At 37.3% G+C, this 60,948-nt stretch overlaps 1 long non-coding RNA gene across 1 annotated transcript; it reads left to right on the top strand.

Annotated features, from left to right (window-relative positions):
* Nucleotides 1-5,183: 5,183 nt before the first annotated feature.
* Nucleotides 5,184-42,810, top strand: LOC306803175. The gene is made up of 3 exons (XR_013774566.1): nt 5,184-5,258; nt 12,838-12,942; nt 40,649-42,810. It is a non-coding gene; the product is annotated as an uncharacterized lncRNA (long non-coding RNA).
* The last annotated feature ends 18,138 nt before the right edge of the window (nt 42,811-60,948 follow it).

Below are 60,948 nucleotides of genomic sequence, written 5' to 3'. Positions count from 1 at the left end.
CTAAGTCTGCTGTCAAAGGTGATAGGGATGAACAGGCAATGCCAAACTGCTCTCTGTCTCCTCTGCAGGCAATGTTTGACTGTAAACAGCACTGAAGACCTGGCAACTTTTTATCCATTGCTGGTGTGCATCAGTTTTGGCACAGACCAGGAAAGGATTGGTGCAGCAAAAGTTTTGGAGCAGGTCATTTCCCTGTTTCATTGAATTGAAACTGTCGGACTTTCAATCTGGGGCTTGTTTTTCTTCTGGAGAACACATATATTGAATTACCATTATTCCGACCTGACACTAGGTTACAGTCCAATCTCTATTAACTTTAAAAAATATGTTTAGGGTGCTGCTATGGGAAACATATTCCTAATGTATTATTCTCAAGGCTATCAGCCAAGCTGTGCAAACCACCCTTGCACTGAATGCCAAATAGTAGTGTGGGACATGTACTTCCTCCTTCATAGGCAATTTTGTTATTTCTAATAATGATATTGTGCATCCAAAATCAGAAAAGAATACAAGTATGTGATGTTTTCAGTAAGGCGTGTGTTAAAAATACCTAAACCTGATCTGGGAAAGTCTCTGTGGATTTGGAAACCCTGAAAAAAGCCAGGGCTACCTCCCAGGCAGCATGGCAAGGGGAAATAGCTGGGGAGTCCAGGAACAGACATCTTGCTACTTAGCAAGGCAGGTAATGGTGAACCAACCATCAACCAGCCTTGACATCAGGGGATTCTTAATTTGAAACAAATTTATCCTCTGTGAACATGAAGTTAACCCAGTGTGAGCTGCAGTGGGAGAGGAAATGCCAAGGAGCACAAATCTCTTCAGCACAGGGAACTGATGGAAAACAGGGAGATTTTCTGGCAAATTGCTTCTTGAAGAAAATGGAGGAGAAATGTTCTTCTTTGGCTTGTCATGATGGGTGAGCAAAATTTGAGAGAGCACCTTATTTGACCTACAAATTGCTAGTGGAATATGTATTTTCTTGTGCAAGTGTGAAAGGCAATTTAATGTTATGTCCTTTACCAAGGGAGGCAGTTCATCTGGGTTGAAAGTGGAGAGTTTCTTCATGTAATATAGCAGCTGAAATGAGTGAATATTATGTGGGTTGTGCTGGTACACAGTAGTACACCAAATGTTTCTCATTGCTGTAGAGGTGTTCAGTCTAATTCAGTGGCTGCCCAACAGGTTTAGTGCCAGAGACCTATACAAGAATATCCTGCTCTTGGACACATAGTTCCTGAAAACATAAATCCCTGTGTGTGGTTACTGCACAACCAGCATCTGACTCATTGCTTCGCCAAGCACTTTTAGTTGCTCGGGAAACATGAGGATATGCACTACACAAACCCAGGAGCTGCATGCTCCTGTGGCAGTCTACGATCTTGGAGCTGTCAAGGAAACTTTGTGCTCTCTTACCCACACCACAGCCACCAGGAACTTCATGTGATGACCCACTAACAGAGCCCTGTACCTCCAGCCACCCTGGATCCATCCCTTGGTGCTCCAGCTGATGGGGAGCTCTCGGGAGGTGTTTGTAGCACTGCCCACATCTCTCGCACAGTTTTCTTTCCATACAGCAGGGGGTAGTAAAATACTCAGAGACTACATGTGCAAGAAAAAAGCATCAAATAGTAGAGCAACTGAATGGAAAACAAACAAAATGTCTATTTTTAAACTGAGCTAAATCCATATAATTTTCAATAGGGAACCTTTTGAGTCCTTGTAAAACAAGTTCCTTAAGGGTTTGAATGATGCTATTTAAATGTGTAATGACTTGGCCTGTTAAAAACCCAACATATTGATTGCTGCACTTTGAGGATGAAAGTATTAAACATTTTAATCGTGCTGTGCATGTTTAGGATGCAAACAAAAGTCCTCATTGTGAACCTGCCAATTAAAGTAGCTGCCAATAGGGAAAGGAGACATGCCTGTGGCTTTCTTTGGGTTAGCTGAGGTCATGGCTACAACTAATGCAAAGGTTCTTAAAGAAGTTTGGCATCTGAATGTATGAAAATCCCAAGCAATATTCCACTCTTTCTATTAAAAATTTTTGAGCTGTTTTGGACTGACAACAATGTTTACAGAACAAGATCAAGGCTTTTTTCCCCCCCTCCTTATATTATTAAGAAATATATAACACTTAAGTATGCAGAGGACGGTCTGAGATGTTAGTGCTAGAAAAGCAGTTACAGGACTGCTCTTGAGCTTCAGAGTACTGTACATGATCATCACATACTCCAACAGGGAGCTCAGAAACCATCAAGGAAACCCAGGGAAAGGTGGTGGGAATAGTTATGTGCTTCTAGTCAGGGAATGGTTTAGAACTTCACTGTTTCTCTGCTTAGATTTTTGAAGTAACAATTTGATTTCTGTCAAGTCATTGCCTCCAAATTTCTACAGTACCATTTAACAGTACACAGAGTAACATCATATTTCTCTTCCAAAGAGTGCAGAAAAAAATCAAACTTCTCATTTCCTTAAGGACTTCACAGAAATGCATAACCTGGGAAGTTATTTCCTAGTCACGTTCTTACACCAACTTAGCCTGATAAGATCTAAATCCCAGCACACTTATTCCAGTGTGTGTTAAGAGCAATCTGAATGACTGAGACTCAAGGTATACTGGTGAAGAGAGCTGTGAAGAGCTGAGTCTGGTTCAGTGCTCCCTATTGCAAGAGGAAAGCTGTACTTAAATCCATGTACGACATGGGACGAGTTTATTGAACATTTCTGCAAAGATTTTAAATTTTACATCTGAATTTTTGTCTGTGTTTTTGTCTCAGCTGATGTGATTTTGTAGGAAGATTCTGAGGTCCTTTTGTGAGTGTATACTGAATTTGTGTTATATAATGGTTTGGATTTTATTGGTAACTATTACTAAAGATTCTGAAATAAGTTAAAAAAACAACCTGTAAGCCAAATCTACTTTATTTTCAAGAATCTCCAGCTATCACTCACATATCCTTGCCAAATGTGTCATTTCTCTTAGCAACAGTTTAGATGACTTTAACAAGTATTTTTAACCTGTAAAAGAAAGTAATACAGCTCACTTCTGAAAACTGAAGTTCTGTGCAGATACCTAAGGGTATTTCAGTGATAAATTGCTTCCCCTCCTGACAAGACCATGGAAGCTTTTCTTGCAGGGAATGCTTAGTAATTCAGTGAAAGCGGTTTGGATGGATTTTTGTCTTTCCAGTTGAATCTGGCTTTACTTTCTTTCTAGTATTATAAATTATTGTGTGTGTAATAAAACATGTGCACCTCCTGAGAAAAATGTTAATTCTACAGAGAAAGAGGCTGATTCAAAGACAACTTAGTTGTAGATCTCTTTCTCTGTAATTTATCCACAAGGTTATCTTGAAGTAATGGCATCTTGGTAGCCATTGTTTCTACATAAAATGTCCAAAATTTCACTTGCAGTTTTGCCTGCAGACAATTTGTAGTGCAGTCTTTAATGTCCTTTAGATCCCTTTAAAAGCAGATATTTCTGGAATGACAGATGCATTGGAGATAGTTAGCTGGTATTAACCCATCAAAGTAAAAAACTGTCCAGTCTTTTGCAGCCACCTTGTCAGTGGTTTCTGTCATCCCTGTGGGTTGCATAATGCAGAGTGATGTGGCAACAGCTGAATCTGGTTGAATGTGTGCCAGAACCACAAATATGTTGCTGAATATAATGTACCTTTTTTCCATCTAATGAGCAAAAGCACAGATGATACACAGGGGTTCTCACATCCCACTCTATCTTTCATTCCCATCTTTGGATTGCCTACCAAGAGCTCCAAGTGCAAACTAACCTCTGAATTTGATATACCAGATGCTGCTATCTCATTTAAACTGTGTCTTTTAAAGACATATTAATACTTGGCAATATCAGTTAAATAGTCTCTTTACTGTTAACATTTATTTAATTAGGAGGATCAGGCATACCTGCAATGAAATCACATTCTTAGGGCCCCCTTCTAAGCCTTATACCACATCCTGTTCTCTTCAAGGCTCTCTTTTAGATGCTAAGTTTCGTGGGGCAAACATTATCTTTATTTATTGCTTATTCAGTGCTAAGCACTCTTTCACTGTTTTAAGTTTATTTGTTAACTCCCAACAATGTACTTATAATAAGAGTTTTACCTGACCAGTGTCTTATTATTGTTCTCTAACTGTTTTTTGATCTTTTGAAGGAGTCCTTTTAATACCACTGGTTTAATTCACCATTTCTTGAACTTTATTCTGGATTAATAATTTTCTAACAGTAGGTTTGGATTTAAATTTAAAACAAGTTTTCAAAAGGTCATATTACAATGAGATACTTGTGTGGCCATCAAGAATGAAAAAGGGAATGGATATGTTCAGTTCCAGAAGGCTCCTGTGTATAGGTAACCTATAGGTTAGATTTGAAATTCAAAAAAAAAAAAAAAAACAAAAAAGGGAACAGGCTTGAGAACCTATTTTTGTGTTAGATCCACATGACTGGCAGGAATAAGAATGTTGATATCACTGGGGGTGAATATCTTTAAGTTTTTGGTAGGAACTGGGGAAAGACGAGGTATCAGAAAGGAAGGCTGTTGCAAGTCTGATTTTTGCAGGATTTATAAGAGTTCAGAAGGAATCTAATGTAGTCATGAGCAAATATTTTATTTTCAGTATTCCTGGACACATCTTCCATTTAAGGAAGGTTTGGGATAAGGCTGGGGAACTGGAAAAAAACATGTCAGAGAGAGTACTATGGTGTAGGCAGGAGCATATGCTTCATATTAGGTATTCCAGTACAGATTCTTCCTCTCTCTACAGTACATGATAATTTTAGGGCTAGGACTGGAATCAGGTTTTCAGAAAAAAAGGTAGAAAGCCTTTTTATTCTTGTTTTTGAAATAAGATGAAAGTTTGCACAATTGGGACAGAATGCCTTGTAGTTGAATTTACTATACAAATTGGTCACTTCAAAAAAAAAAATTGGGTTAGGTTTAGGATGGCATTAGGGCATTAGAGTTTAGGGGTGACCTAAAAGAGGGAATCTTCTTATGCCAAGCTCACTGTTGGATTGTTTAGGATCAACAAAAATTAGAAAGAATGGGTTTTTTTATATAAATCTCATTTTTCCTTAATTAAATGTTAACTCAGTTTAATTTCTTTTTTTTTTTTTTTTTTTTTTATTTTTTTATTTTTTTTTTGGCTTAAAAGCAGGATTTAAGAAGAAAGAAGAAATTTCCCATTTTTCCTAGCTTATCACTGGGTCTGGAATGGCTTCACTGGCAGGAATGCAGGTTAGCATCATGAAGGGCAAATGCCATTATTCTGCCTCCTTAGGGAATACCTTGTTCACCTGAGTGGGAAGGGAGACTATTAGTGACTACACAGTTACTCTCTTTAATGCATTTTAGCTGCATGAACTAGTTCACTGCTCACCCAATAAATAGAATTCTGTTTGGGATTTATCTCATATCTGGAAAGGAAAAGTTTGACATGGAAGTTTAGGATGATAAATTGTATCAATAGCTGATGTTTCATATTTTCATATTCCTGCATGGATTAGTTACAGTTGCTTTTCAGGTTAAGTTAGAATGAATTCAAGTTTTGAGTGTGAGAAAATGAGTCTTGAAGTCTTGAAGTCTTGAAGAAGTCAAGATCCTGTTGGATTCTTTATGTTCACAAGTGATAAGAATATCCATTTCTCCACCAGCCATTAATTTGCATTAGGTTTCACTCTGGCTATTGGTTACCTGGCTGTAATCACAACCTTGTGATTGTGTAAGGAGTGGAGAACTCAAATGCACATTGTTTCCAAGAAGTTATTAAACTCCAAAGTTCTGTAGAAGTGCTCACAAAAGAAATTGTTAATAATGAACAGCAATATATGATGTTCACCCAAAGTTTCTAGAGAAGCTTGGAAGCTGGATTACTGTAAATAACTATTTTGAAGAACCAATGAACAGGAATTAATATTGTATTTTGGCAGAGAGCCAATATGGATTTTTAAGGGTACTCATGCCTCACAAATGTGGTCGCATTCTTCAGAGAAATCAATAAGCTTGTGGATAAAGGAATAATTGTTGATTTGACCTATTGCATTATATCTTTTAAAGAATCTAAGGAGTCAGAGGATAAAAGAAAAAGGCAGATGTCAGCAATAATGATCAGTTTTCACAGCGAAATGAGGTAACCAGTAAAGCATCCACAGGATTTGTCCTGGGGCCTGCAATGTTCTCAATATAAATAAATGATCTAGAAATGAGATGTTTTTGAGGTATTTTAGTTTGCTGGCAATACTAATTTATTCTGAATCGAATGATAGAATAATAGAAGAATTTTGATTGAAAGTGACCATTAAAGATCATCCAAACCCTCTGCAATGGGCAGAGACATCTTCAGCTAGATCAGGTTGCTGAGACACATCTGACCTGACCTTGAATGGGAAAGTTGTTCCAGTGTTTCACCATCCTCATTGTAAAGAGTTTCTTCCCTGTATCTACTGTAAATCTACCCTATATAAGCTTAAAGTCATTACCCTTTGTCCTAAGTCAACAAACCTACTAAAATATTTGTCTCCATCTTTCTTATAAGTCATCTTTAAGCACTGAAAGACTGCAATAAGTCTCCCCAGAGCCTTCTCCAGGTTGAACAAACCAAATCCTCACAGCCTTTTTTTGTAGCAGGGATGCTCCATCCCTCTAATCATCTTTGTGACCCTCCTCTGATTTGCTCCAACAGCTCCATACATCTTGCCATGCTGAGGACCTCAAGCTGGATGCAGTGTTCCAGGTGGGGCAGAGCAGAGGGGCAGAATCCCCTCCCTCCCTGCTGCCCATGGTGCTCTGCATGCAGCCCTGCACACAGGTGCTTTCTGGGCTGCCAGTGCACATTGCTGGGTCACGTCCAGCCTCTCATCCAGCAGCAGCCCCAGAACTTTCTCAGCAGGGCTGCTCTCATCTGTTCATCCCCAGCCTGGATGGATACTGGGGTTGTCCTGACCCAGGTGCAGCACCAGCACTTGGCCTTTTTGAGGTTTGTGAGCTTGGCACAGGCTCCCTTTTCAAGCTTGTCCAGGTCCCTCTGGATGGCATTCCACCCCTCAGGCATGGCAGCTGCACCACACAGCTTGGTGGTGTCTGTAAATCTTCTTAGGGTGAGCTCAGTCCCACTGTTCCTGTCTTTGTTGAAGATATTAAACAGTACTTTTTCCAGTGCAGATCTCTGGGGGACATCACTTGCCACTGATCTCCATTTGTACATTGAACATCCATCATATCATTGAGCTGTTGACAACTACCCTCTGGATGTGACTACCCAACCAATTCCTCATCAACCAAACAGTTCATCCATCAAATCCATTCCTCTCCAATTTTGAGATAAGGGTTTTTTTGGGGGACCATGTCAAAGGCCTTACAGAAATAGATGGCATTTGTAGCCCTTCCCTTGTCCACTGATGTGGTCATGCCATTGTAGAAGGCCACAATCCCTTGTTCTCTATTGAGCCTCTGCACAGCTTCTGGGGGGTTTGTTCCATGAGATTTGTAGGCACAGAAGTGAATACAAAAAATTATTTTATTGTGAAGAATTATAGAAAGGAGTAGAATATGGAAACTGAAACCAGGAAGTGTCAATTTTGAAATAGAAGAAAAGATGTACTTTTGCCTCAAATTGCATTTTTAAGCTGGCAAGATTCTTGCGACAAGATGCTGTGGACAGTAAAAACTCTCAGATGTGAGAAGTCCAAGAAGAAACTAAAGACAGAGTTGCAGCATCTGTTTAGTTGCTGCATCAGCCACAAATCCCAGGAGGCTGCAAAATATTCTGGAGCATTAGTGCTGTGTATTACACTGTTCTCACACTCTTCCTTGGGATCTGTCTTGGACACCATCAGGAATGGCTGCAGGGTAAATTGGAAACTTGATCTGATAAACTATAATAATGGATGGTCTTTATAAATTAATCTAGTTAAAAAAGAACAAAATATTTATCTGATTATGCATAGGTGTTATTTGAATTTTCCAAAGACTTCTGTTATCAGTGCAAAACACTTGCTATCTTTGTCATATTTCTATATTTTCAAAAAGACAATACAATTGCTTTAATAAGATTTATTTGGTATTCTGCACTCTGAAACCTTTTCATATCACTTTATTTGGAATCAAATAAAAAATATAAAGTTTTTTTTTCCCTTTTGTGTAACTGTCCTCTTTTCCAAAGTCAAAAATGAAAATAGAAAATAAGTTTATTAAAAGCATAATATATGTTACACATCATGAGTTGACTCACAACATAAATTGTATAGTTGCCAATCAAATAAGCCCACATCTACTAAGCACAGACTATTCAGGTTCAAGGAGCTGCTCTCTCAGTTATCTTTTCCTGCTTTTGCTGTGAATTTAGTAACTTTGCCACAGTGACATCACTTACGCTTTAGGACAGGACTCTCACTGGCTGAAATCAGCAATAGTTCTGTTTAGGCATTTAAAACAGTATCAGAGAGTCATGAAGGAATATTTAGTCCTTTTAGTTGCATGAAAAACCTGATAAAAATCCTGTATTGTTCAGAAATAAATAAAAATATTTGCAAAAAGTCAGGTGCAGAGGAACCTGTAGGAGATGAGAGCCCTTTGGAGCAATATGCTGTATACTGCTGGTGATGGGCTTTCATTAGCTTTATTAGCTTTATTAGCTTCAGCTTCTTGATTTGTACTCCTGCCATCAAGTCCTGTGTCTCCATTCTCTCTCAGACACTCTCTATAGTCTGGGTGATTGAAGCTTTGTTGCAGTATTTTGCAAACACAGTAGAAAGTGGCAATATTGTTCAACATGTCCTTGGATGCCCTGTGACTTGCAGCAGCAGCAGGAGTGATGATCTTGTATTTAGTATCAAACAATAGCTCACTATAGAATTTTCTAAACTGGAATTGCCTTCTCACCATGTCCCAGAACCAACCTGGCATTTCACAATAGAGGAATCAAATGTCTTTTGGCAGCATCTGATGTCATCATTGCTTAGGGCCTGATCTCAGAATTTGGCTGTCATGAGTCACTTCATCTACTCAGTTATGTAAAACAGAAAAAATGTGGGCATCAGCAGTGCTGTGACCTTTATACAGTTTTCAACAGATTGAAAGAAGGCAGAACAGTTATTACTAATTTTAAACCACTAATATATATTGGGCTTTTCCAAGCCATGAAGCTAATGGTCTGTCACCAGAAGTATACACCATATTACTTTAAAGGAAGTCTCATTTGAACCCAAGAACTCACAAGCAAAATGGCAGTGGAATGTGCTTTGAGAGAAGTGTTGCACCTCATTTTGCACTGTCCTGTCATGGGTGATGTATTTGCTGGCTTGAGGGAAGGGCAACTCCTCTCTTCTTTTGGGATATTAGCTAGAGATTCATTGAGATGCAAAAAAAATTATCACTTTTGGGTGCATACATCACATTTGGTATTCAAAGTTGTAGTTTATGTTGAAGATCTGCTGAAATTCTCCAGAAGAAAATATTCTTTATAATATGCATATATTACTACTCTGTCAAACCTTTGAAGCTATTGGAGTAAAACTGTGGTTTCTTTCACAGATTGTGATCTGGCCAACCTGGTCTGTTTGTAATATACAATGTTTATCACTTATGGATCTTGACTGGTATAATAAAGTGATTGGGTGCTACTTAAGTAACATTTGACCAGGAGTTAATCTGTAAGTGAATTATGGGATGATTTAATATAATTTAGTGAGGTTATCATTACCATCATTCATATGGTGCTCATCAGCCACAGATAATTATGTGAGGAAAACAGACCAGAGCTTCATATCCTGATCCTTTTCAAAATTCTTCTACCTTTAGTAAAGTTATGTTACTCCTGCTTCCTGTCTTATACAGATACTGATTGAAGACCAGAATAAAGTGATTGTAAAAGAAAGAGGATTTTTAAACTATGAACAATATATTAAGAAACAGTAGGTGGTAAAAGATTACCAAATTAAACAAGGAAGAACAAGTTTAAGATTTCAGAGGTATTTTCATCTTGAGTTCTGAGGTACATGTTGATGCCTGAAAGTTTATTCTTTTGGGGACATGCATATCATAAAGGCCTTTCTTTTAATGTTGTCTTTCTGACTTCGATGTTGCATAAAGAAATTTAACATGTGGTGTTAAAGGACCACAGCAGGAAAAGATTTGACATACTAGCAGTTTCAGCACAGTTTGCTAGTTGTGCCAAACTTTCAGTTTCCAGATAAAACTTTTTGTCTTTGTCATTCTGATGGTCTTTCTTCCAGAAACTGGAGTAATGTTGTTCAATCATGGAGTTTAATCCAGTGAAACTGGTTAGGTCTGTTCTGATCTGTTCCCAGTTGAAGTTAGGATTGGCAAAATCTGCAGTCTCCTTCTGTTACAAAGGTCACAGTCATTTCTGCACACCTCATGCTGCATTGTATACACTCAGAACCAGAATTTATCCCTGGCAAGAGCTGTGTTTCCTGAATTATGTTTGGCATGTGTGTTCTCACTTGTGAAGTATTTATCCATTTCCTGGTGTCAGCTACTGAATCCAATGGGATTATGGTCCCTTTTAAATAAAATCCAATCTTGTCATCTGCTATTAAATCCAAGAATTATCACTTCTTTCATGGGCTTCTTATCAAGAGCTTATTTTGGCCTTTTGGTCTTGAAACATTTTCATTACACCTCATCAGCACCTGGTTTTGCTAATTCGTGATGTGGCTGAAGTTGAAGTGAAGGTGGCTCTGCCATCTAATTTGATTTAGATCTATTGCTGACTTAATAATATGAGCAAAAGTGGCAGCTGAGCATCTGTCTGCCTTTTTCTGTAATAAATGTACATAAAGAATCTCTGCATCTGCTAACTGATGCTGCAGATTGCCTTCCCTTCAGTGGAAGTCTTTCCAAATGGTCTCAGAAGCAGCAAGAATAGATGCTTGTGGTTGTTTTTCCTGGCGTGTCAGTGGTGGATGGAGATACATTGCTTCTGCTTCCTCTGTTTCTGTCACTGCAGTTTATAGGTTGGCCATTAATTTTTCTGTCAGATTGCAGTCTGGAGCATATGTGTTAGATGGCACCTACAATACATGGCACCTGCATGCTCCATGCTGTTTGCTTAGTTCCCCATCAATACATTATCATTATATTCCTTTCACTGACCACTTCAGTTGCTCTTTCAATGAGGGGCATGTTCTGAAGATTAGGTCTACTGATTGAAAAATGTAGCATTTATTTGCTTCCATTCTCTCTGAGATTGTGGGTGCCAAGAATGAGAACTCTGCAGTATAACCATTTTTTTTTTCTCTGTATTCAATGCAATTACTTATTCAGGTAAAGGCAAAATAAAACACTTTTGTATCTATTGTTCTTTCTATTGGGCTCCTTGAATATTTTGATGATCTGTTCCAGCATTTGGGGGCATTATTCCAACAGGATTATCCTGATCATCTTCCCCTTTCTATAGCCCCTCATTGTTATGCCAATGATTTTTTTCTGCTTCCATCATAAATTCTGCAGGGAGACTTAGTTCTGGTGTTTAGTTTTACTGCCTGTACACAGATTTTGTCTGGGAATCCACCATGCCTGGCATCACTCCATGTCGATGATTTCCTTTGTTTCTCACCCTTATTTTGTCTCTTTGTAAATTGTGCTTTCTATATTATTGTGGAACGCACAAGATCGACCTCTGCTGTCATCTTCCATATGCCACATGCTGAGCAGTAACATGAGAAAACAACACATTTCTTAAGGCTTTAAATTGAGAGAGCTGTACCAGAACTGAAGCCTTGTGGCAAGACAGTGTTCCCAGATGGCAAAGACTACATTTAAGGCCTTTGGTGCTATTAATTTTTAAAGGCTGCAAAGAATTAATAAAGTGTGAGTGAGGCCTGATGCTGACAGGGATGGAGGGGCCTGAGCTACACCAGTGCCCCTGACTTCTCCCTGGCTTCATTTTGGAGCAGTCTCCACATGAGGTCAGGGAGGAATTTCCAGTGGGAATAGAGTTGTCAAAATATTCTTTTATACCCTAGTGCTGTGCTGGCAGTAATATGGTGCTCAGCAGGTGAAGGGGAGGGGCTGTTTGTTACAAAGATGTTTGTACTGGGAGAGGTAGGATTCAGGTGCAAGGCTCCTGAGCTATTTTGGGAGTTTTTCACTCTTTTTAGCCCATTCTGATTAGCTGATATCTGAGGACAATATTTTTGCAAATTTATGATGAAATGTAATCGTTCTTTGTTGCAATTGTATATATTTACAAACTTCCAGTTCACTGAATTTCTGAAGTAAACATGAGAGGCTCATTGCTTTAACAGTCTCCTCAGATAATTGTCTACCCTAAGTCCCTCTTTCTTGCTTCATTTCTTTATCAGAATCATCCTTCATCCTCTCTAGTTGTCTCTGGGGTTTTCCTGCTGCCTGCTCTATCTGTGCCTGTATTTTTGCCCTTTCTCATCCTTGGTGAACTCAACTGAACAACATTCATTGCCCTGAATTTGAACTTAGTCCCTAAGGAAAATTGCAGTAGTTGATTCTTTTACTAGGCCTCTGTTTTGGGTACTGACCTCCAGGTTTTCTTCTCTTCCACAGAAGTGTTGTAACCAGCTTTTTACATTTAGCCTACTATGTTATACTCAATAAAATATGATCCCTAAATTCAACTCTACTATCAGATAGATTAGCTATTCCTATTTATAAATGTCACTGCTTTTTCTTTTTTGTTTTTTTTTTTTTTGGTATGCTGTCAAACTGCAGTTCTCCTTTCCCCCACATCAAGTTTTCTTGTTTTGCATAGGCTCCATATTTCAGAAGAGAAATTATTTGACTTTTAGGGTCACTCAGGGAAGCTATTTTGTTTTCCCAGGTTTCTGGGTGGGACACTTCAGCCAATCACATTTATTTAAGAAGGTCACTCAGACACTTGAACTTGACCCTGTTTCCTGCCAATAACACCTGGCAAGAGAGCTAGGTAAGTTAAATTGCAGATATATTGAAGATTTATTTTGGGTAAACTTTGTTTGTAAGATGTTTGTGTGCCAAGTAATATCTGGAATAAACTTTTATAGCAAACACTAAATCAGAGGCAAGCAGTACAGAAAGAATTGTAAAGGGAAGTGAAATACAAAGGCTGACAGATCTGTAACTATAATAAAAAATGGTTGTGGAGAATTCTATGGCATTAACTTAGATAACTGCCAGAGTCGTAAAATCCAGATTTTTCTGTCTTCAAGACTCCTGGGAGCTGCTGGAGAAGAAAAAAATTAAATGTAATGGTTCATATATAATTCAGAATTTTGTTGCTTTTTATCATTCTCAAAAGAGTAAAAGTGACCTACTTTCTATATGTTACAGTTTAGTGGGAAATTCCCCTGGCTCCCAGTGTTAGCATGCTTGTTCTCCTCTTAAGCAGGTGCTAACTCCCATCTCTGCTTTACTACTGCTGGCATAGTATGTGCTAAATGTGTTGTGACATTCTTTCCTCTCAGTGTCCGGTAGAGATGGTTGTGCTCCTTCCCAAATTCCAGTTTTGTTAAGCTTCTGGGATTAATGCAGGATCTAAATTAATTTTCTGTATGTCAGTTGACAACCATACTAGAAGTAATTAAATAACAAGCTCTCCTCTAAGATTTGTGTTTTTGGAATCAATAAGCTATATGTAATGATGACTTAAAAGAGGAAAAAAAAGAAGATAAAGCCCAAAGACATGGATAAAAAGGCACCACTTCTTTATTTCTTAAAATGTATATTTGAATAAAATGTGAAAGAATAATTACAAATGTTCTTGGAACTCAGAGAAGAGTCAGTATTAGCTCCACTGTAAGGACGGATTTGAACTGGAAAGTTTCTGTTCAGAAGATTTCTTCCAATCAATGTTTACAAAATACAAGAACAGTCTAAAAAATCTGGGCGAGGAAAACTAGGAAATTTGACTTAAGGTTACATATCAAGGCAGTCTCCATTTACAGTACAATACTGCAGAAGTATGCTAGAGAGTATGAAACCAATCAGTTCTGATCCTGCCCTCCAAGAAGACCAATGTTTAGTTTTTTGGATCTAGCTCTATATGGAAGAAAAGGAGAGAAATTTTAATGAGTCTATATTTTCCCATCATATTGCTGAACTTGTTCACGATTGAGGAAATTCTTCAAAGTCTTCAGTTCTTTTCCTGTTCCCTTTATGGATAAAGACAGATAAGAGAACACGTTAATCCTCTTTTCTGAAAAAGGAGCTTAATTGACCAATAAGGGATAGATAGTGCTCTAGCTACTTCTCCAAAGAAGACTACACAGTTTGATTGTCAGGCGTATGTACAAGAAGCAAAGCAAAATAATGCTTTTCATTAAATGTAATGCATCCCTTAGAATTGTTTGTGGGGAAATAGTTGAAAAATAATCATGGTTCTCTTTAGCCATGTTCTACTTAGTTATTTATTTGAAGTGAGCAGTTTCCTCCAGTTATGGATATCAGAGCAGTTAGCTAGAGGACTTGTTCATATACTTTTGTTTTACTTTTTTGATCCAAGTCTTAGGAGTTGGGAGTTTGGTTCCAAAGGGAATGAATTTATGTATGCAGGACACGTTGTTCAAGGAGCTAATACTTACAGTAAACAGAGGTTGCTTAACTGTTGAGTAATGCTACAATAGTTATTTCCAATATTTTGCAAGAAACAATGTTCATGCAATGTTTTACCACTAGCAATTTGTTAGTGGTTTTAATTTAATGCCAAAAAAAAATCTCTAAAGGCTGAAATTTCAAAAACATGGAGCATCTCACATTGGGATCTATACCCTCTTTATACATTTGTAAGGTATGACATACATGAAAGGGGCACATTTTTTCCCCTCCAATTAATATCAATTAAAATCTAAATAGTGTAGGAACACTCTTGTGACATCATAAATAGTAAACTATATCTATTGAAAGGAGATGCATGTGTGTGCAACTTATGTTACAGGTTAAAGAGAAAGTCTTTTGAAAATGCTGAAAGGAAATCTTTCTCCAGTGAATTACTTGAGGAAGGCAGATGCAATCTGAAGTGTCCTTATTTTGTCTTCTGTTTTTGGAGCAGTGATGTGTTTACATTACAGTCAGGTCAAACCTAGCACTACTACAAGTCTATAAGCAATTCTTCATACAGTATATTACATTTATTGTGATTAATATGTGAATAGAAAAAGTTTTAAAGTGGCTGAAAATAAATTATCTGTAAAGGGTGCCTGAATATCCCTCACTCCAGATCCTATAAACATTCAGAATACTCTCAGAATATTCAGAATACTGCTCTACTTAGCGTATTTCTTTGAAGCTTAACAGTATTGCTAGAAGTTTTCTTTTCCTCTGGAAACAAGAGGCAATTTCCTAGTGGAGATCAGCTTTAGCAAACACTCCTAATAATGCAATTCTCACCAGGTTCTTCCATTTGAGATAGAAGCAAGGTCTTATTTTAAAGAGAGAGAACTAAAGTATAATGTGGATGAAATGCCTTTGAAATATCTTCCTTTTGTTAAGTGGCAGAGAAGCAAAAGTTTTTATCTCCTATACTTTTTCTTTATTGCTGTGACATTTATGTAGCTATGCATATCTATACAGGTATACGCATATTTCCATATCTATATTGAATAAAGACATTGTCCTGAGCTAGATTTGATTAAAAGCACTTTTCTCTAATTAGACATTTGAGTCTGAAATACTGGAGACTAAACATTAATATTCTGAAGGGAAACTAGGAGTTTCCCAACATTTCTTCTACCAGTTTAACATCTCTTTCTTTGCTGCTGCAATCCCATCATCACCTTCTTTAAAAATAGCAGCATAAGATGCTCTTGGCCTGAAGTTAGTGAATTCATGTGTATCTTTTCATGTTGTATAATGTGCATACCTCCATACACACAGATATTTTTTCATGAATGTATCTACATTGCAATAAAAGTCGTGGGTTTTTATTCAGTTCCAAGCTGATTGGTCTTTTGCTGCTTCATTTTGTTAAAATCTGAATAAAACTTTAGAAGGCCCTTTGGAAGGCTTGCCTTCAGTGAGGACCTAGTGTTTAAGATATGAGACATATTAACTGATTATTATTTCCATCAAACTCACTCGCAGTTAGCATCCACTTGCGAAAATAACTGTAAAAGTAGGTTTCTTCATAATTTCTTTCTCTTTTCTCTAATCATTAATTTTTTTTTAGTAACTAGGAGCAGATTCTGTATCAGAGAGGCTGTGTGGCTACACCTGTACCTTCTAATACAGAAATCCCAGGAAATATTTAGGTATTCATGCTAATGTAACCCTCTAGATGTTGCTTTGCAGATATGCTCCTTTAAAATACTCCATGTCTCATATTCTTTGGTGAAGCATCCACAGTAGAAGACTGGCTTTCCATACCCATGGTAATACATGGAAAAGTATCTGTAATGGTTTTTCAGACTCCTCATGAAATTTTTGATGGGATGTCAGCTTAAAGGCAAAGTATGAAGACATATCTTGTAATGTGAAGAAAGAGTGCGGTACTAATACATGAAGGAAAGAAGTCAGTACAGGAAACTCGTGACTCCAGCTAAAGAAGCAGGTTAATTGTGATTAAATTTCTGGCAAAGTCTGTGATTTGGGGTGGAAAAGTGAGCATAGAGTTATCTGGAAAATGGCTGTGAGAAGGAGATGAAGACATGCCGAGCAGGACAGGTTCCAACCACCTAAATGCACATCAGGGGTGTGAGTGCTTGGGAAGATATCTGCAGCAGTGCAAGTCATGATGTAATCACGATGCTGAATGAAATATCTGTTCTTTGTTGTGAAAAATGGTCCCTTCCTTTGGCATTGTTAAAAGAGCTTAAATAAGAAAGCAAAGGAAGATACAAAATAAAAGAGCAGAAATTAGTGCAAAAAATGCAGAGTGATGAAGAGAAGTTAATGAGGTGGATTGGGAGGTGGAGATGGTATTAACAAAATGAAAATAATACTTCTGTAGAGATTATATGTGAGAACAAAGAGAGGAAATGAGAAAGCTGAATGTAATTCCATTACTCTGGAACTGACTAGCATGAAAAGAAAAATGAAGGAAATGTCAAGGAGGCAGCAGATAAAAGAAAGGTTGTGTTAGGGTGGTATGCCAATGAGGAAGTGATTTTCACACTGATTTTTATATTTTCTCCAGTGTGTTTCACTGCTTATTGCCTTTCAGAACTGGCAACTTTCTGATGATTGGATGTCAGAATATTTTGTTCCACAAAGAAAAAATTTGCTGGTGGGATTTCATAGAATGGTTTTGTGTGCCATTTCTTGTCATTAACCATGTCTTCTTCCTACTGCCCTTTAAACCTGATATAATGCTGGTTTATACATCTTCTCCTACAGAAACACTCTACATGAGCAAGTTATAAAAATATTCTACAGAGTTTGCCAACACTTGAGGGCAGGAACACTCAGACATTTTTTAATACTTTTGTTCTAATTTAGCACTAACTGGAACATACCTCATCTCCACAGTGTCATTTTCTTTAGAAAAGAACATTGGTTTCATATACAGAACAAAAGGATGATCATTAAAACCCATCTGAGGCCTCTTGAATAAACAGAAGCATGAGATAACGCAGAGAATTTTTGCACAGCAGTACATTGAAACTTCATGTCAGGAAAGTTTTCAATGCTCAAAGATTGTTGGGAAGTAAGAAAGTAGAAATCCTTAACTCTTAACCAGCTGAACCAGTAACCAAATAAAACTCAGTCCATACTCTAGCAGATATCAATGTGTCCATTGATACTGCATTCCTAGAAGTCCTGAGCAGTAGCAATAATTGTCCATATTTGCATATCTAACACTTTTGAAAAAGTTCTTCCTTTAGAGGAGTAGAAATACATCTGCTGTAAATAGGGAAGCCTTTTCAATATCCACATGACACATACATTTTTTCACCAGTGAACATTACTTGGACCAGTACAGTGAAATATATAGGAAAAAAACTGGTCAAGAAAAGGAAAATTTACTGAGCAGGAATACAAATTTTGGGATGAATTATCAAAAATTTTTATCTTCCATGTGAGGGGTTGTTGGAAAGTGTTATTATTTTAGATTTAGTTGTATATAGGAGCTGTATAGGTAAAAATTCAGATTTAGATATTGGGAATATATATGACCATTCTACCATATGATAAAACATTTACTTGATATGTGGACCATTATTAGTAAAATTAAAAAGAGCTGATCAAAAGAGCTGTTTTTATGGGTTGTCTGTAATGTTAAACAAACCTCCAAAATCGCATCATTTTACTGTTGAAAATGGGTGACCTCTGTATTTCTTTCCTGGAGGTGAGTGTATGGAAGGAAATAAATTAGAATGTCAACTAGCAATATGTCAGCTATGGCATGTGGGTTGTTCATACCCAAGCTATTGCAAAGTAGAAAATGCAGGCTAAATGAAAAGTCACTTCTCCATGGTGAAAGTTGGAAGAATCTACCTTGCATTCATGGCAGGACTAGATGATGTAATATAAAAGACTGCTGTATTTTACCCCTTGATCTCTACAAAATGTGGAGAACCTTGAAATTCAGAGCCAATTGTTTTTCCAAAGATTTGCAAGGTTCTCAGGATGGTGAGTAATGGGTTGCTGTTCTGCACAGCAGCACAGCTGTACAGCTACTGGATTTGCTTCAACAAAACATCAACTTTTCAGTAAAAAATTGGCTGCAAGAAGATAACAGATGTACAAAAGAAAATAGGAAAATAATAACTCTTAACATCTTTATATTTTGTTTACTAGAAATTTTTAAAGGGAGAAAAAACTTAACTGTTATGGCAAGTTGATATTTTTGCTTTTATAAACTATTTTATTGTACTAATTTGTTCATATTATTGTACCACAGATAAGAGAGCTGTTGTTGCAGTTTGGCAGGTTCATATTCAACCTTCCTTTTCCAAATACTTGTATCTTTGGTACTATTTAAATGGCAACAGAAGCTGGCAAGAATCTATGGCTACACTTCATGTTCTTTTAAAGAATGAAAAACACTCTGGTTAACTCTTGTCTTTGTTTAGTCTATTGTTTCAGTTTCTTTGAAAAGATGATGGCAGACATTTTATGGGAGAGAATTATTCAGTCTCTAAGAAGTTTATTTCTGTTTGCTAACAAACTAGTCTTTTGGGGCTTTGTATTTCTTATATTATAGTAGCAGTCATGGACACTAATCCCCAAATATGGGCTTGTAATTCCTGCTTGGGGTTATAGTCACAGAAATATAAAAGGCACAGGAACTAGGAATAGTCACATAATCCCAGAAGTGTTACAGAGAGAGAGGTCATGATGCCCTTTAAGTGAAGCTGTGACTGGAAATGTTCAGGACTTACTGTCCCAGTAAACCTATTGTCCTCACAATGTGAACTCTTTGTGGGCACTGTACAAACACATAACAAAAATGCTGTCTTCTGCCCAGAAAAACTTATTTTCTAATTTACAACTTTGAGCAGCTACTGTCCACAATAAATCTCCAAAGGTTGTTTTCTGTTAGCAATCCATTAGAGTTTTCACTGACCTGCACGTGCTCCTGAGTGTTTACACTGGAGTGGTTTACAGGGGTGCTCACACTCCCTCCTGTTCTGCCAGGGCCATAAAAGCTGCTCTTTGCAGAGGCAGGGAAGGGCAGGGAAGCAGGCAGTGATTCTTCCTGAGAGCAGCATCCCAGTTCTGCCTCACTTTAACAGTCAGGGACTTCTTGAACCAGAAATAATGATGTGGGTTTGAGATGTCTTTGCCTCAGTGGATTTCTCTTCCATGAACTTGTCTAGTTTTCTATTAAAAATATGTCATCTACACCTGGAGCACAGTGTTCTAGTCCAAAATTGCATATTATTGTGAATGTGCCTTGTTTTGCTTGTTTAGAGGCTGGTACCTGCTAAGTTTTCAGGGTAGGAAAGTACTGCTCAGAACCAGCAATTCTTGGGATATTCTTGGGATAGCCCCAGATAAAAGATGCAACTAAATGACACTTGTTTTACAGCAAAAAGAAAAATTGATATTATGATAGTGTAGATGGCAATGCTTTAAAAATATGTATTTTAATAATTAAAAGCTTCCATAGGTGATAGCTAACCAATATAATGTCAGGAAAACTCACTAGTTATGGAAAAAAAAAACCCCAACAAACCAGCAAAGAAGAATCTCTAAATTATTATTCTGCCTAGAACACCCAGTGTACATAACCAGATAGTCTTGGTCACAGCCTTGGAAGATAAAATGGACAACTGTGTCTTTGTTTATGCATAATTGGATTTTTTACATATACTGGTTCAGGGATCACATCACACAAGGTTTTTACTCTCTGTTTCTTTTTTACCATTCACTTTTAAATATGGTATGTCCACAGCATAGTTACAAAAATAATTTAAATTAAGTTACTCAAAACTTCATGCTGCTGCATCTAAACTGTGCAACTGGACTCTCAGTTTGCTGCCAGCAGCAATGTTTCCTCTCCACCATGGTAAACTGCCAGGTAAACACACACCTTAACTTCCAAAAGTGACCACAGGAGTCTTCATCTGCTACTCTTTTTTAAAATTTATTTTTTCACTACTTCATAATTTGAGTGAGCAGTTGATCAGAAACAGAACATGTATGGAAACATTTGCATATCTCACAAGTAAAGTTTTGCATGTTGTACAAACAGATATTCACTCTATATTTTCACATGAATGCTTAAAATAATTATTAAACAAGTCTTTGTTTTCATGCTGGGCTGAGGTTTCCTTCCACATCTGTAGTAAATTGCCCTAAGGAACATTGATTCAAAAGAACCAGATTGTCTTTTTGTAGTATGGTTAGGATAGGCAGATGAGTCATGAAGAAGATTACTGTTATAGTTGATGTCAGAAAAAACCCCAGTTTTATGTATTATATTTCAGCAAGTAAAAGACATAAAAATTTGATTTCTTTAGCAAGATCATCTGGTTTCACTAAGTCTTCTGCCACCCTTTGAGCAATCTACCTTCTATGTCTGAGGGATATGAATGGAGAAATGCTAGAAAATAAAAAAAATGTTAGAAGTTTATGTGCCAGTATTATTGCCACTTGACAATTCTCCAGCATGTGATTGATGGCTAAGTTTTCTGCATCATACACAATAATTCCAGGTGACTTTTGCCTACTGCATTTAACTTGAATGGTATCTGATGTAATTTAATGAGCAAATTGCCCTTTATCTGAGCAGTGGATCCTGTACCACCAGTTCTTGTAGGCTTTCTCTCCAAGCAACATAAGTAGTTGTCCTTTCTGAGTTATTCCTTTACCTTTATTTGGGGACCATCAGACTTCATCTATCTTCCTGTTAGTGACAGAGAGCTGTGTCACACTGTTAGAAATCAAGACAATCTATGTTACAAAAGAGTGCTTTTCTTCATGGCACTATTTTGCAAAGTATATATGTGTGGCAGGAGAGTTGCTTTTATTGTTTTAACTCAAGGCAGATAGTTTATAAAGTGAAATTTCAGTGGAAGCCCAATTTGAGCTGCTGGATTATACACTGGGATATGAAGAAAAGACATGGGTATAATATAGGAGGAAAACTCAGTGTAAACAAGCCTTCTTAAAAAGGGATTAAAAATGCATTAATTTTTGATAATACTTATTTTAGCAAGTAGGAAATGAGCCAAAGTAGAAATGATATTAATCTTCCAGGTATTCCAAAGAAGAGTTATCCACCTAAAAAGGCAAATAAGTAATTGTGGAAGTCATGCTTTGACATTTGTGTTCTTCTCTCTTAATTCTACACAAGGCCACGTGTAGCTATGGCAGGTGAAGTCAACTTTTTGAAAACAACTGTAAAAAGTTCTGGTTTCAGCTGCATATGGCAAATCTCATCCTAGTGCTGTTTCTGATTTCTGTCTTGCATAGCAAATGGGCATTGGCAGAAATCCAGGGAGTAATAGAGCAAACTTGACTTTCGGTTTTGAGTTAGACACATAAGGAATAAATTTATGATCTATAATGTAATTTGAAAATTCAGCTTAGACAAGAATTAGATATTCTATCCATATCTGATTTGCTTTTTATCGATGATCTGTAGCTTGTGTGGCCATTAGTTCTGTGAAAATCTGCTCAGTTTTCTTCAAGCATTTCTCCCTATGCTGTTTTACCATCTGTTGATGAATATAAGTAAATATTGTTATTGTAAAGATACTCTCTAGTCTGGCCTGTAATGTGTGATTCAAATTAAATCTTGGCTCTCTGGGGAGTTGGTGATTTTTAGTGGTTCTGAGTATATGTGACTGAGACTGTGTATAAAACCACAAACCACCAAGGTCATATTTATTTATTTATTTGTTTGTTTGTTTGCTTTGGAGACCCTACCCCTACTTGGGGAGGGGGTGCTAGAAATCTGGGTGCATGAGGTAAGTTCTCCTTACATATGGAGTGAATTAGGAAAGGCTGAGAGAGAAAAATACTGCATTTTCCAGTGTCCATCATTATGAAACTGGAATACGTGTTGAGCAGCTGCCAACTTTACATGCTGAGCAGAATACTGACACTAAGCTTGTCATCTTTAAGTTGCTCATTTTACCAATATGTTTCTCTTTGGTCTTGATGGGGGGAAAAACTTAGGCAATCTCAAATATATTAAGTAGTGAAACACACCAAGTTAGAATTGTTTAAATGGAAAATTTAGCCACATTAATAGTGCATCATCTTTTTTCTATTAAGAAAAAAAAAAGAAAGCAAAGGTTACAGGACAAAATTTAAATATAACCAAGTTAAATAAAGACAGAGTGGCCCCATGGTGGGAAAAGAATTAGCCTAAAACAGCTTGAGAGGAAACAAACACATAGCAGGTCTATTTTCTGTATCTGTAAATAAATACATAATTATACACTAAAAATTGACCTAAGAAGCTCTTCTTGATTTTGGAGGAGATAATTCTTTGGAAATGTTAGAATAACAATAGACATATGTCAGGTGTAGGTGTAAAAATTCTTAAACACTATTGAGAAAAGTATTTAAAATAACATCAACAGTGTATGGAATGTTATTCTTTTAGGTGATAGTTGTATACACAATACAATTCTCAGTAAGTAAAGGAAAACAGGGGAAGGGCTTACTTTTCTGCATTTCTTTTACAATGTGAAATTAGGCCATTTTTCCAGATGTCTCTGTACAGATGTATCCAGATGGGCAGGCCAAAAGGGTATTCTGCTGTTTCATTGAATAGAGCTTTTTGTAAATTCAGCCCACTAGATTTATATAGTATTTGGCTAAGCAGCTACCTGAACTGATGCAGAGAAAGCAGATGAAATATACTCAAAATTAATATCTTGTGCTTTCACTTGTGCTAAGGAATATTTTCCTCACTGAAATGTGAAATGCTAGTGTGGACTGAAATGAAATCTTAAGAATAGGAAAACATCTAGGACTTCATTTCCAAAGATACAGAGAGCAAAATGAGTGCAAAACATAATCTGTGAATCAACCATATAATTCCAATATGAATAATGAAATAAATTTTAATGGTATTACTAGAAGGTGAATTAAGCTGTTCCCAACTGATTAAAATGACATTGTGCACTTTGAAACAACACTGAATAAGGCAACAGATTGGAAACCTTGTGATCAGAGAAATATTCAAAAGTTCTGATCAAGTATATAATAAAGACAGGCCTGAATCCATGTCCTTTGTACCCTTACCCAAAGTAAACCAAAATGCCAAGGTGTGTAACATTCCTGTTGTTGGCGTGTCATTCAGAATACCTTCCATGATTCAAATTAGTGCATAATGAATACTCCTGGCTTCTTTTAGGAACTCTATGTCCCCTCTTCTGGACAGAAGAAATTATTTCAACTGTATACCCTTCATGCTGGCATAAAAGAAACATTTTCACTTACTCGCTCAGTTCCAAGATTTAACTCAAAGTCTTAAAAGTGTTTCTGCTAAATATAAACCAGGTTTTCCACTAGCTCTTTTATGTTTTTGATTTCTCAATATTTCTCAGTATTTCTCTTGATTTGGCAGGTCAGTCTGTTTATAGAGGCACTGACCATGATTACCTTCCTTTGGTTTTGCTTTTGCAGGAGGCAATCGGAACTTTGTAGAATCAGGGTTGTTTTTTGTTTGTTTGTTTTTTTTTTTTTAATTTCCAGAGATCTTTTAATTGAGAGATGAAGGGGACAGAAAACTTGATGGTTTTTTAGCAAATACATTTTTGAAGTGTATTTACATAATGCCAACATTCTTAATTGAAACTTTTTTTTTTTAAGAAATATCAAACTTGTCCTAATCTGCAAAAATCCTGCTACAAAAAGCAACACTCTAAGAGCTAGTAGTATAAACGCGTTAATGTAGAATGGTTCTAGTTTAGGAATATAAAGGTGGTGAGGTTCAGTCTCAGATTGCTTCTTGAGTCATTGCTGTGATCTATAAAATAGCTACCATTTGTTGTTTCTGATATCAGCTTTACCTGAAGCATTTTGGTGCAAGAATATAGGAAAAAAGTACAGTTCTTCTAATATGACAAAAACTGACAGAACTGATTTTGCTCAAAAGTAAGCAAAAATTGCTGTGAATTGGAATGAAATTTGTAAAGTATTGGCACTAACAAACTTGTTTTAGTACTATAATTAGAACAAGTCTGCAGCCTTCATATATCCAAACTGACATCAGTCTGGAATGACTTTTCCAGAAAGAGTCGTACAGTGAAGAACAGAGTAATGTGTAGGCATCCTCAGCAGTGGCATGCCAAACAATGAACCATGTGGTTTACTTGTTCATTTTTTAAAAAAGAAGCTGCTACAACATGAGTGCATTTCCCTACATCTACCCAGAAGGCTGGACACGGTGCAATGGATAACTTAAGTGTGTGATTTGGATACATCTTTAGGAAAGCTCTATCTTACACCATGGTAGGAAATGATGTCATGATTAGTAAATAGTTCTCCCAGATTAATTACAACCCTGAAATTCAGGAATATTTTAAATCACCCTGATTATATAGACAGATTCTAGTCTTTATGTGTATATACATGATATACATAATTAGAGAAATGTGCTTCAATTCAAACCAACTGCAATCATGAAATTACTTTTTCCTATTAAACTTCACAGGAGGCTGTGATTACATGCTTTTTATTTTTAATATGAGTTCCTTGCAATTCCCAAGCTCTCAAATGTTTCAAACCAGCTGTAGTAGTAGGACTTTTAATTATACTCTTGCTTAGTGAGTGACATATAGCTCTTTCTCAGTTTGAATTAGCCCTGGACAAACAGATAGGAGTAATGGGAACTAAAAAACTAAATGCAGAACAGCTGTGGACAAAAATGAATGCCTTGATTGAAAACACTCTCCTGGTAGATTTCTTGAATGTTGCTATGGTACAAAAATTGCGTTTTTAATTACACATTTTCTAAAGTGACAGGTGTCCTTTAGAGCAGCTTTCCTGTGCTTTTACCTTTAATTTTAAAAACTGAGTTGCTAATTTGTAATTTACTTCTATATATTGAAGCACATTATTGTTCCTTCAGAGACTATGTGTAAGTTTACTATGTGTAAAAATGCATCTGGACAGAATCTTCTGTCTGAAAAGCCTGTATTGTATAAGTTCTGATGATTTAGAGGTCATTAATGATCTTCCTGTAACTAAAAAGTAAACAAACCATAAAATTATTGGACTGAGACATCAATTAAAAGTGTATTTTTTATAAATTATATTTTTCTTTTTAAAAAAAAATTAATTTAGAAAATATTAGCATTTTGTTTTAAAAATATAGCCTGTGCCATTATAAATATAGCAGTTTCCTTAAGTGAACATTTAATATTTGAAGCATTTTTACTTAGGGTAGGGAAGGTTAATAGTATCATACAGAAAAATGACCTCAGCCTTATTTCCATCAAAGTATCAATTTTTCAGTGCCATGGCACTTTTTAGGAAATAAACAGGAAAAGTGTAACAAAACCACCAAAACAAGGCTGTCTTAAAGTATGGTCTATGGAAATTACACTTTGAACTGGCCAGGTGAAGCTGGATTATTAACTGTGTCAGCAATAGCTCAGAATCCAACAGATTCTGGGTTTGCTGCTCCTCAGCTCGGTAGCACTTTGTGTAACCAACCACACAACTTTGAAACAAACAGCTCAGGGCAAGAATCCAAAACAGTTGCAAAAGCATAGATTTTTCTCTTTGTCTTGAAGTAGTTGTATCATTGCTGAGCATGACTTTTCATAACTGGCTGTGTTTCTAAATTCACTTTCTATCAGCTTTGTCTCGTTCGTCCTCGGGATTTAGCTAAGTGTTCAAATTGACATCAGAAATCTCTGTTGACTTCCATAGCTAACCACTGAACATGAAGTGAAATTTAGAGACATGCTTCTAATATCAGCATGACATTAGCCTGAGAAAAGTGTGACAATGCTTGCTGGAGACTCAGTATGATTAGAGACATGCCCCTGCAGAGTCGGCTGACAGAAAATGTAGCAGCATGAGGCAGAAAACCTCAAGTTCTTGGGAATGGCAATATTTTGGAGGAGTGATATCACTTGTTTCAGCTCCAAACCTCTTAATGACGTCTTTTACTTTGGGAGGTTGAAAGTATGTACCAAACTCTCCCTGAAGAGACAAGTAGGAAAAGCTTCTCCTGGAGGAATTAAATCCAAAAATCGAACTCACGTTCATTGACTCTCTCTTCTGCTGGAGGAACATGTGTCTCTTATCCAGTTACAAAAGGTGTCACAAGCAGCTAGTTTAGCTTGGGATTATGTGTAAAATACCCAGAGCAGAGTATCAAAGACATTCTGAATGGCGTCATTTTTGTCCATCTGACAGGAAATACTACCAGAAGAATCTAGATCAAGCTCCTTTCAAAATTTCTGACTTAATGCTTGAACATGTAGCATTACTAGTGCAGAATACCCTCTTTGCAGGAGAAGTTTCTATAAGCCTATGTAGTTCACTAGAATTAAACAATATCACTACTCTCAGATTAAATTCTGGATTCCTGGGGCAGATCTTCAATTCTATGAAAGGTTATTGCAGTCTTCTAGCTGGAATTAATAATTAAATGTATTATTTTCCACTAGAAAAAATAGCTAAAGTCAGAAAATTTCAGTTCATACAGCATGGATTGTTTACATGGCTTACATTTCTCTCACCTGCAGCTTCTCAAAAATAGGTACTTTTGGGGTTTTTACACTGCAAGTTAAGCTTCATGAAGCTATACTAGAGAAAAAATGGAGAATGAAGGCAAATGTGGATTTTGCAATTACATCTGAGCATAAATCAGTTTGCTTCACAGTACATCCAAGTTTTCTGTTTTCTTATTTTGGATTAAAACAAATCAGTTTAAAGGCAAACTATTGCAACTATGAAAAGAAATAATTTTTCTTTGATTTTTTTTGCTTTGGTAAAAGTGAATTTTTCTTAAAAACTGGATGTTCAACCTGAATGTTTAGGCTATTCCAAGGGAACGTACAACAGCTGACCTTTCACCACCAAAATTTAAACTTTAGGTAATACCCTTCATCCAGGCTGTCTGAATGTGAATTGAGCATGTTTTACAAGATCCTAAAAGTAGGCTATAAAATGCTGCTTTCCTAGATCCATTTGATAGAAATGGATTCCTGTGTAGTATTTTCAGAATCCCTCACCACTGTTAGTTTCGTTCTAGAATCTGACAGCCATTTGCTTTTTCAGCTGAAGCAAAACAAAATAAACAATGCAAAATTCTCCTGAAAATGAACACTGACAATAACAGCCCAGCTGCCGTAAGAGGAAGCTGTTAATACTGGTGCAGGGGTAACACAAATCCTAAAGGCTTTCCTAGGATACATCCAGAGAGGAGTGGGAGGACAGTCATTGCCTTCCTTTACTTAAGAGAAGGACAGCTCAGCCAGATCTTGGACATGAAATTTCTTCCCACTAATGAGAACTATTTTTAAAGCACTTAGAATGTTTTGTTATCTATAGCAATAATAATGGAGTTATTAATATAGCTTCACTCTGTCTAGACAGATCTATATCTAGCTGAAAATGATGAGAACAAAAAGAAGAGAAACAGATTTATTTCTGCATTCAAACATCTCTAATTCCAAAAGTTTCAGTGAATTCCCACCACCCACCATGCTGTAATGACACCAGTGTACAAGAAGTTGGCAGAACATGATGCTTATAGCAAGCATGCACTGTTACTTTTTTGGATTGCACCAAGCACTCCCTGTCATGTTTAGCAGCCAGGGCTCAAAGGTTGCTGTGTTTGGCCAGAGCTGATATCAGAAGTCAGGTGGTTCAGTTACATAAACAGAACTAGAATTTGGTGTGAACCAGAGAGATGTGTTCCCAAGCTCCTGCAGATCAGCACAGCTCACCTGTCCTGTCCCTCCTGGAAACCCATGGCCTGTACCTTTGCACCACAGGCCAAGCAGCCTCCCAACCTTTCACCCTTCCAGTTCAAGTGCTTGGTTCCTCCTGCAGCAGCCATGCTCCCTCAAGCTGCAGGCAATCTCTCACAAACCTGTGCCATATGTGGTCTCCCAGCCCCAGAGAAGCTGTCCACTCCCTTCCTTTGCCTGACAAGAAGCTCTTCCTCTGGGAGTCTCCTTCATGTCAAGCAGCTGCCTCAAACTTTTCTGTAGAGCAAACTGCCCTCTCTTGCCTAAGGTGTTATTTTCCCCCTTCCAGGTGCTTTGTGGTTTAACACTTATGCAGGATAAATTATAGCTCTCACAGTAACGGCATTCTGCAGTTTTTATCCTGTGTATTGTCTGGCATTGGGAACTTGGGTAGCCCCTAAATGACAAATTCCCCGGACTAACTCTCCCTCACTGAACCTTTCATTATTTTCCTAATGTTAGAAGGTGCATTTCAACATAGTTTCAGGAAGTTGTGGGTCTTCCATATTTTTTGGTTAGAATGTCAAATGCTTCCTCTCCACTGAAAGTAAAGAGCATGACCGCAATGCTGACCATTTTTCTTTTAGTGTTTCATAACCCTCCTCAGGCACAGTGCAGCTCTGTGGAAATATTCAGTGGTTTTCCATTTTTCTAGATGCTCTGCTTATTACTGTGATTTAGAACTCCTGTATTTCCATCTTGAAAAAAAGCCTTGAGAAAATGTGCTTGCTCCCTCATTGGGAGGGGAAGGAAGGGGGGAAATACTGGGTATCAGTAGGGGTGGCAGTGTTTTTCTATGTCAAAAGCATCATGCTGTTGTTACATCCTTAATACCAAACTGGGAAAGTGCACGAGGACCCTCTGCTATCTCAACCTGAGTTCTCAAATCCTTGAATCTCCCAAAACTGTATCCCACCTGATACTGCCCATCCAACAATCTCATCTTCCCTGACCTCTCTGTACCAAGATCTTTCCATCCATGATAAGTCTACTCCAGTATTATTGATGCTTTTTCTTTCTTTGTTACCCCAGATTCCCAAGACTATGTCTTGAGGCTTTCTCCTCCACTGTTTCCTGGATATCATCTGTAAATTCCATACTTCTCTCTACATTCAAATCGTTTTCCACCTGTGCATTCACCCCATTAACCTCCCTTCCCATTCCAAGTCTCTATGTCTGTAGGAACAATTACTGACAAGTCCCTTTCTGTTTTTAAAGCTATAGATTTATGAACCTCCCCCATGTCCTCTTTCATTCCCTTGGATGCTAGCGCCTGCTAGCTGGCTGAACTTATTCCCTTTCTTGGATCTGCCCTCAGAAATAAACATGCCCCAGTTCTTACTTCTGGCAGAACTCTAAGAAAACCTGGACACTGGCTGCAGTAATCAAAAATCTGCTCAGATGGTGAATAAAAACAAGAAGTTTGGGATGAAGAGTCCATATAGAGCTCTGTATGCACTGCTGTCCTTCAGTTCTTGATTTACTTCACCCCTGGTACACTTTGCTCTTGGTTCTGTAATCACTCGGGCAAGAAGGCAGCTCCTAAAGGCCCACTTAAATCAGCATCTGTGGTCTAAGTGATCAGCATTACATAACATGAACTTCAGCACAACATAACCAGTCCCAACTGAAAGGTACACTGCTGCACAACATATGCAAAACCCACGATCATGCGAGGGATGAACAAATTGCTTGGCTTCGTTCTCCAGTTCAGTAATCTCTTCCATGTGGGAACAACCCTGCACCCAGTCAGAGCCCTCAGGCCTCCATGGAGCTCTGTCCTCCCCTGCCGTGGCTCTGGCCATGAGGCAGAAGCATCTGACATGATCCTTGAAATGACTTTTCTAAAGCTTTTGTTTCCTTAGGTAATTTTGTGGGGCTTTAATGAGGCTGAGGGAGAAGTGGAATGAACAGGCAGAGAAGGAGCCTGGTTTTGTGCCAGAACATGTGGTGGATAGTAGTAGTCTGATTTCTAAAATGGAGGTGTTGCAGCCAATGAGCTCAGTATTTCCCATATTAATGAATTTTAAGGTTGGCAAGAAGCTGCTTGGACAAACACAAGAAGCGTAACTAGGAAGGATAAGAAGTACTCTGTAAATATTGCTTTCCCCACCCAGATTTGTATGTACACAAAACCCTCTCTGTTTATTTTAAATTCTACTCAGATTAAACAGTGAGATGACTTTAAGTGACCAGTTTGGCAACAATTTGGAAATATTATATCCAGAGATAATTTTATTCCCAAACTGAATTACATGTAGCAAGCTTCAAGTTAATAATTTGGCCATGAAAACAATAATAAGATAAAAAGGGATTTTTTATTGTCAGTCAGCCATATGTATTCGAGAACAATTAGTGTTTTTGAATATTTGGATATTGTTTTTGTGTTGGCACTTGCTGGGAAGACAGCAAAGTGACATTGAAAAAAAATTAATCCTCTTGATACTGTCCAGAGCAGCAATATTTTTTCCCCTGAGTTATTGACCTAAACATCCCTTTTGATTTTATTCAATCCTGAAGGGGATGATGCTTTATGATTTTTTTCTTTTTTAACTAACATTTATTTGAAACACTTATTTTCCCAGGTTTCTTAGCTTTTCAAAGCCTACTGAAAGAGGACAATATTTGTTTATGGTGGACTCTTCAATTTTTTAAGGCTTCCATTGGAAGTACTGCAGAAAGATAAAATGTTTTGCACATTTGCTATTGTAAATTCTCTCACAGTTCTAACTTCAACCCCAATATATTTCCTTTGCATTTGTGCTTTGAATTGGTTTCACTGATGAAGACACAATAAATTATACATAAAAGAAAGTGGTCTTCTAAGACGGTGTTCATTAGGCAGCTCTAACTTGTAATGCATCAGAAACCATATGCTTTGTGCATTGGCTCACATCTGTAAAACTGACTTGAAATTACCAAATGAAGGCTTGGTGCCAGTTTCCAGCAAAACCAATGACAAAATTTCATTTATTTCGATGGTTCAGAGTGAACTGTGCAATATTCACAACTACAAATTAAAAGATTTTGGTTTTGAGCCAGTGTCTCATTTTTCCTTTTGCAGGTTTGTAACACTGAAAATGTAGGCAAATTCCCTCCCCTATGAAAATATTAAAAAATGTAGTCTGTTTTTCAGTCATGTTAGTCCCTTCTGTTTCTTCATTGCAAACCAAGGTTTAGTAATGCAGGGCAGTCAAGCTGTAAGATAAAGGAAGCTGTAGTGTCCACTGTCTCTGGTCACACCTCAAGTGATACAGAGAGCAGTGTGAGTCCTGTGTGAGTCCTCATAGCCTCTCAGGGGGCTGGAGGGGCAGGTGCTGTCCATCAGTGTCCAAGTCTTGGCCAGACACACCATTCCACTGTGGATTCCATTCACAGTCTGATCCTGAGCTCAGGTAGTAAAAGGAGAGACCATTCAGTTTATGGGGAGACAGCTGTTAAAGCACCAAAGGAGCATTTTGGGAAATGTTTCCACTCTTTGTTAAAAATCCATGTCATTTATTATTATTATTGTCCGATATTGTATGGAACTGTCTGTCATCTGCACTAGGACAAAACTTGTAACATGCCTCCGAATTAATGATGGAAGGCTTCCAAACTATGGAAGGGATTTCTGAACACACATCCCCTTGTTAGAAAAGCGGATGAGTGATATCTCTTTCACACTTCTCCTGTTTACTTCCTGAAGTGCTTTTCCTACTTTTAAAAGATTTCTGCCCCTGTTAACCTTGGAAAAGAGCTAGGCTTGTGGCTTGTAGACTGAAAGTGCTCACTGTCTAAGGAAGTTTGAGCCTCTTAGCAGGGAGTCCATGCTGGACTTAAAGCATAAAACCTAACTGTAATCCTGGAATCATCATGAAGCAGAGAATGTTAGAGTCATTTACAGCTGCCTGGCATTGCTGCTGAGGGACAAATTGAAATGGCAGCTCTGCCAGGCTTGTCAACACGTTTGAAATCTGCCTAGCCCAGTCCCCCAAAAGAAGCCTTGGAGAGAAACAAGGAGCCAAAGTGACAGACAAAGCCAGAGTCCACCTACTTGTCACATTTTCTTCCTTTGTTTCTTTTCCTCTCTTATAATTGCCTTTCTTTTGCTTGTTCTTATCCCAACGCTAATGTTGTAATATTGGTAAGTGGTTTAATTAGAAGATTTATTAACTTGTGTTTTTAATCTTTTTTACTGGGAAAAAGTACCAAAAACTTAGCATCAAAAAAAAAAAAGCTATTACACAATCCAATAGCTGGGTGCAGTCCGTCCCCTTTGGATTCCATGGCTGAACTCCCATTGGCTTTCATGGGAGACTATTAAGGAACAAGCTAATATTTATGCCACATGGGGGTCTCAATTTAGTCACTTAACTAAAAGCACCTAAACAAGTGGCCTTTTTTTCACTGATGTGAATGACTCAAGTACCTAAATAGGAATAAAAGTGCCTAAATTTAATACATTCACAGTGGAACATTCACAGTCCAGTACCATATTTATATGGGTTGGCATTTATCAGTCACACTGGGAATGACTTAACAAAGAGTGCTTAAAAAACACTTTGGTTGTGTATATCCCATAAATCTAAAGTAAAATCAGATAGCAAAGGAGAGAAGCAAATATGAAACAAAAATCTGGAATTAGCTTGATCAAAAAATATTAATACCTGTCTGGGGGTTTACTTCATGTTAGTAATTGATCACTTTTTCCAGTTAATTTCTAATATGTCAAATAATTAATGTTTTAAATATATAAAGCAATTTAAACTGTCAGAGCTGGGATAGAGTTTGTCTGGTGCAGCATTCTGCAATTTGGTAAAGATCCAAGAATTGCTTAATTTAGAGCAGAAAGTGTTCAATGCACTTGGTTATTAAACACCAAACTATAAAAAAGTGTTTCAATGGTAGGGGGATCATGACCTCCAGCACCACATAATTTAAAGAAATTTAGTTTCTAAGTCACAGTAATATAAACTAAGACTCTTAGAATTTACAAAGCCATTGTTTGCTCTTTTCATTGGATGAATATTAAAATTTCTCTATTCTCTATGAGGATGAAGGCCAGATTTGATTTTTTGTTACACCTTTGTAAAGAAGGATTACAAGTTCCACTAGTAGAGATTTTAAAAACGTATATATTCAGAAAGTATGGTCTATATAAGAATAGATGTATAAGTATCTCTTGGCTTTGAGTGTTAATCAGCATATACATTCACACAGAGCATATGAATAAACCCTGTCACTTGAGACCACATATTTCATTCCTTGAGCGTTTTGGCGTGTAAGCTTTGTGATTTATGCACATATGTATAATGAGAAAAGTCTCATAATGTTTCCCTTCTCAGTGACACAATTTTGCTAGAGTTCTTTGCTTTTTGACAGCTGATTATGGGTTAGACTTCTTTTGGTAAGCCCTGAACTATTCTTTACTTCATTTCCCCTGGGGAGCTGTGTACAGCTTCTGCATGTTTATCTCAGTTCTCCATTTTTTATTTGGAGCTTCTCAAGAAAGTGACATAATTCCTTCTGGCTTCCACTTACTGGTGTGCAAGATGCCTTTATTGTTCAGGAGAAAGGTATATTCCAGACTTTTCTAAAACATCTACCTTTCAACCTTACAGGATGGGAGAGCCTAATCTTCAGAAATATCACTGCCAGTGGTCTTGCTTTGACCATGCTTGGGTCTGCTTGGTCAGAATGTGTCATCCTACTTCAACAGAAGATTTCATCCACCAAAATTTGGTAGGGCTTGAGAAGATGTTCCTACACCCTGGAAAACTTTTTTGCACTCTTGCTTGTTTTTTTGGCTATTAACCCCAGAATCAGGGCACCAGTTAAATTTTCCAGGAAAATAATTTAAAGAGAAAAGGTACTTACTATATTCTATGCCTTTATCCCAGGAGATCTCTGGTTCCTAACAGGTTGACTGTGTCACTCCTGTCACAGTAGCAAGTCTACTGTGAGTAACACAGTGTTTATGGATAGTGCCAAGTGGTTGGAAGCAATGTCTGCATTGTCATGATTCTGGGACCTGACACAAACCCAGACCCTTCATCACTGGCCCTGTGAGTGTCCTCAACCCTTCGGGCATCCGCCTCCTGCACCAACTCTCTGAACTTGAGGTGTTAAGAGCACATTTCCCTCATTAGCCCTGAGATCCAAACCAAGATTTCAGTACCAGCAGAAGTTTCTTTGTTTCTCCTCTTTGAATAAAAAGTGCATTTTATGAGAGGCAATGAATGCAAACAACCATGGGTGGGCAGAATGTCTGTTGGAAGCTGGAGCTCATTCTTCAGTAGAGACAATGCCTTTCTGCATTGCTGCTGGATCTTTTGATAGGCTTCAGAGAGAGCAGAAGAAAGAGAATCTTTGGCCTTTAGTGATGACTGCCTAAATTTGGTTCCTAGAAATATGTGAGTGTGTCAGGATGAGCACTTATACTTCTTTCAGACATGAGCTTGACATGTTCTGCTTCTGTGGCTGTTTTGTTATCTTTTGTCTTTCTGCAGCAGCAAGTTGAACCCTGGATGTTATTGAAAAGACTAGTGACTTTTCAGAATTGATTAATTGAGTAACTTTACTTTTTTGTTGGTTTGTTCATTTGTTAAATTTCTGAAAGGATGAAACTAATTCCATTTCTTGAGGACCTTTCTCCTCCATGAGACTTGAAACTGGTGGTATGATCCTCACTTAAATCCTCTCTCTGAACCTGCAGCAAATTCCTCATTGATGTATCTGTCAAAGACGTGTTTATTATAGAATATTGCTGCCTTTGGAAGGGTAAGAGAAACTTTTTCTATCAAATCCATTCTTCATGGGGTGTTTCTTTCAAGAGCCATCCTTTTTTCTGGCTCAGAATTCCATCTCAGTCAGAAGCTTAAATTTTTTCAATTATTCATGTCTTTCCTTCACACTTTGAATGCTAGTATAGCTCTACCTTATTTCTTGTTTCTCTTCTTATTTCTGATTTCTGACAGGATAACAAATTCCAGGTGTTTTCTGAGGCTTCTTCTGTCAACATCTTAATGATCTGGGGATGTTGTCATCTTTGTGTGCAGGTTATTCACATAGATGAGAGGCTGTCATGGCCTGTTTTGAGACTGCAGTCAGGACTGCATCCATGATTGGAGCGAATGCCACTAGTGCTTCAGCTAAGTGGGTGGTAATGCTGAGAAATTTCACCTTCCCTGTCATATGATGAGCATTCAAGTGGTGCTCTTTTCAATTTCATGAGATCCTTGGCCATCCAGGAGCATCCAGGAATGGTGCTGCACTTTGCAGGGTTACGATTTTTATTGCTATGAAGAACTTCCATTCTCTGGGGTAAATATGCAGCCTTCCTCTGGACTCATATTGTGTCAATATACATGTATGCAATCACTATTAAATCAAAGAACAGCATGTTTCAAAGTAAGACATTTTCTTCATAGTATGCATATAGATTTTCTGCTTGCATTGGATATAAAGAAAGATGAAGGATAATTTTTTCCTCTCAACAAAAGAGTGGAAGGGAAAACAGTGTAGAAAGAAAAATTGCACAGTCAAGAAGCAGATATTTTCCCTACTTTCTTCCATGGCATGAATGTATTTCTGCACTACATACATTTGCTGGTAAGTTGACTCTCTTTCTTTCCAAAATCTGCATGTCAAAAATGCTAACAGAGCTATTAGCACATTGAATGGGCCATCATACTGCTTTTGGGAAAGCATTAGCCAGGGATGCTAAACTTCACTTCTTGCTTTCAAAGTCTGCCACATGAATAAATATCACTAATCATCACTGTTAGTCATTAGCAAGTAACCAGTTGCAACTACTGGGATCTAGAGGCAATTTTTTTTCTGAGCATGCCTTTCATGCTGACATTTGCATAATTGGTGGCAATAAGACAGCTATGCTTGCTACTGGGGTGAGAAAAATCTGACTCCTGCTGCATTCTGGGTATAAATATTTAATAAAGATCCTATCTACTCAAGTGATGCCCAGGAGTTCAGGACTTGACTCTTAGTGTGAGGGAGTTATTTTGGCCTGGTTCTGTTAATTGTCCTGTTGCTTGCCTTCTTCCATCGCCCTTAGCAAACTTGCTTCACTTTAACCTCAGTTTTATGGCTGTGTCCCTTTTTGCATCATGCATAAGGAATCATGTGCTGCTTTTCTATGCTATGTTTAGAATCTTCAAGACTTGAAATTTCTTAGACAAATTCAAAGTTACTCAGGACTTCCCAAGATCTGTCCCCCAGTAAGAGCAGGGAAAGGTAGCCATTGCAGTGGTTGGGGGGCAGAGTAATACAAAAGGTTACCAAACATTATTGCTGGTGCTTGATGACTTCCAACTGCCCTGCCACCCACCTTCTTGCTGAGCCAGAAGCAAATTTGAAAAAGAAACCGCTGTGCATCACTTCCCTAGCAGAACATGCTGCAGACAAAAGGAATCGAAACCACAACTAGAGAATTGGATTTCCCCTGCTTTCTCCAAAATAAATATTTGTTTGCGACAAAAGCAGCCGGAAGAATGAGACGTACCTTTGACACCACAGGCTTGTGTGTTTGTGCCAGCTGCAGTAGAGGTATGATCGTCCACTGAGTGCTATCTAAGGTCAGGCTGAGCTCTCCAGCTTGTGAATTACTGTCTTCAGCTACTTGCACAAAACAGAGAGAGGAAGAAGGCCCAGGGAGTCCAGCAGGAATCTCTAGCAAGTGAAAAGCAAAGTGAGCAGTGGGGCTGTCTCTTGGAGGTGCTCCCTACACTGCCCCTTCCCAACTGCAGCAACATTTCCTCTGAAGCCCTTGTGGAGCAGCCTCATGTGCTGGCTTTTGAAATGGGCTCCCAAGGGAGCACACAAGGACAGAAATATCTGTAAAGGGGCTCAAACCCAGCAGGCAGCTCATAGTCATTATTTGGGGAGGAGATAAGCAGCTCCAGCAGATGATTACAAAAAGGAGAGGTGATGAAGGTGATCTCTTTGGAGTACAAGGACTGTACCCCTTTCTGGATGCTGGCTTTGAAAGGATCCATAGCAGGGCTCATTCTCTAAGCCAGATGAGTGCTTTGAGCAGTAGGCTTAGCTGCTGGAAGCTTTCACTAGAAAGGACAACACTGGTCACAACACCTTTCCCCTCACTGTTCGAGTGGCCCAAAAGAATACATTCTTTCTGTGAGTGGTTGCAAAGGCAACAAATCAGTATTACAGGAGATAGCAGAGCACTGTTGCTAGCTGATAGAGTAATCTGGAAAAGCCTTATTTGAACTCTGGAGAACTGTTCCTCAGGCATCCTCATAGGGAGGCTGTGGATGTGACACATATTCTTGTATTTTGAAAATCAACTGCCCCATTGCTTGGGGTTTTTTTTTTTTTTTTCTTTTCTTGTATCTTACACTTTACTTTTTGTATAAAGACAAAATAAAGAAAACATATGGGACAGAGATTTGCCATTAAAGGGTCAATTTTTATAAGCAGTTACCACATGAGATTATCTGGAGCACCATAATTATGGCCTTTCGCAAGCTGAGGGAAATGTTGTGGTGTCTCATATGGCACCATTTGCTAACACTTAGCCAGAAGAGATTTTTATGGTCAGCAAGCACTCTAAATTCATGATGTTTAGCTTCAATTTTTTTTTTTTTTTTTTCCTGTCCGCTTTTCCAGTTCTCATTTTCAGCTGTTACCTGGCATGGATTTGCACAGAAGAACCTCCCCTGTCATCAGAAAGCCAGAAAAATCCATTCAGATTAGGAGACGGAAGGAGATTTAGAGAGTCTCTCTTGGATCATGTTTGTGCCTTCACAAAAGCCATATTTTTATTATGCCCTTACATAACCTGTCCCCTGTTTCAAATACAGCTTGAAAAAAACCTCCTTCGTACAAGTACACGACCAGCTGAGTAAATAAAAAAACCTGTTGAACTTGTGGATTGTACTTAGTGAGGCCCTAACTATTTTGATACATGTGCCTGCATAGCAATACTATTTGGAGAGAAATGGTGATATTGAGACACATGAAAACAGTTGGTAAAGGCTACAAGTTAACCTGAAAACATATTCCTGGTAACACAGTTAAAGGAAAGAGAGAGGTGCTCAAAGGTAAATTCAGGTCAAATTGGCACCTCCAAAAACAAGACTTGGATGACTTAAAAACAAAGTCATATGCAAAGAGTGAACAAGTCACAGGAACACCAAATTTACCGCAGTGTCATGAGAGTGGAAAGGAGGAAAAAAATGACAAAAAAGAAGTCAGCAGTAAAATGAATATATTCATGCAGTGTCAGTCTCTCCAGACAAGAAATGGTGCCAAGCAGAACCGCATCAGCGTGTGGCCGCTTCTTGCACTGACACTAAAAACATCTGTTGAGGTACAGCATTTGTACTGTCTGCCAAACAAGAGTTTTTTAATCTTAAAACATATGCTGGAAATAGGAAAATTTGGACAAGAACAAAAAGAAAAAAGAGGGGTGGGTGGCCAATAAATTAAAAGTGAGAAGTGGGGAAGGACAGATTGGAGACAATGTTTTCCACATAGTGCATCATAGTTAATTCAAGTCATCTCAGGTCACCAAGGAAAGGAAAGCTTATGAAGGAATTCACAGATTGCTCAGAGAAGTTGAAAGAAACAAAGTGGTGTTCTTCACATCAGACTTCATCCTTCAAACATTGGGTTTTGAGCAGTTTACCATAAAACCCAGGTTTTAACAAAAGTTTGGGAATGCATCTATTGGAAATGCAAGAACTGGTGCTAACAGCAATACTCTTATTTTTCAGGTATGCATATCTTACATTTTTTGCAGAAAGCAGCCCCCAAGCTGAGCCAGGGCCTAATATTGGCTCTTCAGAAATTGTGCCTCCAGCCTATTTGATTAATACTTATGCAAACAAATTTTAGATACATACAATGAGTAAATTATTTAAAGATTATCACCTTCACATTTATTTCTCTAGTTGAAGAAGATAGAGTACAGAATTCAGAAATATTTCAGTGAGAATAATTGTCAGATATGACCAAAGAGGTTATTTGACTATTTCTAGGGTATTTTTCAAATAAAGTCCCTAAGTATTCCTTATGATAAAATACTCTCATAGCAGACAGCTTATTTTCATTTCTGAAATTAACTATGCATTTTCAAGTACATTATTTGGTGAAGTTTTCTAAGTGATCCATTTCCTGACTATCATAAGCATATATGAAGAGAAGATTTGATTTTGTGTAACTGACCCTTTGAAGTCAATAAATTCTTTCATTCAAATGAGTGTTTCTTTGATACCATCTCAGGTTTACAGAATGTGGTACATGTCTAAAGACAGAAAGAGACAAGGGATCTGCTTTAATACAATTTGTCCACTCAAATAATTCCATGTGAAATGTGCTTTTAGAAGAGAAAATGTGCCTGGAGTAAAATGCAGGCTCCAAGAAATCAGAGAGGAAACTCCCACTCTCTTCAACAGATTTGAGATTTCATCTCTAGAATACTTGACTTTCAAGTATAAAAGATTTATGTTTAATGAATCACTGGATATGGTAAATTGTACTTTTTCAAAATCTGCATCAAATTAATTGTGCTGTATATCTTTCAAAATTTGCTTTATTTTATTTCCGTTCCCTTTATTATATGTTGTATTTTTGAAAATCCCCATAGAAATGAATAGATTAATGGATTATACACACCATGACTTAGAGAAGTTTTTTGTCCTTCTAATATAGCTAATGGGACAATTTAGACTTTGGGTTGAGGTAGTTTATTCCCACTGTAGACAATTTATTTCTGGGTTGTAAAACACGTTGGACAATATGAAAATCAAATTATAGAATGAGGTGGTGGGATGAAATGGAAGATGTTTTCTAAGGGCAACACTCAGAGCTACATAATTTTCTGCCCTATTTGATATTTTTTGGCTTTGACTGAGTTATGTATGTTGGGTGAGTATGTAGCTGAGTTTTACTGGACATTTATGTCCTGGTAAAAATGCAGAGATTTTATGTGCCCATATAGCAAATTATTTTCAAATGCTTTTTTTTTTTTAGTTTTCCCCCCCGAATCCTAAGAGAATATTTTCCATGATCATCAAAAAGCAAAAGACAGTTTAAGACTGTAGATCTCTCTCCCTTTGTTGTCAAAGCATCACAGTCAGAAAAGGTGAAATTAGCAGAGGCACTGGTGAAAAATCTCATTGGTTCTTCTGTTAAAATGCTGGTAAGAAGTTGCAATTGCTTTTTCTTGATTGGAAGTCAGCAATGTTTTAAAAGCCTACTAGGAAATAAAGTATTCTAGGCTGAATTTTCAAATCAGATAATTTCTGTTGAAGCTCAAGATGATTCTGAGGTTTCAGAGCTTTTTTTTCCTCCCAGTAGGAGACTTTCTAGTGATCTGCAACAAGTGGCAAAGTGGATCACACGGAAATGCATCTTGCAATATCCTTCTTCCAGTGGATGTTAAGTTTCTTGTGAGACCAAAGCTTTGGCTGAATCTTTGGTGTTTTTGAACATGTCCTCACTTTTAGGTCTGTGAACTAAGTTTGTAGATTATTTCCACTTAAATTTGCATTCTTATTTCTCAAAGAAAGCTGACTAACCCTTTCTTTTTATCTCAACTACTGTTTGTCATCTTTAGTGAGAATCTACACACTGCTTATTGCAATATGGAAGTCTGAGCTGCAAGTGAAATTTTGGTGACTAATAACTGTTGACCTCCATGTTCATAAAAAAATTCATATGCAGTGGACTAAATAAATAGGTATATTAATATGATGATGTGACTAAAAAATTCATCCTCTGTTACTTGTCTGGGGTCAGTTGACCATGATCAATGACTGATGTAGGTCTGATTTTGTAAAAAAGCCCCAAAACCTCCTAACTGGTGGCATTTATGTTTTCTTCAAAACTTTAGACAACATAAAGAAAAGCAGTTTAAGGTTTCACCAAACTGTTGAGTTTTGAAAAAACATTTTTCCCCTTAATTTGAACCATCATTTTCTCAAAGAAAATTAAATTAAAAAAACAACTAACATGTTTTTGTAATTAAACAGAGTATTGAGCTATGCAAACAATAAAGACCCTTGTTTGAAATTAATTCTTGTCCTGCTTCTGGGATTACCAGGGGAATAAAATTATAGCAAGACAAAACAGAAAATCCTGCTACAGCCTAGAACTTGCACTTTACCAGAAGCAAAAGGAAATTTAGACTCAATAGTTTAGAGTTCTATTCTGTTCTCCAAAAAGCATGATTCTAGAGTTTGTTATAAATTTGACAAAATGAAAAATCTCATCACTCCTGTCACCAGAAGCCGAAGCTGTACCTCTAATTTTTATTCTTTGCAACTCACTAGTTTACTTTTCCTCCTCTGTACCTAAGGGATATTTTGAAGTGATTCTCAGGAATGTGAAAACAAGAACAGTACATAAAGTCAAGAGATATTAATTGTCTAAATTTTATAGGAAAAGATTCCTCTTAGGGCAGGAAGATTGCCTGGAGGTTGGGAAGGTTTCATAGAAAAATCTGAAAACTTTTAGGTTGACCGTATGTTTTATGTTTTATGTTTATGTGCAAATTAAAACAAAACCAAAAACCCACAAACAAAACCACAAGAAGCAATATCTGACCCGTGATACTGTGTTAAAAACCCCAGAAACAGCTTTTAGAAACAGATCATATTTCCGTGAGGAAGAATTGCTTGTCAATTAACATAGTGAAACACTCAAATTGGCCTCAGAAGTTTAAGTCTTGTAGGATATCATGGAATTAAATGCATAAGTTTTGGGGTCTTACTCTTCTGAGGATGTCTGTCTGCTGTAAACGACCCATCAGTCCTTCTCTCTGTTGAAATCTAACCATCTGTTTTGTGTTGAACCACTTAAATAAACTATTGCTCCCCTTATTCTTTGTGTACAGAGCTGCCTTTTGGAACACAATATTTGGTCAAGTTCCTTGGCCCACAGATTTCTTCTTCTTATCCAGTTGTCCTGCCCCAAGTGCCCCAGTTGTGCTTGGGTTCTCAAGAGTCCAAAATCAACATTGTAGAAGCACGGGCATGCTGAGTTTGTGGTTGAGGGCACATCCAAATATTGCTACATCCCAGATTTAGTTCAAATACTTAGCATAGCCCATTTATTCTAATTAAATAAATGATATTTCTCCAAAGGAAAGAAGAATGGGGAGAGAAAATGAGCAGGGATCAACTGCTGAAGTGTTCCCTGTGTTAAAAAACATGAGCATTCCTGTAACATTACACTGACTCTGTCACCAGGGACCCAGCGGCCCAGTTTCAAGTTTTTGCTCAGTGCTCCAAGAGTCCCAAGTCACAGAACTATGCCCATGACTTAATACTGCCAGCATGAAGCAGATTTTCTGGGGAAATTTTTCAAGTACTTTTTTTTTCCTTAAATCATGTTTTCTTCAAGTTGAAAAGTCATACTGCCTCCCTAAGGGCCAGAGGCTAACACGTGGAATAGATATCAATGAACTGTTTTCGTCCTACAAGCTAACGACCATGTCAAAATTCCTTCAGTCTCTTCATTCTCTATTGAGCAGATTTAAAAATATAATTTTCTTTGCTATGCCACCTATCAGCTAAATGGCTTGTTGACCATTTTAATAAAGTTTTTGTACACATTCGATATACTTTAAAACGTGTCAGAATGTTGATTTATCATGTTACTTTATCGATTTTTTAATACCAGCTTCCATTTCTTCAGGCTGGCATTCAATGACATAAATTTTCGGTGAGCGCGTACGGTTATTTTATATCCTTTTAAGACAGGGGATTTTGCTGTATCACTCACTACATAATAAAATAAATGGAGGAAAACTTCTCAGAGCTGCCAATTCATCCTTGAATGTCTCGGCTTGTACTGGCGCGTGGCCTGACCACTGCAGCAGCGCCGCTCCATCGCCCGCTTGCTGTGTGGCCCTGTGCAAGCAAACCAACCTCCCCTCTCCTTGCTCCTAAGGAGGGCAGAGCTCATCTCCTGCTCTGGAAGACTGAGGCTTGCAAAGATAGAATCCAAGAGCAGAGCACCTTGATCCTGCAGCTGGGTCCAGGGAGGATGGGCGAATCAGGATTCGCTCTGGGGACCCTCCTGCTGAATCCATGACTGGGCTCCTTGGCTCCATTGAGCTCTTCCTGAGCGTTTCATAAGTTAAATGAACTCCAGTAAAGTAACATTTTATAATACCATGAATGTATACTGTCTAAAACTGTAATAGTCTTATGCCCACCCTGTGAGTGTTGTTAATAATTTAACTATTGTGAAGAGTTTCCACCTATTCTAGTATTTATGACTAGATTCAAATAGTTTAATAGAATATCCAAACAGATCATATCTCTGTTACAATATTAACAATATTAGGATCCAATATTTAATTCAACTCCTTTATTACTTTTGCAAAATGCAAACTTGCATTTGCCCCATGTTGTAGATGACTTGGATCTGCACATAGTATTAATACTCTTTTCTTAAATCACTAAGTGGCAGCAAATGAAGAACAGAAATAAAAGTAAATTTCAGCAAGAATCTAATTTTTGAAAAGCCGTACAAACCTAGGGCAAATTTCTGCTTGGAATTTCCAAGTTTTTTAGAGATTACCTAAATTTTGTCCATATATTTAAGCATTGCAGGATAGTTTATTAATCTCAAATGTAAAAAAGTCTGCTTCTCTCTCTACTTTTCCTTTTACCTCTTTTGCTTCTTTTCTTTTTTTTAACCATTTTTTTTCTCTTTTCCTTTTCCTTTTTTTAAGGAAATATTGTTTTCTGAACAAAAAGAAAGGAATTTCTAAAACGCATTCCTAATTCACTCATTGAAGTAGATAAACTAATAATAATTTTACCTCTTGCCACCCCAAGAAAGAATAATGTTGCAGGTCAGGATCGGCTACAATAGATTTTATGTTTTAGAAGATTAAATCTGCAGGGATGAGTTAATGTTTCCAGGGAGTGGCATCTCAATAATAGTTAACATGTCTCTCTCTTATAAATATGAGCTCAGATGGTTGAAAACAAAGTTTGAATACTAAGGCAGTTAATTCGTTTGGCTCCAAAAGGCACCAAATAATATCTCCTTCAAAACAATCTCTAAGTGGATGAGGTTCTTGGAAATACTATGACGTACACCGTAATAGTTGGTTGTAAACATAGATCTGGAGCCTGGCTCCTGACAATAACAGAAGATGCTAGAACACAACAAATTACTCCTATACATGCCATTGTTGCTTCCTGGAAGGATCATTTTTTCTTCTAATATGGATATTCATCCTTTATAGCCATAGAATGTGGGAAACTCTATTTTTGGAATGCATTTAGACTGGTCTGAATTTGATTCAGAATTACAAAATTTAGCATAATGTTATAATTCCAGAATTTTAATGGCCAACTGGCAGAAAATTTTCTCTATCACCAGGTATAAATAACACCCTTTGCCTGAAATGCAATGGTCTTTTTTTTGTGTCTTGTTTCAATGCATTGTGGAAGGAGCCAGAACTTAACAATGTCTTCATTTATGGAGTATTTGCTGAGAGGATCTTACTTGATAAAGAAAATCCATATCTCAATGTGTTTGCAACATTAACTTTTCAATAACACTTGATTTTAGTGTCTGACTAAAGGGACTTCAGTAGCGCCAGTGGGTAAGGAAGCAGAATAGAGAAGGAGCCATCAAAGAGACCTGAGACACAGCCAAGTTCTAGGGAAAATATGCACTATTATGGCTCATTGTAATTTAAGTTAGTACAAGAGAAACCCAAGAGACAGGTATATTTGTAATGACACCCAGAGCACTCATTTTTTTTTTTTGGACTGGGATGAGAACTTATGTACTTGTATCATCCCATTCTTATTAACTCAAAAAGCTGTAGCATAAATACCAAAATTTCTGAAAATAAATAGCTGCATCTATATATTCTGTGGAAGACTGTCAAGTACTGGTAATGTCTGTTAAAATTATTAGGTATAATCACAGATTAATCTATTTTTTAATGTGGGACTTGGAAAAATTCAAAGAAATCTTACACTGTGTATGCAAAAGACACACACAAAGTCCAAGTCTCTTTTCTTTGGCACATCTGCAACTTTAATATGTCTCATGCAGTTTTTGAAATGTTTTTATGAAAAAATATAAAATGTGTATTCTTATATGTCAAGGAACATATAACCTAATTTCTGAAGTCACGTGGGCTTAATCTCGCCCTCAGACACAATCTTCGATTCCTTTGTGTTTAGATTTGAACCCATCTGTTTTTACCAGTAGACGGAGAACAAATGTAGAAGTGTTTCAACAACTAAAAACCATCACAAGAGACACAGATCAGCTTAGACTAGAACGAAACCAATGGCAGAAATATCACCACCACAACCCTCCAGCCCTTTAACTGGTACTTATCTGACCAATAATGGCTTAAAGCCATCTATCATTGCTTAAACTACATGATGATAAAACCAGAGTCTGGAAAATATCATTACTTGATCTATTTGGTAAACTTTCAAATATTTCTTTCAGAAGATTTGCCAGACAAACAGCATAGTATAAAATTTAGTTTTATTTAATTTGTTTTATTGCTTTTAAATTTAGTCTTCAAAAAAAGACATGATTAAAGAGCTACAGCTGAGTGAAGGTACAAAGCTTCTGTTGTAGAAATCTGAGTGAGTCTGGATCTGTAGATAATTTGTAGCTGCATTTTAGCCCAGCAAATTGTGCTGCAGGGGTGTTTAGTGGGTTTAGATGTGTGTCTGAAATCAGCTGGATAGGTGGAATGCAATATCTTACTTGACATTTTTCTTTGTTATGGCTACTGTTGGCAGTGTCAAGGCCAAAACATTGGTACATCCAGACAGGGAGACCATCCGTTCCTTATTTCAAAGCAATATTACAAAATTCATTTTTTCTTTGCCAGAATGAAAGAAAGGTTCAGTCAACAAACCAGTGCTTTACAAAATCACAAAATAATGAAACTTTTAATTGATCTTTGTTTTCACTGTAGAATTCAGTCAAAATAAACCAAATCTTTATGTAAAATCTATCCCCAAATATCCTTCTAAAGCAGAGTCTTTTGGATTTTCTGAAGATCTCACTGTATTGCAAACCTGAAAAATAAGAAATAATCCATTTAGGTTTTTTAAAACTCTTTTTCTGTAAAGATAAAAAAAAACAACGACAGAATTTAATTAACACAGTTCTTTAGTTTTACATGTATGACCCAGGAATATTTCTGGTCAAATTTCATTGGCTCTGCTGCATACAGCAAATTTACCTGTGAATGATGATAAGTGTTGCTGAGTTTTGATAGGCAGCATAGAGGTTTGCAATGTGCAACATGGAAACATTTTCTGAGCTGCTCTTGGGGTCACAGAATCTTCCCAGCTCAGGGGCAACTGCAAAGAGGTTTTCTCTGGGCTTCAGGCAGGACAGGTTGAGGCTTTGAAGTATTTTGAAGGGAAATGAAAGTTCTGCCTCAAAATATTGAAGTGGACACCAATCAGCTCCAGCATTGAGATCACTGCTGGAAGACTTTTTATTTTGTGTTATTGTAGAAGAGAGGGAAAGAACTAAGGACTGATAGTGATTTATGCAAATATGACAGGATTTGCTTCTCAGGGGGAGGTTTGATGAGTGACTGAGTCTAAAGCCTCTTTTCCAAACGTGTCTTCATTTCCCCAAGCCCTGTCTGAAAAGAAAGGCATGTGCAACTGAGTTCAAACAATACCAATTTGCATTTATGCAGCATGTTTAAAATCAAAAGCTTCCAATACTTTTTAATAATTTGCATGGTAAAGATTTCAAAGACTTTTAAAATGTAAAAGATGGTAAATGCATTTGCAAAATAGCTGCAGTCATTCTAAAGGAACTGCAGCTAGGATATGCCCAGGCTTCAATTGTTCAAAGATTGTGATTGTTTTAGTTATTTTTATTAATTTTTATAACTGAAAAATCAATCTGTTATAGGGGCAAATATCTAGGAGAATAAACCTAGAACACATGTAATATAGAGTAGAAAAATTATTTTACATAAGTCAAAATGTACTAATTATTATGAATTTCTGTATTTTATTTGCTCAAGAAATTATTTCTGAAGTACCAGTAAAGAACATGACAACTGTCCCAAGATTTGCTGTAGATAAAGCAAAAAAGTATTTTAATGACTCATGATGAAATTATAATAGTAACTCCAGCATAATTGCTAAGAAACAAACAGATAAATTTTTATGAAACAAATGTAAAATTATAGAAAAACGTATTATGTCAGTTTTAAAAGTAAAAAACAGTATGTACATGTTATCTTCTCTAGACGACAATTTAAAACAATTTGGTTTTCTGAAGTTCTCTCACAGAATAATAATAATATATCTTCATAAGAGAAAATCTCTCTATCATCAACAATATAATATTTTTCAACTGTAATGACAATGATTAATTAAAAAAGACTTTTTCTTTGTGATCGTAAATGCCTTAACCTGTATAAATATAAAAAAAAAATCCAGTGATTGTTATTCCAGAGTTGAAAAAGGAAGAATCAGTTATCTGGACAATATTTTTGAAGATGGGAAAAAAACAGCAACAGGAATATGATAATACAAGATGAGTGATGCAGTCAATAGATAGAATTTTGACAATGCACCAGCTTTTACAAAAATGTACAATAATGGTCTTGAATATGATAAAGTGTAAGAAAGTGTAATAATTGCAGGTAACTCGATGAGGAATTGTTTGATGAGAAATTTGACTGTATAGTACATAAGCATCATGTTAAACTATGAAGTTCACTCAGTAACATATCCAGCTTCACAAGTATCTGACTTTGTGTTTTGATTCTCACCACTGTCAGTGAGGAGAAAAAAATCCATTCTGGAAATCATAAGTACCACTGAGACAATGAAACCTCAAAAAAAGTTGAATACCATTTCTTTGTATAAAGGGCTGTGCATAAACAGATTACATAGTACATTTGGATGCTTCTAGAGTATACCAGAAATTTTTAAACACTCTATCTTGCAGTTATAGTGCTTTCATTTATTAAAACCTTCTGGAGTTCTTCATCTCTCTTCTTAACTCAATACTGTAATCAAGACAATATTCTCCTGTAGATAGACATGCAAGCAGAAGCTACTTGATATTGATTCTGATGTGCCTGAGCTACAGATTAGAATTAATTAAAACCATGTGCAACAAAGAGTTTAATGAATTAATTCAAAACAATTATGTATGGAAATTATACAGACAAATAAGCATAATTTAAAAAGTAAATTCAAGTGTCAAATAATTTAATTGCATGCTTGAGGGTTTAATTGCATGCTTCAGGGGATTTTAAACAAATGATAGAAAAAATGTTATGTGCTAACAAAAGTGGTGCATCCTCTAAAGCACTGCCTTTCATTTTTTCACATTGTTCCATACCCCCATCCTAGGAAGACTGCCATGCTGTTTCAGAGACACTCCATAGTCAGAAGGGATTTGAACACGTACAGATCCTTTCCAAGACTGGGCTTTTATTCAGAATTTTAGCAAAAGAGTAAAGACTTGAAATAGGCACTGCTAGTCAATCAACAACATGGAGAATACACAGCATCCACTGATGCATTTATAGATTGATAAATAGTTCAGAAAGCAAAGATATTTAATGCAGAACAATGGGTAACAAAACACTATGGACATTAGAAATATGAGATCAGCTCATAGGGCATCCAGACAGTACACCATGAGCTTTTATAAATATCACCAATGTGTCTTTCAGTAAGTTAATTCAGAAATAACTTCTGAACTGTCAAGCAACATGAAAATGGACCAAAGGGATTTACAGAATGTTAAAGCAAGAGATAGCTCCAAAGTAAAAGTAGCTACGAATCACCTTTGATTGACACCATTGCCTGTAGCAAGGAATTTTTGATTCTGTTAATTTCATTAGCTGCAATATTTGAAAACATGCCTTGGGAAACCATAAGGATACAATGGGGAACAGCACACTGACTCATCTCTCACTGAAGTCAATGGAAAGACTTTGATTTACTTGAACAGGTTTGACCAGCTTCATGTCTGAAACAAATAAAATCTGTGACAGGCTTTCATGGATCATGAGATAAAAATATCCTCAAATTAGGGCTTTGAACTTTTCTGTATATAAGACTTTTGACTTTAAAATACTAGGATTAGACCCTTCTATTTAGCCTTGGACAATTCACACTTGTTGCTGTAAATGTCCCTCTTCACTGAATGTTGTCCAACATTTGGTGACACTGAAAATTATCTGTGAAGAAGAGCGGCATGCTCTGACAGTCTCCCACGCTCACCAAGAACACAAAGCTCCACAGAAACCTCCTTTTGTGTTCTCAGAATTAAAAAAACATTAATCAAAATTATCTCCTCTAATAATAAAAGGACCCATCATCTGGCTAAAAATAAACACTGGAAACAAAACATAAAAACTGCAAACTTTAATTAGAAACACAGAACATTGAACATGTCTGATTCAAACCTTTGGCTTGAGTTTCTGCCTTGAAAATAGCACAGCAGATCTTGGCTAAATGCTGGATTTGTCCTGGACAGGCACCAGGAGCACCCAGGCTTCTCACCACTGCTCAGCCCCCAGCCCAGGGCTGCCTTGTTCCCAGGTTTCCCTCACCATGCACAGGAGGGAAAGGATGCTTGCTTTGGCTGATCCACTCCAGGCACCACACCAAGCTGCCTGCATCCTCCATCAGCCTAAAGGGCAGCCTAGAAAATCTGCCTAAATCTTGAGATAGCTCTTTTAGATGCTTTTGAAGGGAGTAGAGTGTCTCCCATCCTTTCTTCAGCTGTTTTTTTTTTTTTTTCCTTAGTAGGAAGATAGTGACTGTCCTTTTAGTCAGAATTGCAGGAATTTTGACTCCCTTGGTAGTGGTTGCAGGGCACTTGCTGTTGTGACTGAATTCAGAACCTGCTGTTCTAGGAGACAAATCTTTTCCTCTGACTTTAACTTATCAGACCAAATGATATCTCTCTCTCTAAGATACCTGATTTTTCTATGCATTTCATTGCAAAAGTATATATGAAGTCACAAAGAAATCCTGCTTCAAATGCAGGAATTTTTCTGAGGCTGGGGCTGCTTCTCTGTGTACAGCCAAACACAATGAAATGACACTTGTGGAACAGTGGGGCTGCTTAACATGACACAAAGAAACAACAATTGAGTTGTTTACCCTTAGCAATATTTTTCCTTCATGATGGCCATCGCTGCAATTTGGAGAAATATAGGAAGTAATATGTGGCAATTTAAAATGATTGAGTGCTGTGATACATTTTTTTACCTAAGTTCGTTAGATATCTCAAGAATTAATTTTTTTCATGATGGCCTTGATCTGCCAAGCATGTTGGAGGCAGCACTTTTATGATTAACTGTTGTTATGGTTGAAATCTAAATGACTTCTTTCAAGTATTTTGCATCCCTCATACATACAATATACAGAGTTGATAAGAGTGCACCTTTTATCCAACTTTTTCAAACACTAATCTTTTCATAGCATCCCATTGAACTGGTAAAGAGGGACACACTTATCTTTTAAAGTACTTATGAACAATTGTCTTATAAAATTTTAATCAACCACATAATGGCTGACATCTGCTGATGCTGAAACTACTATGTCATGAATTTAAATTAGTTTGTGAATTCTTTTTTCCTTTCTGATCAACTCTTGTATCTGCCAAGTGCAGTTTGTACTGAAACACGGGGGTCTAGAGGGGAAAGGTTTTTAAATAAACATAGAACCCAACTGGTCAGTGACTGTGCCAGCCTGGGTTAGCCAAGGCTGTGTCTCAGCCATCATCCCAAAACACAATGATCTACTCTTGCTTCCCTAAAGTGAGCTCAGGCCCTGTAGGCAGGTGCACTTCATACCTGGGAAAATACAAAGGACAAATCTCTGTTCCTTCTCTCTGAAAACCATGAGAAAATTTTGGATTAATCTAAAAGGCAGTAAAGATAGTTCTGTGGTTTCAAAGAAAAATAAAATAGGAAATTATTTCTAAAACCGAGATAAGAAATACATGAAGATACAAAACTGAATTCATTAGGAGGACTTTGAGGACCAGAAATTCAGAAAGGAATACAAAATAGGATGAATGTAAGAAATGCTATAAATCTGTAAGAATAAAAGTAACAATAACTAAGGTGGTAAAAGAATATTGAAAATGAGAGCCTGGATAGTGTCACAAAAATCTAAATAAGAAAATCAAAAGAAGATAATAAAGAACATTTTGATTAAAGCATAAGAAAATAGACCAAAATAAAGATCAGGCTAAGGATAATATACATAATGTGTGTTCAAATCAGCAGACCCCTGTAAATTTTGTATCAATCATTCAAAGGTCTAGCTAAAAACACCTGCAAAATATCAGGATTGTTCTGACAATTTATAGGGCATAGAAACTGGAACAAACATTGTTCATATTTTTGGCCTTGTAACTTAAATTTTTCTCCTCAAAATTATCAGTACACATTATTAAATTACCAATGCATATGACAGGACTGATCCTTTTAGAGTTAGTCCAAAACTCCATTGAGTTCTCTACCTTTTCCTCTGCAGTGTCCAATAATGGGTAGTCAGTAAGAGAATAAAGATGGAGAATACTTAAAAAAAACATTTTTCCAACATATTTTTCTAATCTTCAGTGCCCAGTGGCTGAGGTATTCTTTCATGTTTAGTAGTCTACAGTAGATTTATAACTTCTTATTGTGCCTGGTTTCCTCTTGAACACCTGCAACCTTTTATCATAAACACAACCATGCAGCAAGGAGTTCTGCATCTGATGCACAGGTTCTGTAAAGTGCCATAGAAGTGGAAAAAACCAAACCAAAATGCCTTGCAGGACTGATAGGAAAAGAATGTCAGCGTGTCAGTTTTATTTGCATGACAAAATTCTTCCAGTGATTAAAGAAAAGTGGATGAGATGACATACTGTGAGTTTGGGAAATGGTGGATTTTGCCCCTGTGAGTTTGTCCCTGAGCAAGTGAGAAAATAAGTTATATGTACACAGAGCTGAAAAAGGAACTGTATTTTGCTTGCTATAACAAAGCAGGGAGGTGGTTCTGATAGAAGCTTGAAAGGTCTTGATGACATTTTTATTAAGATGAATGATGCAAAAATTTCTTGTGACATGAAGGGAGAAGGAATTGCAATTGTCAGTGGGTTTATATTGGTATCAGAAAAAAAAATAAAAAAAGAAAAATCTTTCCAGAAAATTCCTGTGGAAATAAAGTTTTGTGTGAGCACTTCAGGACAGAATTTCCAAAACTATTGCAAATAGTCTTAATTCTCAGATCAGTTTCTGATGCAGGAACCTGCTTACCTCAGAAAAATATATGTATTTGCAGGTTGAGTGGTTTTAGTTCTGAACTGAAGTGTAACTACTCTGTTGTCAGTGGAACAAGGCCAAGTTCCACCACCAGTTAAAGATCTAGTGCTTGTGTTTGTTTCATTTTACAAAGAAAAAATGTAGATAATAATAGAAAGTTTAATAAAGTACACTCTCTGATAAGGTTGCTGGGTGAAAGATTTGAAAAAGTGCCTTGGGATGGAGAAGTTCTGAAACACAGTGGATCCAAAGCAATGGTCAGTTTTTGAGTGCTAATTACAAGTGTTAAATGTCAAAATAATAATTACATATGAAACACATTAATGCATTTGTCTAATAAAACCAGAGCTAGTTGAATGCCAAGTGATTCCAGAATGGCATCCAGTGGGCTGAAAGCTCAGGGTGCTTGTTGGCCAGTGAGCAGCCATATGAAACCTCACTTTCTTGACATTCACACTAGATCCTGCAGGCCAAACCTACAAATGAATTTAGGTTCCCCATTCTTTTATAGAATCCCAAAGTAAGATGCTTAAGTAGGGGTTGGGAGCCTGAAATCTTTGTATATCTTGGCTTGTATATGCAACATTTTCTATGGACTTGTGCACAAATCACAACCACGAAGGAACACCTGGGGAGGGAGAAAGAGGAACTGATCTCACAGATTCATATGTTTTTTATTACTAGGTAACTCTTTCCATGCAATGTATGTGTACAGAGTGGCTCCCAGGGAGGGCAGCTTACATCACGGAGCTGGGAATAAACAGCCAAAAGTTCAGCACTATTAGTAAAACCCAGACCAAGCTACTTGATCTTTAGACATAGAAAATACATCTTTAGCAGTGCTGTGGAGAACTTTATTAGCTGTCAGTAGATATGGCATGACTTGTGTTCCAATTTCCCATGGCTTCAGTGTGTCGCCAGAAGTATCTGTTAATTTTGAATATGTTCTGTGTTGGTGGATGAGGTGCAGGACAAGGTTGAAATGTCAAGAAATTAATCTGAAATGTTCTGGATTTCTTCCACATTATGGGATCCAGCCCATACTGCAGGTGGTGGTCCTATAAAACAGTTGTTTTTCACAAATCATTCTGCCTGTTCATTAATTTAATGAACCAGAGGAACATTTCCCTGCAGTCTTTTTTTAGTAAAGGGTTATCCAGACCTACATGTCTGCTCTCCACAGTTTGCAAGGAGTTACACCTCCCTTGTCAATGTATATGTGAAGACAGAAAATTCATTGGACATCATGGAGCAGACAGCTGAAAAGGGAGACCAAAGAGTCAAAGCCATTTCTCACGTGAAAGTTAAGATATTTCACTTCAAATTTCCAAAACTGCCAAACTGCCTCATTTTTAAAGCTCTATAGAACAGTTTAGACAGAAACCCAGATCAGCAATAAATAGCATATGCAGAGTTCATCTATTGGGCAAACTTGTCCTGTTCATGAAACAGACACAGTTGCACAGGTCAGCATTGTCATACAAAATTCCAAGATTCCAAACTGAAGGCTCCAGGCAGGATTGGCTAAAACACAATTACTGCCGTGTTTAGGGGTTCCAACATTTATGTAGTCTGAAATCAGAGCAAAAATAACCTAATCCAATTTCTGTTTTCTGAGGAAATGATTTAGAGAAAAGGTGCTATCTAAGAAGGTGCACAGGACAAACAGTTGGATCTTGGACCTAGAAACTCTTGGTAAGCACTTTCCCTGCCCACTGAATTACCAAATAAAGTCTTTCTGCAGTTTCTCCTCTGCAGCCATCAGTGTTCATGCAAACAATCCAGTGTTGATTGAAGAAGACAAAAAAAGGGGGACATTTAATCTAGGTACATCTGGGAAGGGTGAAAACCGATTTAAAAGCTAGTACAGATCACTTGGTCCTGCATACTACAGGGCAAATGTTCTTTCTCCCTTTTCACTTGCACCCTGGCTCAGAGATGATTTCAGATTCAAAGCAGTGTATTTCTGTGGCTGTGCAGAATGTGCTGCCCTAGTAGATTCAATGCTTCCCCAAAGGACTCTTGAGAAGGGACATGTCAGATGATGTTCTCCAGTGGTGCTGAGTGTGTGCGTGCTAACAGTCCCCACTGCCTGTTCTCACTGGCAAGGAGTTAGAACAACTTTTGACCCCCAAAATGCTGGAATGCATGAGTTAAATGGTCATTTCTGATTCCTACAATTTCGCTACAAACAAGGGCTAACCTATAGCTTACAAATTCAGATAATTCAGCAGGGAGCAGATACTTGGAAAGAAGAAATGATAGATGAGATGGTATATGAAAGTGCTTTTGTACAGTAAAACAGATAAAATTGTTTGCTCCTGAGTGCCTTTGTATTTTAAGGTCAACTCTTTGGTAGAGAGAAACAATACTGGCACTAAGACAAGATTAAGAGCAAGAGGGCATGGCTGCAATCTAAGTTTGGGAGGGGCTTTGAGTACTTTGAGTATTGGGGACTTATGAGAAAGAACACTGTAAGCAAGCTAAGGAAATGAAGGGCAATTTAAAAAAAATAATTGGCTGACTATGAGCATGAGCTGGCTATTTAAGAAACTTGGGTTCACTTTAGCTTGTGCCAGGTACAAACTGTCTCATCTGCTGCAGGGAATAAGTCTAAGATGTCACAAGATGAGAACCTAGTGTAGTTTGGAGAAGTTGGAAAACTTATGTAAGACGTAATTTGATTCATTTAGGACAGTCTAAAATCAGGTAGTTATTCAGCCCCTGTCTGCAAGGTAGTTTAGTCCTTGAGAAGAGCCAAAAAATGCTCAGACTGAAGGAAGATTGAATCCTTCTTTCCCTTCCCTTCTGCCACTATCCCATCCATTGCCTTTCCTCTGCAATTGCAAGTCTTTGTGCAGCTAGTCGGTGAAGGTGATTGGGAAAGGAATCAGTTTAAAAATAAACCTTCTGCTGAGTTAGTTTTAACCTGGCTTGGTTTCCTGATCTGGTTCATAATGCAGCCAACATGGCTAATGGTGTCTGTATCTCGCTTTATGGTCGCAGTCTCTGCCTTCTGTGATTTGCATTAGCCTTGCAGCTGCTGCACGTGTGCTCTGAAGGACTCTCAGACCACACTAAGGAACACTGTGCTCTGGAAAGAGAGGGCTGGGTCTTCCATGTGGGGAAATAACACTGCATTCAACTGGAAATGTTTTACTGGAAATGTGTCTATTGCCATCACCCAGGCTAAGCTTGCACAAAATAACTCAGTGACTGAAATATGCATGTCATAAAACTACCTGTGCTAATTTCAGACTTTTCTGTGATTTCATGACTGTTATAAATGTTCTTATTCTCATATAGCATTGCCAATTAATGAGCTTTATAATTCTGTTCAGAAACTATCATGAAGCATTCTTCCTGTCTTGGAGAATGGCGCTTTCTAACGGGCCTTTCTAATTCTCAGAAGAGAGATTTGAAAACAGTGAATACAGAAACCATTTTTTTTTACTGCATTTAAAGAAACACTTTGTATTCATCACCACTGTACCTTTTCAGTTTTGCTATCAGTCTAGCTGCACAGATGTACTGCCTCAAATTTAATTGCACTTTAATCCTGCAGTTCTGCCCATCTCCTCACCACCTCTAAGTCTCTGCTTAAACTCACCTTTTCTCTTGACAGAAGGTCTTAGCAAGTTCTGCCTTTGATCTTTCTTTCTTTCTTCTTTCTTTCTTTTTCTCTTTCTTTCTCTTTCTTTCTTTCTTTCTTTCTTTCTTTCTTTCTTTCTTTCTTTCTTTCTTTCTTTCTTTCTTTCTTTCTTTCTCTTTCTCTCTCTCTCTCTCTCTTTCTTTCTTTCTTTCTTTCTTTCTTTCTTTCTTTCTTTCTTTCTTTTTTTCTCTCTCTCTCTCTCTCTCTTTCTTTCTTTCTTTCTTTCTTTCTTTCTTTCTTTCTTTCTGTCTTTCTTTCTTTCTTTCTTTCTTTCTTTTTCTCTCTCTTTCTCTCCACTCACTCACTCACTCACTCACTCACTCACTCACTCACTCACTCACTCACTCTTTCACTGTCTATCTGGTTTTGGTTTTTTTTTTTAAATATATGACATGATATTTCCTCTTCCTATTAACTTGGGACCCTTTCCCTGTTCTGCAGATTTATCCTTCATGGTCGTGGACACAAACACATGGACACATGCTTCATGTGTTCTTTTCCATTTGCATCCTCTTACCCCCTTTCTTCCCAGTTCTTCATCTCCCATGTGCCCATTCTCTTCCCTTACATTGTTCCTTTCCTTGACCTCTTGGTCTCCTCACATTTGTTGTTTTCACTGTTCCTAGTCTCTTCTACTTGCTATACCATATGTTAAATGTATCACATCATAAATAAAACACTTTTGACTTCTTCCATCTCTAGCTACTGGCCCATCTGCAGTTGTTCTTTCATCTCTAAGCTTTCTGAATATGCTGTTTACACTTTTTCTTCCTAGAGCTTTTCCAATCTGGCTTCCCTCCTCTGCCCTTAAATGAAACCATTCTTTCCACAACATCTAATGGCATCTGCTTTGCCAGATCTCAGACTCACTGCTATAACCGTAACTTCTCTTGGCCTCTCTGCTTCTGCTGTCCTTGAAATCTCTCTGGGATTCATCAGGTCTGGCTTTCCTTGGCTGCTTCTCTAATCATTTCTTTAATACACCCTCTGGAGGATCCTCCAGTTCTTGGTAAAGAGATTGAGGGTTTTTAGCCTTGTGTAATTTTGCCCATAACCAAAAACTCCCTTGTCATCTCTTTGTTGAAGATTCACAGATCTACCAATATATTCCTCCCTGTCTCTTTCTGTCCTAAATAAACTTCTAGTCTGACACCTTTATAAATTATTTACTATTTAAACTTAATTTGGCTGCATGACAGATTTTTCTACCACAGACATTTTTCCTATGTTCTTCTCATTAACTGTGGACTTTAGTGTGGTGGACATCCCTACTCTTATTATCATCTAGATCCTCAAACACAAGAAATGTATAAAATTAACAAAAATGTAATCCCCAAGACATTATGCTTTCTAGCCATGCAGGTTGCTATAACTCTTATCACAGAATCAGAGAATCACAGAATAGTTTGGGTTGGAAGGCATTTTTAATGGTCATTTTATTCCTCCCCCCCTGCTTTGACGAGAGACACCTTCAACTAGACCAGGTTGCTCTGAGCCCATCCAACCTGGATTTGAATATTTCCAGGGATGGGATACCCATCAGTTTTCTGGAAAGTCTTCTCCAGTGCCTCACTAGCCTCATAGTTAAGAATTTCTTTCTAATATTTAATCTGTGCTCTTTCAGTTTGAAGACATTACCCCTTGTCCTGTCCCCGTGACCCTTATTAAAAAGTTTGCCTTTTCCTTCTACTTTTCTTTTTTCCTGACAAACTATGTAGTATATTTTTTTCTCAAGCTCTATTGGTCCCCAAATGTTCATTCAGGAAGCAGGAGGAAAAGCAATATCCCTACTTCAAAGTTCAGGGATGTTACATGTATCCCTCATGTATCTCTGCCTTCATAGCCTTCAGTTATATTCTTTATTTCATCGATAAGAGCACTACCTACTGTCAGAGTCAAAGCTCTTTATACCTACTTCCATTTGCCATATATTATAAACTCCTGCTCCCCCCATTAACTTCCCAGACAAGGATCCTTGTGGTTTTGATGGCCAAATTTCCTGTAAACTATCTGTAAAGCTGTCTCATTGCTTTGCTTCAAATCCCTCTCTAAATCCTTCTCCTTCGGGAGGCACAGTTAGGCAGCTTAAAGTTTTGATACTAAAGTCTCAGGTTTTCTTTTTTTTCCTTTGTTTTATTCCACCACTTACCCTAGACAACCAGTGCAATTTTTTTCAGATTGTTTCATCTTTTTCATTCCATCTATATTCACTACGTTCTAATTATAACATCTATAAGAAGCAGAAAAAATAACAGTCACAGTTGCAAAGTAGTTAATTTTGAAGATTCTATGACTGCATGAAGCTTTTTCCATATGTGTATGTATATGTATATATATGTAACTGGCAACAAGAGATGGGAAAGGCAAATATTCCACAACTTGCTACATAAAACTTTCAAAAAGTGGGAAATTTAAATGAATAATAGAATAGGCGTTGTAATATACATGCTGTCAATGTCTAGATTATGTTTCTTTTTTCTCAAAATTGAATACCTGATGTGAATACCTAAATATGTTTGTGTTTGTACATCTATATATGTATATATATATATATATATAGCCTACTAGATATTATACTTGGCTGGTAGTATGTGTTGAACTTTTGATGTACTCTATGAAAGGCGGAAAAAATATGTAAAGTAGTTAAAGTGGTGTTGACTGATGAGTGAGTAGCTCTTAGTAAAAGGAGATAGTGTTTTATTCTGCCAAGCAAAGTTATCCTTTGTGTGGGGCAGGCATTCTGAACCTTTTTTTTTTTTTCACTTGGTGTGTGGTCATCCTGAAGTGCTTTAGAAATGTCTAGTTTTCTTCTTGTGAAGTAGATTTGTTTTTCTTTCCTTCTTTCTTTCTTTCTTTTTTTCCGTTTTGGTGGATACTTCATTTTCCTGGTAGGGAGCTGTTGTCTTGTGGATTTTAAATTTTTAGAAGTAATATGTGTTTGAGCAGGAAAGAGACAGATCCTCAGATGATAACAAATGGCAAAGCTATTTTGAATAAGTGGCTTATTTGAAAGTATCTGCCATGATATTTATGTATTTCATATAAATGAAAAGCCAAGAATAATTTATTATTTAAATTATTAAATAATATTTGGAGATTAATAATTTTGTTTCCAAAACCAGGATTTAAAAAAATAATTTTCACAAATGCCCACCAAAAATTAACATATTTCTCATTCCAGTTATGATCAAACTGCACCTTAAAGGAAGATTTTCAGAATATGATGTAAGTTAGACTGCCCACAAAAAAATGTGCACAAATGAATCTGTATTATCTTTTTGCAGATGAATGTCCTATTTAGAGTATAAAGGTCTGGTTTGAACTCAGGGGTGAGACTTTAGCTACAGAGGGTCATTCTGGATTGCCAGATCTGAATGACATTTCTTGTTTTCCTGTTACGTCCAAGAGCACTGCGTTACTGTCACACACAGATGGACAAATTGGAAAGCTCTCCTCACATCCTGAATGAACTTCTATGGGGTTCATGGTTGCAAGATATAATTCACCCAGTATTTCCTTTTGATACCAGAAATTAAATCTGTCACTTCTGGAAAATGCCACAGCTATGAAAGTTCCATCCAAATTGAAAAAAACCCTGCAAATGGGCTATAAGGTTGCTAAGAGCACTGGAGAGCCTCTTTTCTGGGAAGAACGAGATTGGTGTGTTTGTCTTAGTGGTACAGAGGCTGAGAGATTAAAACCTCTCCCTCAGTGCTCATGGGAAGAGGGCATTTCAATGCAAGTGCAGAGGAGTACATGCCAGTTGTGGCAATATTTCTGCTGCGATCTACAAGAAAATACTAGTGCTCAGAGCTCTCAGATGTCAGATCTGCAGTAACCTAAAGATCACAACCCATGTCCAAGCCCTATAAATTTGATTGTGGAGCCTATAACCATCCTGGAAAAGGTATGTTCAACTTGCTTCTGCAAGGGTCATGTGGATTTGCTGTTCCAAAGTGCCCCTTCCCATTCTCCATCCTTATAATAACTTACAATATAGGAAGTTGTAATTTATTGATCTATATTTTAAAATAAGGATTTCACAATCTTCATGTCCTCTTTACTTTCTAAGGCAGTTTTACATGGGATTTTAGTAAACCTTCTAATGTTGGAGACTAATGGCCAGCTCAATGACCATGCAGAACAATGGCAGAAACCTCAGACAAAGTTAGGAGAGTTATTACTAAAAATTGAATCTCTACATGAGTCTAAGAAATAAGTGCAAACTGACTCTAAAAATTAGAAGACAACTCTCTGAATACCACTGCAAATACCACTGGCAAGAGACATGTCTCTAAGCTGTCTTCAGACTCCAGAGTAAATAAATAAAATATTTCGGAGAGAAGAGGGCTGTATATGTTGGCAGTGTTTCCTGACTTTGTGTGTAAAACCGAGCACGATTCGAACTTCCACTAGGTAAAGACACCGACACAAGAAACTCATTTAAACTGGTCAAATTCTAACAAACATTTTCTGTGAAATTTTGGTGAGGTGCAGTTTGCCAGAAGTTTTTCCAGGAATTAACAACCTCCAAAGACTGCAAACACTTTTTCTTCTGAGCATCTCTAGCCAGAATCTTTCTCCAAAACTCATAAAGCAAGAACTTGAGAAAACCTGCCTGAAAAGCAGTCTGCTTTGTAGAAATATAGTAAGAACTTGCCAATCTTTGAAGCCAGAGAGGACCTA

The sequence above is a fragment of the Erithacus rubecula genome, assembly GCF_903797595.1.
Source record: "Erithacus rubecula genome assembly, chromosome: 6".
NCBI lineage: Eukaryota > Metazoa > Chordata > Aves > Passeriformes > Muscicapidae > Erithacus > Erithacus rubecula.
The sequence above is the reverse complement of the archived record's forward strand: the minus strand, read 5'-3'. Positions and strand labels throughout refer to the sequence as shown.